The 72,089-nt window shown below is 35.7% G+C and overlaps 1 protein-coding gene across 1 annotated transcript; it reads left to right on the forward strand.

The window, feature by feature from the left end:
• The first annotated feature begins 13,818 nt into the window (after positions 1 to 13,818).
• LOC141620521 (uncharacterized) lies at positions 13,819 to 32,572 on the forward strand. Its single transcript, XM_074437369.1, has 3 exons — positions 13,819 to 14,250; positions 21,835 to 21,958; positions 29,364 to 32,572. Exons 1-3 carry the CDS (start codon positions 13,819 to 13,821, stop codon positions 32,570 to 32,572), a joined length of 3,765 nt encoding a protein of 1,254 aa, XP_074293470.1.
• The last annotated feature ends 39,517 nt before the right edge of the window (positions 32,573 to 72,089 follow it).

Consider the following 72,089-nt stretch of genomic DNA (forward strand, 5'->3'; position numbering starts at 1 on the left):
CTACAATCCCAGAATTTGCCTACCTTTTTGGGACAGTCGCGGTTGCTTATTTCTCGTGTCTACTTTGCTATTATGGTTGGGTTAGGACTTATTGTCATGTGGGTATGACAAAGTACTTATTAGAAATTGTGTTGTATTCTTGTGTTGGAAAAAAGAAAAAAATATATGAAGCAAATGAAAAAAAAAAAACAAAGAAAGAAAAATCGAAAAAGAAAAAAAAAAAGAGAATTGAAAAAAAGAGAAAAAAAATTGATTGCTTCATTTTGGTTTTGTCAAGGATCGAAAGGATGTTTACTAGAGTGTAATGCATATTTGGAAAGTATTTCATAAGCTCTCTTGTGTTGTAACGTTGAGATGATTTCTCTAGATGGGTTGTATTCGTGCTTACTTTTGTCTAGAATTGATTTTGGTTTAGCGCTGCGACTACCGTCTTAGCTCCACATATCCATAATGTGCCTTGGGATAAACCATTTCTACCTTTGCCCATTTACCATCTTATTATCCTTGATACATGTACTTTTGTCTACATTGTGAATGTATATTAGTTGGGGAAATCTCTATCACATTAGATTGCATGTATGTTTCATAAGTTGAGTGAGTGTTTCTACTTCTTTCTATCTTCACCTATAAATCACCCATACTTATGAGTGCATGAGTGAATCCGCGAGAATCTGACTAATTTGCACTACAACAATATGGGGCAAAAGCATCATCAATAAGTAACCATCTAAGTATTTATATGGTTTCTTTGGTCAAAGAAACCATTCAATAAAGAAAAATGATCTCTTTCAAATAACAAAGAAACCACTATAGTGCAAAAATGGTTTCTTATATTAAAATAAGAATTAAAAAAACTTCCAGCATATATTCTAGTCACTTGCTCTCTCAAAGTAAATATCTCAACCACTCTATTTAGAAAAAAAAAAGGAGGTAAAATTAATACCCAGAATGATTGTGTAAAACAAGATAGAACTCCATAAATTAGAACTCCAGAAATTATACCCAAAATTCTCATCTTAACTTTCATCACTTTAGATCTAAACCTTGTCACAATCTCTCAGCACCAAGGCCCTGCTACGACAACGCCAAAGCCCTGCTACGACAACGCCGCAGCTCTCCGCCGGTGAAATCTCTCTGACATAAGAGGTATTTTGTTTCTCTTATCCTATTTGAACTAATTGTATATGAAATTATAATTGTTGGTTACATTTTATATCCTTTGACTGATATGGGTAAAACCGTAACAAAAAAAAAATCTAAAGGAAGCTAGTGTCTTTTGAAATTAGGGTTCATATATAATTGGGGATTTTGTATGAAAAAGATTATGTTAATGTGTTGTACTGTTGTTGTGTTTATATGATGTTCTTAGATATGAATGATGTTAAATTGAGAGATTTATGAAGTTCCCGATTTAAAAGGTTCTGAAAATTAGCCCTCGAGTTGGAAACTACAGAGTAAATCATTTATCATTAAACCAGAATATAGTTCCTTCAAGTAAAGAAGCTACCATTCTAAACTAATGATTACTATGTACCCGTTTACCATGTACAATATACAATTAAGTGATTAACTAATTTAGCAAAAACTCCTTAATTTAAGAATTTGTAAAAACCTGAGTTTGTACAAGGGGATTTTATCAAACACTACCTACTGTGTACCTCATTTTTAAAAATACTTGTTAACATCTTGTTCTTTGCATTCTACTATCTTAATTTATCAATATTTTGTCACACTACCAAAATGCTAAGTTCTGGCCAATTTGGTCAATATTCTTGCACGCACAGACTTGCCAGAATAATTTTAGACCTGATTTTGGTGAGAACTACATAACAGTTCTACCATTAAGTTTGGACTCTATGTAGAAATCCACATATTGTTAATTAATTACTCGTATATGTTTGTACGTTATTTTTTTTTTTTTTTTTTTTTTTTTTTGTGAACTTGTGTAGAAATGGATCGAAGTTGGATATCAAATACAGTACCGGGTGACCCAAAATACAAAGCCGGGGTATTGGAGTTTATTAGTTTTGCTAGTAAGAATAAAGGAGAAGATACTAGGTTACCTTGTCCTTGCTACATGTGCCATAATTTTTTGTATAAGAGAGTTGATGAAATACTTAATCATTTGGATAAATGGGCGTTTGATAAAACATATACTCGTTGGATATGGCATGGTGAAGATAAGGAAGAAACTTGACAGTTCATTTTTAGATAATGAGAATGGATTTGATAACACTAATGAAGGTGATAGGTTAGATGAGATGTTACGTTCAGCCCAAGATAAATTCAATGACAATCCCGAAACATTTGAGACATTGTTAAGTGATTCTGAGAAGCCCTTGTATGTAGGCAGCAAATATACAAAATTGTCAAGTATATTAAGGTTATACAACATAAAGGCTGGACATGGTTGGACGGATAAAAGTTTTAGTTTGTTACTTGACGTGTTAAAAGATATGTTACCAGAGGATAATGTCCTTCCAAGTACTACTTATGAGGCAAAGAAGTCATTGTACCCAATGGGCTTGCAATATGAAAAAATTCATGCTTGTTCGAATGACTGCATACTATTTAGGAAGGAGTATGAACCTTTGCAAAATTGTCCTAAATGCAAGGCGTCAAGGTACAAGAAGAAGGATGGAGTGCCAGCAAAGATTTTATGGTATTTTCCAATTATACCATGGTTCAGACGGTTGTTTTCGCATCCTGAAGATGCAGAAAGGTTGACATGGCATAAAAACGGCCGAAAAGATGATGGCTTACTTAGACACCCGGCTGATTCCCCACAATGGAAGTTTATTGATGGAAAATATTATGAGTTTGGTAAGGAAGAACGCAACCTACGCTTGGCATTGTCACGGATGGAATGAATCCATTTCGTTCCTTAGTAGTACCTACAGTACTTGGCCAGTTATTTTAGTTACTTATAACTTACCGCCTTCTTTGTGTATGAAAAGAAAGTACATGATGTTATCCTTGCTAATTTCTGGGCCAAAACAACCAGGAAATGATATTGACGTGTACTTGGAACCTCTTATTGATGATCTCAAATTATTATGGGAAAAAGGTGTTAGCGTGTTTGATGCTTATCGAAATGAAACTTTCAACTTGAGGGCAATGCTTTTTTGCACCATACAAGACTATCCAAAGATATGGTAATGTTTGGGTATACGGTGAAAGGGGAGAAGGCGTGTCCAGTATGTGATGATGGTATGAAAGGAGAGTGGTTGAGTTCGTCGAGAAAAATGGTTTATACTGGATATCGTGCATATCTACCCGAGGATCATCATTATCGTAAACAAAAAAAGGCATTCAATGGTGAACAAGTATTCAAAGGACGTCCAATGATCTTTGGTGAGGAGGTATTTGAAAAAATCAAAGACATTGAGACCAAATTTGGAAAGAAAAATAAATCCACCCTCCCAAAGCAAGGATATAAAAAATGCTCAGTGTTTTGGTCTCTACCATATTGGCGATTTTTGTTTATAAGACATTGTTTGGACGTGATGCACATTGAAAAGAATGTGTGTGATAGTGTGATTGGTACACTTTTGAATATTAGGGAAGACAAAAGATGGTGAAAAGGCTAGAGATGACCTGAAGAATATGGGGATTAGAAGTGAACTTCATGTTGTTAAAAATGGAAATCGTAAATATCTGCCCTGCTGCTTACACACTATCCAAAAAAGAGAAGAAAGAGTTTTGTGAGTCTTTGGCTAGGGTAAAAGTTCCTGACGGTTATTCTTCCAACATTAGTAGTCTTGTTTCAATGGAGAATTTGAAACTCATGGGTCTAAAATCTCATGATTGTCATGTTCTCATGCAACAATTGTTACCGGTGGCTATTCGTTCTATTTTACCCAAAAATGTTCGTTATGCCATTACTAGATTGTGCCTATTTTTCAATGCCATATTCGAAAAAGTAATTAATCCGAAAGATTTGGATGCGTTAGAGAGTGATCTAATTGTTACTTTGTGTCAATTAGAGATGTACTTTCCTCCATCGTTTTTTGATATAATGGTTCACTTGACTGTGCACTTAGTGAGAGAGGTTCGATTTTGTGGTCCTGTGTATTTGAGAAATCAATATCCATTTGAAAGGCAAATGAAGACATATAAAGGGTATGTTAAGAACTTGTTTCGGCCTGAAGCTTGTATTGCGGAGCGACTGCTATATGAATCTGCTGTTGAACATTGTAATCATTATCTTACAAATGTCGAGGTGATAGGGGTTCCTATATCTCGAAATAGTGAAAGAATAGAAGGAGAAGGTATTAGAGGCCGTAAACAACTTGATCTGTCATTTGAAAAATGGCACATGGCTCACACTTATATTCTTCTCAATGAGGATGAAGTTGTGCCATATGTGCAAAGGCACTTGGATTTCTTAAAATGTCACAATCGAAGAGCAAGTGCAAAAGCAATAGCAACTACACATAACAAATCATTTATCAGTTGGTTCAAGGATGAAGTGATGAGGGAGCTCCGTGAATCAGTGGTATCTGTTTCAGATCGTCTGAAGAGTTTAGCCTACGGACCAAATTTTAGTGCTACCTTCTATTCTAGGTACATCATTAATAGTTGCACGTTTTCAACAAGGGACCAAGATGAAAAAAGTACTACGCAAAATAGCGGTGTAACTCTGGAAGCTATGGGTATGCATTTTGCAAGCGCTAAAGACAATCGTCCAATGTATAGTAAGATGCAATACTATGGAGTCATTGAAGAAATTTTTGAGATGCATTACTCAAGTTTTACAGTACCACTTTTTGGATGTAAATGGGCGGACAACAATACTGGTGTTCACACGATGATTTGGGATATACTTTGGTCAACTTTGATAAAAGTGGTCATGTACAAGATCCTTTCATTCTAGCAAGTCAGGCGAAAAAAGTTTTTTATATGTCCAACCCAGCTAAAGAAAGATGGTTTGTAGTTATAACACCGAAACCTCGTTATGCTATTGACGACTATGATCATTACGATGATAATATTGAATTTGAGGCAAGATCTCCGATAAGGATAGTGCAAATTGATGATCGTATTGCTGAGGACTCATCCATATATGTACGAAATGACCATAACGAGGGGATTTGGATTGAAGAAAATCGAAAGCGTCGTCGTGAGCACTCTAAACATAAATGAGGTGTGTTTTTCTTTAAGTTCATATCAATTAAAAATGCTTGATTACAGGTATATATGTTCTTCTTTGATGTTGTCTCAGTCTTACCAACGGTAAAAATGCTGCAGTATAAAGCAGTATAAACTTAATTGTACCCGTAGTCCTGAAAATATGCAGCGTTCTTCCCTCTGCTGTCAACTCGTGCAGTAGGCTTGTGAGGGAAATCAACCTTTTCAATTGATTAAAGGAAGATCATTGTTGTTAGCTCTCACAGACCATAAAAATATAATGTAAGACAAACCTATTTAACTAAAATCCGATCTATACAAACCATTTACCCGCTAAAAAATGAAATATAAAAACAACCTGCACCATGTCAGAGTGTTGTTGTTTTTAACTGAAATCCTGTTTATATTGGCTTTTTTGATGTCATGGTGTGAGAAAAAAAGATAAATGACTTTTATTTGATACAATGTCACAGGTGATGAGGTTAGGCCATATTCATTTATATGCGGGAGAGAAACATATGCAAGTAACTATTGCCTTCAATAATTTTGGTGTTGGCCTCATGTAGAGAATGCCAAGGTACTTACTCCTCTGCTGGCCTGTTTCTACTCTTTTTGTTTTTGTTTCATGAATATTGCATATATGTCAATTTTCGGTTTTCTTTTCATGTTTCGTTGGGCGAGGCAAGTGTGTAAATACCGTTGTTATCAATAAATGATGGATATTGTTGGGTTGTTATGGTTGTGTTGTTGAGTTGAAGAGATTATTGTTGTTATTTGATTCTTTGATAAAAATCATACCATTGGGTTTGTTGAGTCGGCCAAAAGAAAATTAGCTATGGAGTATTTAGCTACCAGGTTTGATATTTTATGTTTTTTTTTTTTCTGAGATTTCGTATTTTGGTAAATCTTGATTATGAGGCAATTTGCTCAGCCTCTTGTTTTAGATGATGCACTTTTGTTTCTTTTCTTCTTCAATTTGTGTGTGATAAACACTTGAGATAATAGATTATGGCTAAAGCCTAGAGGTCACAAGACTTCCGTATGTCAAACTTGAACATCAGACCATGGTTTGGTACACGTAATTATATTGTGAAAAACAGACCATGGTTTGATCGGATCCCTCAATTCATGATTACTATGGTTTTTTTTTATTTCTAAGTACATAATGTTACTTGTGATTCCAAAATCGTCAATGACGAGTCAATCCGTGTTCCGATTACATTTACGTTATTCAGATCCAAATAGGTTGTTGGATTAGGCTATTCAATACGTTATGGTTTGCTTGGCCTATTTAATCCTACCATTAACACAAGGTTTTGAACAAATACCTTGCTTTAAAGATGACTCCGCTGAAATTATCTCATTTCTAATTACATTTTATGTTGTGAGCTAGTTGGTATCATCTATTCTTTATAAATGTTCTCGAACTTCTTTATTTGGCAAACATTAGTATTGTTTTTTTAGTTCAAATGATTATTATGTTTTTGTAGGTTAGGAAAATGTGGATTACATTATTTTCTCAAACGCAAGGAAGCAGAGGCGGAAGAAGATCGGACTGAAGTTGATCAATGAGTGTTTGATTTTTTTATGCAATTTTTTAAGAAAATATTGTCATCATTTTTGTATTTCTTACAGAAAATATTACTTGCTTCAAGTAATTGTAAAAACGAGTACACTTTATTTTACATACTCCGTATATGGTATCTTTTTAAATTAGGATGGTATGTGTGTTTTGTTGCATGGAACACGAGTATGCGCATAATCGACTCATTATGGCCACATACGTAATTGTACAACAATGCAGCAGGTCAGGTGGAAAAAAAAATAATAAAAAAAATCAAAGAGACCATACTTCTCTAATACTTGGTTTGGGTAAAGAAACCATTTCTCTCTCTTACTTGGTTTTTAATCATGAGTTAAGAAACCATTTTTTTGACATTAATGGTCTCTTTTTAAGTGGGCAAAGAAACCATTTATCTAGGAGGTATGCTTTGTATCTTTTAATCAAAGAGACCATTTTTATTTACATGGTCTCTTACCCTAAGAGACCTTTGACCTTGAGACCATCTCTATGTTGGTTTCTTAGGTCAATTTGCAATGGTCTCTTTGGCATTTTTTCTAGTAGTGAATCTTGCAAGATTGAAAGGTATTTGGCATTTATCTATAGTGTGGTGACATGAGACTTGAGCTGCGTTTTCTATTACCCGTGCCTTTGAATTTGTTTTATTGGTACACCTTGGTCATTACCTTTGTTACAGATATAGATAGCTTGGTATTTGTATGCATTAAACATTAGCTCTGAGTTATTTGTTTACCATTTGTATGATTGCCTTATGTAACGTGTGATGCTTTGGTCGAGGACAAGCAAAAAGATGGTTTGGAGAAGTTTGATGAGTCATAATTATATACATATTTATGCCTCCCCTTAATTACTTTTGATAAGGTTTTCGTGCTAATTTATATTAATTACATGCCTTTTATGTTAGAATGTTGTTATTTTCACTATTTGATGTTTAATGCAGGAATGATGCATTTGAGGAGCAAAGGAATGAAATGGGCATCACGGAGTGGGCATGAAGGATTACACGAAGCATGGCACGAGAATCTACAAGAATAAAGGAAGAGAAGTAAAGAAGACAACACGAAGAAAAGAGATGAAAAAGGAGGATACTCGATCGAGCATAAGCGAGCACGATCAACTGTGAGTGTACTCGATCGAGTACAAGCAGGCTTCGATCGAGTACTCACTATTTTGGCAGTTTTCCGCAATTTCTTTAAGTCGGTTATGTTTTACTATAAATACCCAATTCGCACCCTAATTTATTTTTACGCTTTATTTTACCTAGGTACGTTTCTTTTACCCTAGAAAAATCTCTAAAACTCTTAGTTTAGTTTAGTTTAGAGTTCTTACTTTCGGATCTAAGCATTCCTCTACTATGGCATTAATCTTTCTTCAATATTTATTTAATTGTTATTGTTCATTTTTTATGCTTTTAATTATGTTTTCCTTTATTATTGTTATTGTTATTCTCTCTATTATGCGTAGCTAATCCTCTAATCTAGGGTGAATGGGGATCTAGGTTATTAGAACGGGATTATATTGATGAATTGATAGTTAAATTGCTCTTTGTTGTTGTTCAGTTTGTTGGTTTGAATCTAGTTGATTAGCTTCTACAGAGTTAATTAATTAGTACTGCATAAACTAGAATTTTCACCGACCGGGTTAAGATTAGTAAAGTCTACGACAACTGAATATAATTAACTTAATGATAGCAATCGCATGTTAAGTGAGATGTAAAGGACATATTAGAATCAACCGATCATATGACCTTAAACGATATAAGTTGCTCTATCAATGAATTAAATCACACCCCGAATAACTACCTAGTGAACCTAATATACCTAAACTTATTAATATTATTTGAATTTGTCTTTATTTACATCGCAACTAGTTATTAGAAGTCAAACAATCAAAAATCCCATAAAACTGTTACCTTTAGGACGAACTTAAATATAAACAAACTAGATTAATTAACTCACCTCCCTATGGATTCGACCTTTTCTTACTGCTAGCTACTAGTTAGTTGAGAATAGGATTTATTTTGATAGGCCAACGACTGAAAATAACTTTATCAATAGGTCGTATTATTGTACTGGATTTGTGTTAGCGTTAATTTTAAATAATTCATTATCCTCTCAATCTGAATCCAACTGGTTTACATAAAAAGTTCAATTGTCTCAGCCTTAAGTCCTTAACCCGACCCATTATTCGTGTCGAGTTTTTATCGAAAGATCTCATCCCTAACCCGACTCAAATAAATGTTGTGTTTTGTTCTTGTCAACCCAATACTCAAGGAGATACGACGTGTTAAACTTAACCCGCTAACTTTTTGTGTGATTCGCGTTTTGTTTTCGGGTCGGTTCAATAATTACCACCTTTTACATTATTATGTGGTCATCTTCATCTTCCCGACCCAACCAGGCCAAGTACTGTTTTTCATGATTTTCTCTCACTTTTATTATTTATTTTTGAACAAAATAACTTCCATTAATGTAGCAAGATTTATTCATGATGAAATATACAGAGTACTATTTGATAAATGGCTTCATCCATCAACGCTTTTCGGAACTAGGCGTAATGGTTACAACCCTCAATCACCATTCATTAAGACATTATTAAGTCATCTAATCAAACATGGCAGATTACCTTCATCAATAATTTCCCTTAAACATTTTTACATATCATCACATTACATATTTGACCCAAACATCTATGCATCAATGAAGACTTTGTACACCATAGCCACTGATTTGAGTCGTAATTCATACTGCCATAATAAGGAGAAATTGGTTAGTAATTAGTATAATTCATACTTCAACCAATAAATACATATTGACATATTGTGAATAGGCATAGATGCACAATATAATCTTAGAGTTGATGAAATCAACACCCATGCAGAACAATCCATAGTTGAACAATTCATGCAGAACAATAGAAAAAATCTATAATTGGGAACACAATCTAATCTAGATGAACATACAAATAGAAACGTGAATACAAAAATTTACAGGAGGGAGTGAGTCCGGAGGAATTCATAGTTGATCAACTTGAGTTCAACCCTTTGCAATTTTCTTGGAACCATGCCTGTCAATTGTGCATTGCACCTACAAAATAAAATAAAAACAATTGTTAGAAAATTATAAAGATCAAAAAATTTGCAGTGGAAGAAAACGAACGACGACGATATGTAAAGAATAAGAATGCATGGTTTACGAAATGAGACGATAAAGATATATATATATATATATATATATATATATATATATATATATATATATATATATATATGATCAATAATCATGTATTCATGTTGGCTTAGTGTTGTTATCTTCATAAAATTCTAATATGTGAACAACTCAAATTCATACAATATTAATAACAAACTTTATCCCTTAAATGTTCACTTTCTATAAATGTATAACATCTTGTTTTTCATAATTAATATTAATAATATATATTAAAAGTTTATTTGATCTTCAAATTGAGTAGATATCGATTGAAAGCCATATTCAATTTCTTATAGGTTCATCATAGGATTGTAGTAGTACTCAATTTCTTCTATGGTGATAGTCTATCTAATACCTTTTTATTGATAGGATTGTAGTAGTACTCAATTTCTTATGCACTGATAGTCTATCTAATATTTTTTTTATTGAATTTTCTATATTTAATAATTTATTTTAATGCATTAGATAGATATTGATATTGATTGATTTACATGGTCTTATTTCAAGGGCGAGAACTTATATGACGGATTATGTGTCATTTGTGTGCAGAAAGATTTATCGCAAAGATATAATAGCGATGAAGTACAATAGAATCTTATTTATGTGAAGCTATGAAATGTTTGGAAATTAATTAAAAAAAACTAAATTACTCCATAATAACTAAGTAAACAATTAATGGAATAATGGTTTATGCAATAAAAAAAAGGCCTATGGCTCGATTACACAACCGACAAGTTTCATTCACATTCATAAGTCTCCTTTACTAGTTATCAAACAATCGATTTAGGAGGAAAACGCCTCAAGGTATCTCCCACCTCCCTTCGGGGTCGCGGTCAATACAAGTAATCTCGAATACCTCCCTCCCGGGTTCACTATCGGTATCTTAAGTCACAACTAGAACCCACTCCCATGGTATCCTAGCGATGGTCTACATCCTTAGGTCCGCATCTAACTTTCCAATTATTTCCCTTCCTTTTCCAAGGATAAGCTTTTAATTGAAGGTCAAGGGAGCCCTACCTTGGTTCCTACTCTCATGTTCAACCTAAGTCAGCAAAGCTAGCTAAGTGAAATAACGATACCCCAAACCTAGTTCCCACCATTGGACAAGGGTTAAGGAGAAAGGTCAAGTCACAAGAACAATAACAATACAAAATCTCTAAACCAATCCCTACCAATTATTCAACAACTCATCTAAATCGAGACTTAAATCATGTAAAATAGACATGTCGGGTCTAATCGAACCCTACTTAGAAAATTAAACTACTCACTAATCATGACTAATCTAATATAAAAAAATTTAGTTATTACTCTAAACATGAGACTAAACATAATAACGTAATAAAGACTTAAACTTTAACTAATTTAATAAATAAACATGAATAAATTAACACTAAAGATATTAATACCAACTAACCTAATTTAATAGATGTAGGCTGGATTTGAGTGTAGTACTACGGTTTTCTATGCTTATGGGTACTCTATCGAGTAGGGCTTACTCTGTCGAGTAAGTAAGTTTTGTTAACGAAACAGTGTTCTGTTTGATGGTTACTCAATCGAGTATGTTGGGCACTCGATTGAGTAAGGGTCACTCAATCGAGTAAGTGACTTACTCGATCGAGTAAGTCGGTTCTGGGGGTTGTTTTAGCCGGGTTTTGTTACTAACGCGTGATTGATATTTAAAGCCTTCCGTCAGTTTCTCTATCACTTTTATCTTTTCTAAAACCTCTCAAAATAAAAAGCAAGTTACGTTATTTCCATCTTCGCGTTGCTATCAAATCCTAAAGGCTAGGTTCGTCGGATCGTCGTGTTCTTTACGCCGTTGGGTTCATCGTGTCGTGGGTAAGATCAATGTATAGTTTTTATATATTTTCGTTGAGTTTGGTTAAAGCCCTAATTGGGTAATTTGGGGGTTTTGGGGGTATAATGTTGTATTAGATGGTAATGGTATGATTATGTGTTTATAGGAGGTGGTTTCATAGAGGAGCAATATTAAATAGCTGCTTTGTGACGATCTCGTGATTTGCTAATTCCAGGTAGGATTTCTCTACTCGGTTATTGGTTACATAGTTGTTGGTGATGGTTGTGTTTATTGTTGATATTTAATGTATTGGATTGAATTGGTGTTGTTGTTGTATAGTTGCTTGTGTTGTGTTTGTCTATGGTTCACGAGGCGTGTCCTCGGCTGAGTGGGTTCACTTGCGGGAGTGGCTTCACGTCCTTGATTCGCCCTCTGTGGAACCCGCCACAGAAAGGGATGTGCACATTAAGGAACATGGGTTATCGCTCGGAATAGATGAGCGGGGATTTGGTGGGTACAGCTGCGGTCCCCCACTAGCGGCGTGGAATACCTGTTGCGATGGGTATTCTGGCAGGACTACACACTTTAGTGTGTAGTCAATTGTGTGGAGATATAATGGAGTTGGGAGTTGTGTGTTGTTTGTATATTGTGTACTTTGTTTTATGTAATCAGTAACTGACCCCGTTTTAAATGTTGATAATTTTGGTGATCCATTCGGGATGGTGATCAGTTATTGAGCAGGTATGAGATGGCTTGCGCGAGAGATAACTGGGATGGAGTCGTCACAAGTTTTTAGAGTCTTCCGATGTGTCTTGAACTTAGTTTGTTTTTTAGTTGTTTGGTTTTTGGAACGTTTGTATTACCTTTACAGTTTTGGTTTTGGAATTGTAATCACTTAAACTCATTTACTTATTTAAGTATGTTTCTTAATGGTCTATTTGATATACATTGCCTCGGGTAACCGAGATGGTAGCATTTCCATGCATTAGGTGGTCCTGGTAAGGCATCTTGGTGTATAGGGGTAATACAAAGTGGTATCAGAGCGACGATTTTGCAACCTGTAATTAATTAACCCAATTAATCTAGGGAGTCAAAATAAAATGAACCCGGGTAGGAGTTGTTAGGAGCTAATGCAAATGCTTGGGAGACGTCCTAAAGTCACGATCTCGCCCTACAACTTTGAACCGGTCACTATGGGGTGTCATGGGATCGCTACGTGTTTATTTAAGTTATATTGCATGTATATATTGAACGATGTGTTGTATGCATCGGTGGATAAATAAATGGGGAGAATGGAGAATGTGTTGGCGAAAGGTAAGTAGTTTGTATGATGATGTGTTGTGTGAATAACAGAATTGCAGGATGTTGATTTCTAATGTGGCTTATTAGGAACATGTGAATAGGATGTTGCGTTGTTGTATATATATATATATATATATATATATATATATATATATATATATATATATATATATATATATATATATATATGTATGTATATATATATATATATATATATATGTATGTATATATATATATATATATATATATACATATATATATATATATATATACATATATATATATATATACATATATATATACATATATATATATATATACATATATATATATATATACATACATATATATATATACATACATATATATATATATATATATATATATATATATATATATATATATATATATATATATACATATATATATATATATATATATATATATATATAGGGGATACTCGATTGAGTAGGTGGGACTCGATCGAGTAGGCTTGACTCGGTCGAGTGGGGTATATGATGTTTTTGGGGCAGTCGCTGCTGTTTTTGGGTACTCGATCGAGCAAGTTAGGGACTCGATCGAGTGAGGGTTACTCGATCGAGTAAGTGAGGGGCTCGATCGAGTGGGTTATGTGATGCTTTTTGGCCAGGTTCTGGAGTCGAGGCACTCGATCGAGTAAGTGGGCAACTCGATCGAGTGGGTCGAGAGCTCGTCGAGTGTGGTCTGCACAGGTTACACACATGTTTAAGTTGTGGGATGTGTGTTTATCTTTGCCTCTTCTCTTATAGAGCTTAAAGATGCCGCCAAAGAGATCCGCCTTGTATGCTAAAGCTGAGTTTATGAGTGTTAATGAGGTTGCTAAGATGCTTGAGCATCAGGATGCGCTCACTGAGGCCTTAAAGAAGTTTGGGAAGGACAAGGACGCCTGGGTAGATTTTGCTAAGATGAGCATTAACATAGCTCGTTTCAACCCAAAGGAATATATGGGTACAGGTGCGCCAATTTTGCTTGACAATTGGCATAAAAAGATGGAGAATATCGTCAATGTGGTTCACTGTCCCGAGGACTTCAAAGTGGAACAAGTTGCGTTCGACTTGAGAGATGCGGCTGAAGAATGGTGGGATAAGCTAAGGGAGAGTGCTCTCGACTTGTATGTGAGGCAGGGGAAGTCAGCTATACCTTGGAGTGAGTTTAAGATAGCTATGCGCCGAGAGTTTGTACCTGAGCATGTCCGTAGTAAGCTGAGAGAGGAGCTTGATGATTTCAAAATGACTCCGGAGATGTGTAATACTCCGTGTTTTAGTTGGAGTACTCGGTCGAGTGTGTGTTACTCGGCCGAGTGTACTTGACCGAGTAAAACGGTTCAGCGAGTTAGACGATTTATTTTATGTTTCAGCCAAGGTTTTTGTTTATAACTGTTAAGTCTTTTCTAAAATCATTTTAGCTTTTCTAAAACTCATTTCTAAACATATAGAGAGGGAGAGAAAGAAGAGATGGACGAGCCTTTCATTTGATTGAAGATTTCTCACCGATTTCAACCTAATTCGATTTCCCTGTTTGTAAGTCGATTTCATTCAATTGTTACTATTTTAATGCCTTCTTCATCAAAAAAGTTTGAAAATAGAGTCCTGGTTATTTGATGTCTAGTTTATGCATATCAAATTTAGTAGTCAAATTATTTATGCTTTGTCCTAGGTGATTTATTTATGAACATGTCGCTGAAAAGTCCGCGAATCTGATTTGGTTGTGGAAAATGATTTGAAACCCAAATTTAAATATCGATTCAGTTTTGGGGGTTTTTAATACATCATCTTTGTAGAGTCTAGATGACAATAGGATTTAGAATTTCTGAAAAATAATGCTTTAAACTCGTTTTAGGAATCAATACTTTTTATGCGACAGATTCTATCAGCTTTTGGAAATAAGTCTGAAAACCCTTGATAAGTTTGGAATTTGAGAAAAATACGTTAGATATGATTTATAGATAAGACGCATGGGGTTCCAATACAATTGTCCTTGCATCGAGTCGATTTTCTTTAAGTTGATATTCCTATTAAGTTATGGATTTTATACCGAGTCTGTCATATGCTGGAAAATCAGGAAGAGTCTTGTTTGTTCTTTAAGTTGATATTCCTATTAAGTTATGATGAGTCTAGGTTATGTGCATGATTGATTAATTGATTGAGTAGGTGGTAATTATAGATAATTATGTTATGTAGGTGATGGATATGTGAAAGATCATAATTGATTGCTTGTGTGTGCTTGGATTCGAAAAGGTAGGGTTTCCCTACTCAGCTCCTGTTTAATTGATTTGAGATTATGTTGTTTTGCGCACGATTGTTTGTCTGCTGATCATTGTTGGAGTGTTGGTGCGGTGTTGGTGTTGTGATGATTGTGGTCGAGTCACTTGCGGGAGTGACTTCACACCCTAGTTCGCCCTCCGTGGAACCCGCCATGGGAGGGGATGTGCACATTAAGGGACAGGGATATCGATCGTTGATGAGCGAGGCTTAGGTGGGGATTGTCTGCGGTCCCCCACTGGCAGCGAGGATTACCTGTTGCAATGGGTAATCTGGCAGGGCTACACACTTCGGTGTGTAGTCGGTTACTGTGTGAGATCGGGAGACCGGAGGAGGATGATGATCAGCTGGTTGCCTATTGTACTTGTCTTGCTTTGATTATTCAGTAACTGACCCCGTTTTTGTTTTGTAAAATCTGTGGTGATCCATTCGGGGATGATGAGCAGATTGTGACAGGTGATGCAGTTCTTTAGCTATGGGGCAGTCATAGGGAGTCATCACTCGAGTCTAGCTTCCGCCGTCAAGACGCTTAGCTTTCATTTCTAGTTGTTTAGCTTTCACAGTGTTACTTTGGTTTTGATTTTGGGAACATGTAGTCGTTAAACTTAGTTACACTTTAATAAATGTGTTTTGGATTGTTAACTTTTATATACTAACCTCGGGCAACCGAGATGGTAATAGTCTCTCATGCTAGGGTAGTCCTTGGTAAGGTACATTGGTATGAGGGGGTGTTACAAAGTGGTATCAGAGCGACGATTCCGGCACCTAAAACTAATGAACCAAATAAACTTAGGGAGTCTAAATAAAATGAACCTGGGGAGAGTTGTTTGGAGCTACCACAAAGACTTGGGAGACGTCCCGAAGTCGCATTGAGTCCCTTACGATCTCGAGCCGGTCACATGGGGGAGTCTTGGGAACCGTTGTGTGTTTAAAGTCATGTGTGCTGTAATTGTAGTTGTGATTTTTGTGAAGTTGTTGGATGAAGTGAGAAAGTAATTTGTGTTATACTTGTACCTTTAAGTATATATTGGATGAAGTATATTTTTGGGTTGAATAGAAGTGATTGGAGTATATGTAATGTGATGTGGGGTATGTCTATATGATCATGATGATGTTAATGTTTGGTTTGTTGGTAGTAGCATGTGCTTAAGGTCATGCGTCTATATATATGAATGTTGTGTTTAATTTACATATGGGTATGATAAAAGTTCACCTATGTACTGGTTTTTAGAAGTATTGAGTTCTTATTGTTTGCCTCATTCATGTTCAAGTTGTTGTGTTAAGAAAAAAATGATTTGAATAAAAACCAATTATGGAAGAGCTGTCTTAAAACTATCAAAAGTCGAGTTCTAGAAATGAAATTACTGTAATTCCAATTGGAGGTGATAGCTTGTCCTCTTACGATTCTAACGATAGGTCACACGCCCAAAATGACCAAGTAACGAGTGAGATATGAATGTTTTACGAAAATTGGACGTTGCTGAGAACTGTGCCGATACTCGACTGAGTAGGCCTTACTCGGGCGAGTATGTTTCATACTCGACCGAGTAACCCATATTCGGCCAAGCAATCTTTCTGTGATAATCCTGTTCAGCTTCTAGAGTCGTGAACTCGGGCGAGTAGTCTCACTACTCGACCGAGTGTCCTGTACTCGGTAGAGTACGTCATGTACTCGATTGAGTTTGTTATGTGACCGAATCTTATGACCAATTGTACTACGTGATGTTAAGTTTCTTACTTTGTTTTTGATAAATGCTTGGTTAAGTACTTGGGGAAGACAAGTAAAGTAGCATAAAGAATTGCAAGGAATAAAGATTGAAAGATGGTTTATTTCTCAGATTCTGCCTCTTAATTGTTTTGGCTGCAATTTTATACGTGTTTAAGATATGTTAACTAAATTTTTATATGTGTTAGTCTCGTGTGTTAGCTTTCATTTGCCGCTTGTTTCATGCCTATACAAGTTACAGATAAAGAAAAACAAATATTTTAGTGAGTAGTGGTCAGAATGTTACTGCACCGTGCTAATTACGACCAACCAATTTGGAAAATTTAGCATTTGATATGTGTACATGATTTTTGAGTGATTCCAACTCTCCTAATTAGTAGACTCGTAGACATTTCCAAATTGATAAACCTCACCTGATATGTATATGTTATTAATGAATTATGAATTTTGCAAGTTGACCTTGAAACGTGACAAATTGTTGATAACAATCTGTTTTGACCTGTCGGATTGGGAAAATCCTTATTAATTGATTATTTGTGCTTTGGACCTAATTCTAACTCACCCCATTCCGTGACTCTCTGTATTTTCTAAAAATTATAAAAACTCATGTATTCGTTAAGTTGTTATTTATTGGTGATTCTGGAAGTTATAGCATGCTTTATAGTGCCTGTGAATGTGTGTTTGATGACAAGTTTCTAATAAAGTTTACCCTATGAATTTTGAAGTCTTAGTTTCTATGTTTTGGCAACATGTTTAGGTGACATGAGAAGTAGCTGAACCTATAAGCCTATGTGGAATAAGTGATGACATTGAAAGATTGTGGGTGTCGTGTCTTATATGCCACTTATTACATAACGATGTCTGCAAATAGCATGAACATGAATGATAGCTAGGTTGATTAAGTGGATTGATTGTTGCACTTATTATAGATAGTAACAAGTGTGATTACCTAAGCTAACGAGTCTAGTTGAGTCAAATATGTTACATGGTTGATTATTATATTATCGGCATGAATATGGGATAGAACACAATAGGTGTTGAATGAATTGTTGTAGAATAAGGTAATTCGTATAATAGTCCATGAATAATATACGATGAGTTAATGGTGTTAGTAATTATCAGGTAAATTGGGGTAAACATACAAATAAGAAGCTAATATGTTGAAACGGAAGTATTAAGTGATTCATTTGTATAAGATTAGTCCAGCATGTCTAGTGATATGACAATATATGGTTGACGGTGCAAATAGATGGTTTATGTGATGACGTGAGCAGCTGAATGATAGTTAATTGATGGTAATATATTGGTGTTGAAGTGTGCACTTTATTTATTTATTTTGTGATCCACATGAGTTGACCTAGAACAAGTAATTAATCACAATGCAAAGGATGATTTTCCTAGTATGTATTGTGCTTATAAACAAGTGTGTAGTAATAATTCGAACATGTGTGGGTACCGAGTTTGAGCATGATGTGGAATTACGGGTTATACATGTATAATTGATTCATGTGCATATTTTAATTTATTTGCCAAGTAGTACTAATGTGGATACAAATTTGTGCGTAATAGCGAGAATTAGCAACTTATACTATGTATGTACAGCTTAATGAAAGTAATAAGCATGAGTAACGATAAGATGCCTTTTGTTGTTTGCATCCCTTGTGCATTCTTGATAGTTGCGATGAAATTGGTAACTCTGTCGGAAAGCATGATTAGTAACATAATAATTAAGTCAAGCATGTTCGGTTATTTTAACTAGTATAACATTGATATGTAATTAAAGGTTGTGTTATTGCATGTGTTTATTGTTCGAGTATATGTGCATAAACAGTGATTTGGTCTCGTCCTTTTGGTATTAGTTGGCTAAGTGAGCTTTGGCTTGCATTAGGGCTTCACGAGTTGTTACTGAAATGTGACATGATTTGATGATTTACAATCTCCTAGGAACAGGTTAAATATGACAGATAAGCACAAATATTGACCTTATATGGTGGATTGTGGTTTGTTATATCGTAAAAGACGTTGGTGTTGCATCACAAAACCCCGGGGTCTGTAGGTATATGAGATGAATAAGAAACTTCGAGACGAAGTTTGTTTTTAGGGAGATGTAATGTGATGATATGTTTTTCTATGTGGTTATTTGGATTTCCATTAGTAATTACTACTTCAAACAATGCTGTAACATGTTTATTATATTGAATGATAGCTTCCGTGTGTGGTCGAACTATAGTTGTATATGCTGTTTATATGTTTTATTTAGAATTGTATAGTTGCATATGTTGTTTATATGTTTTATTATGAATTGTATTTGTATGGAAGGACCGTGATATCGCGTGGCTTGTGTGGTTTTATATGAGTTAGGTTACGGGGACGTAACCTTCTTTTATGGGGGATAAAATGTGACAACCCGAGTTTACTCAAGTCTATATGAGTTAGCATGGATTTTACTAGTTATGCATATGAGTTATATTATGAGTATGAGTTATATTCTGTTAATTATATGTGATGTTAGGTGTCGTTGGTTGTAGTTGGTGCAAACTTCGGGGACGAAGTTCTTTTTAAGGAGGGAAGACTGTAATACTCAGTATTTTAGTTGGAGTACTCGGTCGAGTATGTTACTCGGCCGAGTGCACTTGACCGAGTAAACCGGTTCAGCGAGTTAGACGGTTTATTTTATGTTTTAGCCAAGGGTTTTTTTTTTATAACTGTTAAGACTTTTCTAAAATCATTTTAGCTTTTCCAAAACTCATTTCTAAACATAGAGAGAAAGAGAGAAAGAAGAGATGGACGAGCCTTTCATTTGATTGAAGATTTCTCACCGATTTCAACCTAATTCGAATTCCCTGTTTGTAAGTCGATTTCATTCGATTGTTTATACTATTTTAAATCCTTTGTCTTAAAAATGTTTGAAAAGAGAGCCCTGTTTATTTGAAGTCTAGTTTATGCATATAAAATTTAGTAGTCAAATTCTTTATGGTTTGTCCTAGGTGATTTATTTATGAACATGTCGCTGAAAAGTCCGCGAATCTGATTTGGTTGTGGAAAATGATTTGAATCCCTAATTTAAATGTCGATTCAGTATTGGGGCTTTTTCATACATCATCTTTGTAGAGTCTATATGACAATAGGATTTGGAATTTCTGAAAAATAATGTTTAAACTCGTTTTATGAATCAATACTTTTTATGCGACGGATTCTGTTAGCTTTTGGAAATCAGCCTGAAAACCCTTGATAAATTTGGAATTTGAAAAAAATACGTTATATATGATTTGTAGCTAAGACTCATGGGGTTCCAATCCAATTGGCCTTGCATCGATTCGATTTTTCGGGAATTAGTTATGCATTTTATACCGAGTCTGTCATGTGCTGGAAAATCAGGAAAAGTCGTGTTTGTTCTTTAAGTTGATATTCCTATTAAGTTATGATGAGTCTAGGTTATGTGCATGATTAATTAATTGATTGAGTAGGTGGTAATTATCAATAATTATGTTATGTAGGTGATGGATATGTGAAGGATCATAATTGATTGCTTGTGTGTGCTTGGATTGCGAAAAGGTAGGGTTTCCCTACTCGGCTCCTGTTTAATTGATTTGAGATTATGTTGTTTTGGGTACGATTGTTTGTCTGCTTATCATTTTTGGAGTGTTGGTGAGGTGTTGGTGTGGTGATAGTGTTGGTGTTGTGATGATTGTGGTGGAGTCACTTCCGGGAGTGGCTTCACACCCTAGTTCGCCCTCCGTGGAACCCGCCACGGGAGGAGATGTGCACATTAAGGGAGAGGGATATCGCTCGTTGATGAGCGGGGCTTAGGTAGGGATTGGCTGCGGTCCCCCACTGGCAGCAAGGATTACCTGTTGCGATGGGTAATCTGGCAGGGCTACACACTTTGGTTTGTAGTCGGTTACTGTGTGAGATCGGGAGACCGGAGGAGGAGGATGATCAGCATGTTGCCTATTGTACTTGTCTTGTTTTTATTATTCAGTAACTGACCCCGTTGTTGTTTTATAAAATCTGTGGTGATCCATTCGGGGATGGTGAGCAGATTGTGACAGGTGATGCAGTTCGTTAGCTATGGGGCAGTCATGGGGAGTCATCACTCGAGTCTAGCTTCCGCCGTCAAGAGACTTAGCTTTCATTTCTAGTTGTTTAACTTTCACAGTGTTACGTTGGTTTTGATTTTGGGAACATGTAATCGTTAAACTTAGTTACACTTTAATAAATGTGTTTTGGATTGTTAACTTTGATATACTAACCTCGGGCAACCGAGATGGTAATAGTCTTTCATGCCAGGGTAGTCCTTGGTAAGGTACCTTGGCATGAGAGGGTGTTACAAGATGACTGTGGCTGAGTACTATCATAAGTTTAATGAGAAGTCTAGGTACGCAGAGGATATGGGACTGAGTCAGGAGAACTTGACATTGAGATTTGAGAAGGGTTTGACCTATAAGCTTATGGAAAAGCTACTGGTTTGGGTCCTTACAGATGTTAAGGAAGTGTATGAGAGAGAGGAAAAAGCTGAGAGATTGGTCGAAATGGCCAAAGAGAATAGGGAGAGAGGTCCTGAGAAGAGGAAGGCTGAGAGTGAGGGTGGTGGTCAGTCCAGTTACAAGAGGGGCAACCATAAAAAATCGAGGGCTTACTCACCGGGATCGGGGTTTAGTGGTGGAGCTTCCTATGGGCGTGGCCGTGGTGGTGGTAGTAGCAGCTGGGGTGTATCTTGTTGTAACTATGGCGGTATAGACCACTAGAGACATGAGTGCATCAGTGTTGTGGGCATGGGATTTCAGAGGCCATCGCAAGGGAGTTTCTCTCAGGGTCCGTCTCAGAGTTATACTAGCAACAGGCCGGCTAGGTCATGGAACAATCAGGGTGGTCAGAGTAACAACAACGGGGGATCTGACCGCAATGGCGGTAAGTGTTATCAGAGACCGGCAGCTACCAAAAACAAGGGGTCGACTGCTAAGCCGTCTACTTCTGCTAGTACTATCCAGGGAGGTGGACAGAAGACTAGTGGCAAGTTATTCATGATGGACAAGAAAGCTGTTGAGGATGATGCTTACGTTAACACGGGTACTTTTCTTGTTAATGGTGTTTTTACCTTTGTTTTGTTTGATTCGGGTGTGTCACACTCTTTTGTATCATCGAGTCATGCTAAGCTTTTGGGAATAAGAGAGTTTTAGTCTGTAAAGATGAGGTTTTTATACCGTCGGGTGAGTCTGTATCTTGTGGGAGGTTGTATAGGGGTGTGTCTATGAAAGTTAGGCAGGTTGACCTTCCAGTGGATTTGTTAGAGTTTCCTATGGATGGTTTTGAGATGATAGTTGATATGGATTGGCTAGGTAAGAACAAGGTTAGAATAGATTGTCACAAAAAAAGAGTTTCTTTGAGAGGTGCTAAGGGAGTTAGTGTGTCTTATCGCGGGTTTGATGTCAAACCCAAAGTCAAAGTGATTGTAGCGGTGACATTGAAGTCTTATCTGAGGAAGGGGTGTCCTTTGATTCTATGCCATGTAAAAGACCATAGTAAGGTGAGTTCGACAGTTGATCAGATACCAGTGGTGGAAGAATTTCCAGATGTTTTTCCAGAAGAGATACCAGGTTTACCACCAAAGAGGGAGATAGATTTCAGTGTGGAGCTGAAACCAGGGACGAGACCAATCTCTAAGGCCCCATACCGCATGGGTCCTAAGGAGTTGGAGGAGCTGAAGAAATAGCTGGATGATTTGATAGATAAGGGATACATTAGAACTAGTGTATCGTCGTGGGGAGCACCAGTTCTGTTTGTGAAGAAGAAAGATGGGAGTTTGAGGTTGTGCATAGACTACAGAGAGCTGAACAGGGTTACAGTAAAGAATAAGTATCCATTGCCAAGGATAGATGATCTGTTTAACCAATGGAACGGGGCAGTAGTCTTTTCCAAGATTGATTTGAGGTCGGGTTACCATCACGTGAAGATTCGGGATGAGGACATACCAAAGACAGCTTTTACATCAAGGTATGGTCACTATGAGTACGTGGTGATGCCGTTTGGGTTGTCTAATGTACCAGCAGTGTTTATGGATTTGATGAACCGGGTCTTCAGTCAGTTTTTGGATGGATTTGTGGTGGTGTTTATAGATGATATCTTAGTCTATTACAAGACTAAGGAGGAGCATGAGGAGCACTTGAGGTTGGTATTTCAGACTTAGCGTGACAATCAGGTGTATACAAAGTTGTCTTAGTTTGAGTTCTGGCTCGAGGAAGTTGCCGTTCTGGAGCATGTGATTTCCAAGGATGGTGTAGATGTGGATCCAACAAATATAGAGGCAGTGTCTAAGTAGGAATCACCGAAGAATGTGGCAGAGATCAGGAGTTTTTTGGGTTTGGCAGGGTACTATCGTCGGTTCGTGAAAGACTTTTCAAAGATCGCCAGACCTATGACAGCGTTGATGAGGAAAGAGAACAGGTTTCATTGGGATGAAAGTTGTGAGACGGCGTTCCAAACATTAAAGGAGCGTTTGACCACAGCTCCAGTCTTAGCTTTACCTGAAGGGTGTGAGAACTTTGAGGTATATATAGATGCTTCAAAAAATGGTTTAGGTTGTGTGTTGATGCAGAATGGAAAAGTAATTGCCTATGCTTCTAGGAAATTGAAGCCTTATGAGGAGAACTATCCGACACATGATCTAGAGTTGGGTGCGGTTGTGTTTGCTCTCAAGATTTGGAGGCACTATCTTCACGGAGCGACCTTTAAGGTGTTTTCAGATCACAAGCGTCTCATGTACATATTTACTCAAAAAGAGCTGAACATGAGACAGAGGATGTGGATGGAGCTGATACGGGACTATGACATGGATATCATATACCATGAAGGGAAGGCAAACGTTGTTGCTGAGCATTGAGCAGGAAGAGTGTGCATTCTCTATGCACAGCTATGTCTTTGATGAGATTGAGAGATGAGGTGGGGAAGATGGGGATACATGGGATATAGAAAGGGGATGCTAGAGGGGACTTGATAGTGGAGCCGGACTTATATGATGATATTCACAGGAAGCAAGCTTTGGATCCTAAGATTGAGGAATGGAGAGTTGGAGTAGAGAAAGGGACAGTGTCTCGGTTCTCTATGCATACAGATAAGTGTTCGGTTTGATGGGAGATAGTGTGTTCTTAATGACGAGGAGTTGAAAAAGATAATAATGATAGAGGCCCATTCCACACCGTATTCAATACAGCCGAGTGGTGACAAGTTGTATATGGATTTAAAGAAGACTTTTGGGTGGCCTGGGATGAAGAAGGAAACAGCTGAGTTTGTGGCTCGATGTTTGACATGTCATAGAGTTAAGGGAGAGCAACAACGACCACAAGGTAAGATTCAGTCTCTTGAGGTACCTGAGTGGAAATGGGAATCTATCTCTATGGACTTTATAGTAGGCTTACCGAGGAGTCAATAGGGTAACTGTGACACCCCCATACTCCAAGTGCCTTACCAGGACCACTTAAGGTATGAGAACATCACCATCTCGGTTACCCGAGGCAATGATAACCAAATGACAATGAAGAAACATAATTTAAATAACAATATAGTTTAAAGTGATTACATAAACAAAACCAAAACTGTTAAACTGAAATACAAAGTACTCAAAACAGTCTACTGATAAAACTATCAAAACTACTAGACATCGTCTGACACAGCGGAAGATTTCTAACTGTAACGTGATGACTCATCCTAGCTATCCCATACGCGTCATAACATACCTGCTCAATAACTGCTCACCATCCCCGAATGGATCACCACAATTTTTAAAACCTTTAAACGGGGTCAGTACTAATTACACAATCAAAGCCACACTGAAACAATCATACAAACAGCTCACACACAATCCCAGTCACCATCTCCAATCACCTCAAAACTGTCTACAAACTAAAGTGTGTAGCCCTGCCAGAGTACCCATCGCAACAGATACTCCTCACCACTAGTGGAGGACCCGAGCCGTTCCCACCTAAGCCCCGCTCATCTCCATCGAGCGATAAACCCATGTTCATTAAAGTGCACATCCCTTCTGTGGCGGGTTCCACAGAAGTTGAATCAAGGGCGTGAAGCCACTCCCGCAATTGACTCCACTCAGCCAGGGACGCACCCCGAAGATCACAGACAATTAAACAGTAATCACAATACAAAACCAACAGCCGTCTGAATCAATCAACAATATGAAATCACAACCATCTGAATCAACCAACAATATGAAATCACAACCGTCTGAATCAACCAACAATCACTAACTACAGCATAATCACCACACATTATGTAACTAATACTAAGTTGGGAAACCCTACCTGGAAAAGCAATCACCACAGACGGTCTAGCAGCTAATCAAAATCGTTCTTCAATGAAATCACCTCCTATCAAACATACAATCATACAATCACCATCTAATAAACACAATACTCCCAAAACCCCCAAATTACCTAATTAGGGTTTCAACTAAAATCAACGAATCAACATAAAAACGGTACAAGGATCTTACCCATAATATGACGGTCTCAACGGTATAAAGAACTCAGGAGTATGAAGACACAAGCCTTAGGATTTGATAACAATATGAGAGAGGAGAACTACGTAACCTTGTTTTCTCTTTTGTGAAGTTTAGAAAAAGTGTAAAAGTGAAAAGAAACTGACGGATTAAGTTTATATATCTTTCTCACCTTGCTATCAAACCCCGTCAAAACAACCCGTAAAAGTAACTTACTCGATCGAGTAAGTAACTTACTCGATCGAGTGCCCCTTACTCGATCGAGTGCCACACATACTCAATCGAGTACCCATCAGACAAACTACTATTTCATATAAAAACATACTTACTCGACAGAGTAAGCCCCACTCGATAGAGTACCCATAGATATAGAAAACCGTAGTATTATAGTCTTCCCTCCTTAAAAGGAACTTCGTCCCCGAAGTTCAACCCATACTCAAAAACAAACAAACATACTAACTCGATCAAGACACAACAACGCAACTAAGAACTCAAAATAAAACTTCAACCTACCAAACATGAACTCGTAACACCAACTCCATCAACTATTCCTACCTCCACAACATGGCTCATGATATCGTATCAACTCCATTATATCTCTCTCGACACTAACTCCATACACTACCAACTACCGTCCACAAACGCTGCTAGCTCCATACTATATCATCCACTAGCAAATTCAATATCAAGGCACTCATAGACATCAAACGGAATGTTACATTCTACCACCCTTAAAAGGAACTTCGTCTTTGAAGTTTACTCACACTCATACACATCATCATGCCACTGTCAACACTCTCAAACTCCTAAACATCATCATCCAACTGTTAACACTATCGAAGTATTCTTCCATTCCTAAACACCGAACTACTACAAGCACAACCATGAAACTCTCTTTTATCGTATCCTACTCCTCTTAAAACAAATGTTACGTCCTCGTAACTCACTAATACTAAATCCTTAGCTATATCTTCTCCTTATCGTCATCACCACGACATGTCAAAGATAACCGCCTATAATCTAGACACTCACCATTCCTATATCCACGTCTCTCTTACTTAAACAGTTCTCCCACCTCAATTCACTCGGCACACCACCTAACCTATACCACAAAATCTTTAACATAACCAATACTCCAACTCTTCCACATTACCGCAACACGACATACCTCTCTATATAAACTATATAAACTCCTATCGTCAAAAACATAGCTCACGATTCACACTTGTTACGTACACTCATTCTAGATCCTCAAGTTCTTTTCTTTCATCACTGCGAAACTCATACATGACACTAAATCCAAACACCCTACACTCACTGTCCTAAAATCTGATTATGAACCCCCTGCAGCGTCCATATTAGTACAACACATGTTCCACAAATCACTTACCATGACTATGTCTACTGATGCCTCATCTTAAAACAAGATCAAAATTACTATAACAACTTCTCACAACTGTGTCCCACCAACAGAATATCACTATACCATGACAACAATGAAAACATACCCAACTCTCTTTTATATCATATTGTACCCTCATTCCCAAACTGAAACTGGTAAGAAACATGAATAAACAAAACAATTGTTTATCTGTACAAACTGAAACTCTCAGGAAGCAGCAGCAAACAAAACAACAATCTATGTATGACTGGTATGTACTTTTGAGAACTCGTATCATAATCATCCCACCTACTCCACCCCAACCGGTGACGGCATCGCAACACCGCCACCAATAGCCGTACCGCAGCGCGAAAACACCCGCATCACAACACGAAGTACCGTGCCCGGATCACCACCCGAGGCAAAACAACCACATCGATGGACATCACAACCACATACAATTCCCATAAACACTGACTCGGTATAACTTTCCGGACAAGAAAATTTACTCAAAACTGTTTTACTAGATCATAATACAACATATTATACTGAATAAACATACAAGAATCTCATGCATATCATCCATACATTTTCACGGAATAAACAAGTATCATCAATACACATATGATTTTAACTATTCATGCCAGATCAATCAAATTATTACCTTTTTAAACATCATTTCAATAGGTTACCGTATCCAACATATATTACAGAACATTCAGATAACAGCTTTATAATTATCACACCATACCACTTCTTGTGAGGTCAGAACCCCACATAAACATTTATACACATCATAGACCCGTAATCACATCCAATTAGTCAGTCTTGATCACGTAAGTTACCACTCGATCAAAGGTTACCTGTCACCCGAGCTTAACTCATATGCCCCTCATAACATATTCTCCCATTCGCAGAACGATCATTTCCTGCCAAACATAACCATAACATTAATACTCAACTACTAGCGGTAGAAAATATCAGTATACTTCATCAAGAATTTCGGATTATAACGAAATTATAAATCTGAAATTGCTAGTCATAAATGAAATTACATAAACAAAAAGAATAGAGATTTAGAATTAACCTTTAGTCCTAGCAAATTTGGCCTAGGAACAAATATCAAATCGATATTCTCCTAATTGTTGCACAAAAAATGCTTTCACTACAACAATATGGGGCAAAAGCATCATCAATAAGTAACCATCTAAGTATTTATATGGTTTCTTTGGTCAAAGAAACCATTCAATAAAGAAAAATGATCTCTTTCAAATAACAAAGAAACCACTATAGTGCAAAAATGGTTTCTTATATTAAAATAAGAATTAAAAAAACTTCCAGCATATATTCTAGTCACTTGCTCTCTCAAAGTAAATATCTCAACCACTCTATTTAGAAAAAAAAAAGGAGGTAAAATTAATACCCAGAATGATTGTGTAAAACAAGATAGAACTCCATAAATTAGAACTCCAGAAATTATACCCAAAATTCTCATCTTAACTTTCATCACTTTAGATCTAAACCTTGTCACAATCTCTCAGCACCAAGGCCCTGCTACGACAACGCCAAAGCCCTGCTACGACAACGCCGCAGCTCTCCGCCGGTGAAATCTCTCTGACATAAGAGGTATTTTGTTTCTCTTATCCTATTTGAACTAATTGTATATGAAATTATAATTGTTGGTTACATTTTATATCCTTTGACTGATATGGGTAAAACCGTAACAAAAAAAAAATCTAAAGGAAGCTAGTGTCTTTTGAAATTAGGGTTCATATATAATTGGGGATTTTGTATGAAAAAGATTATGTTAATGTGTTGTACTGTTGTTGTGTTTATATGATGTTCTTAGATATGAATGATGTTAAATTGAGAGATTTATGAAGTTCCCGATTTAAAAGGTTCTGAAAATTAGCCCTCGAGTTGGAAACTACAGAGTAAATCATTTATCATTAAACCAGAATATAGTTCCTTCAAGTAAAGAAGCTACCATTCTAAACTAATGATTACTATGTACCCGTTTACCATGTACAATATACAATTAAGTGATTAACTAATTTAGCAAAAACTCCTTAATTTAAGAATTTGTAAAAACCTGAGTTTGTACAAGGGGATTTTATCAAACACTACCTACTGTGTACCTCATTTTTAAAAATACTTGTTAACATCTTGTTCTTTGCATTCTACTATCTTAATTTATCAATATTTTGTCACACTACCAAAATGCTAAGTTCTGGCCAATTTGGTCAATATTCTTGCACGCACATATGACTTGCGAATAATTTTAGACCTGATTTTGGTGAGAACTACATAACAGTTCTACCATTAAGTTTGGACTCTATGTAGAAATCCACATATTGTTAATTAATTACTCGTATATGTTTGTACGTTATTTTTTTTTTTTTTTTTTTTTTTGTGAACTTGTGTAGAAATGGATCGAAGTTGGATATCAAATACAGTACCGGGTGACCCAAAATACAAAGCCGGGGTATTGGAGTTTATTAGTTTTGCTAGTAAGAATAAAGGAGAAGATACTAGGTTACCTTGTCCTTGCTACATGTGCCATAATTTTTTGTATAAGAGAGTTGATGAAATACTTAATCATTTGGATAAATGGGCGTTTGATAAAACATATACTCGTTGGATATGGCATGGTGAAGATAAGGAAGAAACTTCGACCAGTTCATTTTTAGATAATGAGAATGGATTTGATAACACTAATGAAGGTGATAGGTTAGATGAGATGTTACGTTCAGCCCAAGATAAATTCAATGACAATCCCGAAACATTTGAGACATTGTTAAGTGATTCTGAGAAGCCCTTGTATGTAGGCAGCAAATATACAAAATTGTCAAGTATATTAAGGTTATACAACATAAAGGCTGGACATGGTTGGACGGATAAAAGTTTTAGTTTGTTACTTGACGTGTTAAAAGATATGTTACCAGAGGATAATGTCCTTCCAAGTACTACTTATGAGGCAAAGAAGTCATTGTACCCAATGGGCTTGCAATATGAAAAAATTCATGCTTGTTCGAATGACTGCATACTATTTAGGAAGGAGTATGAACCTTTGCAAAATTGTCCTAAATGCAAGGCGTCAAGGTACAAGAAGAAGGATGGAGTGCCAGCAAAGATTTTATGGTATTTTCCAATTATACCATGGTTCAGACGGTTGTTTTCGCATCCTGAAGATGCAGAAAGGTTGACATGGCATAAAAACGGCCGAAAAGATGATGGCTTACTTAGACACCCGGCTGATTCCCCACAATGGAAGTTTATTGATGGAAAATATTATGAGTTTGGTAAGGAAGAACGCAACCTACGCTTGGCATTGTCAACAGATGGAATGAATCCATTTCGTTCCCTTAGTAGTACCTACAGTACTTGGCCAGTTATTTTAGTTACTTATAACTTACCGCCTTCTTTGTGTATGAAAAGAAAGTACATGATGTTATCCTTGCTAATTTCTGGGCCAAAACAACCAGGAAATGATATTGACGTGTACTTGGAACCTCTTATTGATGATCTCAAATTATTATGGGAAAAAGGTGTTAGCGTGTTTGATGCTTATCGAAATGAAACTTTCAACTTGAGGGCAATGCTTTTTTGCACCATACAAGACTATCCAGCATATGGTAATGTTTCTGGGTATACAGTGAAAGGGGAGAAGGCGTGTCCAGTATGTGATGATGGTATGAAAGGAGAGTGGTTGAGTTCGTCGAGAAAAATGGTTTATACTGGATATCGTGCATATCTACCCGAGGATCATCATTATCGTAAACAAAAAAAGGCATTCAATGGTGAACAAGTATTCAAAGGACGTCCAATGATCTTGACAGGTGAGGAGGTATTTGAAAAAATCAAAGACATTGAGACCAAATTTGGAAAGAAAAATAAATCCACCCTCCCAAAGCAAGGATATAAAAAATGCTCAGTGTTTTGGTCTCTACCATATTGGCGATTTTTGTTTATAAGACATTGTTTGGACGTGATGCACATTGAAAAGAATGTGTGTGATAGTGTGATTGGTACACTTTTGAATATTCCGGGGAAGACAAAAGATGGTGAAAAGGCTAGAGATGACCTGAAGAATATGGGGATTAGAAGTGAACTTCATGTTGTTAAAAATGGAAATCGTAAATATCTGCCTCCTGCTGCTTACACACTATCCAAAAAAGAGAAGAAAGAGTTTTGTGAGTCTTTGGCTAGGGTAAAAGTTCCTGACGGTTATTCTTCCAACATTAGTAGTCTTGTTTCAATGGAGAATTTGAAACTCATGGGTCTAAAATCTCATGATTGTCATGTTCTCATGCAACAATTGTTACCGGTGGCTATTCGTTCTATTTTACCCAAAAATGTTCGTTATGCCATTACTAGATTGTGCCTATTTTTCAATGCCATATTCGAAAAAGTAATTAATCCGAAAGATTTGGATGCGTTAGAGAGTGATCTAATTGTTACTTTGTGTCAATTAGAGATGTACTTTCCTCCATCGTTTTTTGATATAATGGTTCACTTGACTGTGCACTTAGTGAGAGAGGTTCGATTTTGTGGTCCTGTGTATTTGAGAAATCAATATCCATTTGAAAGGCAAATGAAGACATATAAAGGGTATGTTAAGAACTTGTTTCGGCCTGAAGCTTGTATTGCGGAGCGACTGCTATATGAATCTGCTGTTGAACATTGTAATCATTATCTTACAAATGTCGAGGTGATAGGGGTTCCTATATCTCGAAATAGTGAAAGAATAGAAGGAGAAGGTATTAGAGGCCGTAAACAACTTGATCTGTCATTTGAAAAATGGCACATGGCTCACACTTATATTCTTCTCAATGAGGATGAAGTTGTGCCATATGTGCAAAGGCACTTGGATTTCTTAAAATGTCACAATCGAAGAGCAAGTGCAAAAGCAATAGCAACTACACATAACAAATCATTTATCAGTTGGTTCAAGGATGAAGTGATGAGGGAGCTCCGTGAATCAGTGGTATCTGTTTCAGATCGTCTGAAGAGTTTAGCCTACGGACCAAATTTTAGTGCTACCTTCTATTCTAGGTACATCATTAATAGTTGCACGTTTTCAACAAGGGACCAAGATGAAAAAAGTACTACGCAAAATAGCGGTGTAACTCTGGAAGCTATGGGTATGCATTTTGCAAGCGCTAAAGACAATCGTCCAATGTATAGTAAGATGCAATACTATGGAGTCATTGAAGAAATTTTTGAGATGCATTACTCAAGTTTTACAGTACCACTTTTTGGATGTAAATGGGCGGACAACAATACTGGTGTTCACACTGATGATTTGGGATATACTTTGGTCAACTTTGATAAAAGTGGTCATGTACAAGATCCTTTCATTCTAGCAAGTCAGGCGAAAAAAGTTTTTTATATGTCCAACCCAGCTAAAGAAAGATGGTTTGTAGTTATAACACCGAAACCTCGTTATGCTATTGACGACTATGATCATTACGATGATAATATTGAATTTGAGGCAAGATCTCCGATAAGGATAGTGCAAATTGATGATCGTATTGCTGAGGACTCATCCATATATGTACGAAATGACCATAACGAGGGGATTTGGATTGAAGAAAATCGAAAGCGTCGTCGTGAGCACTCTAAACATAAATGAGGTGTGTTTTTCTTTAAGTTCATATCAATTAAAAATGCTTGATTACAGGTATATATGTTCTTCTTTGATGTTGTCTCAGTCTTACCAACGGTAAAAATGCTGCAGTATAAAGCAGTATAAACTTAATTGTACCCGTAGTCCTGAAAATATGCAGCGTTCTTCCCTCTGCTGTCAACTCGTGCAGTAGGCTTGTGAGGGAAATCAACCTTTTCAATTGATTAAAGGAAGATCATTGTTGTTAGCTCTCACAGACCATAAAAATATAATGTAAGACAAACCTATTTAACTAAAATCCGATCTATACAAACCATTTACCCGCTAAAAAATGAAATATAAAAACAACCTGCACCATGTCAGAGTGTTGTTGTTTTTAACTGAAATCCTGTTTATATTGGCTTTTTTGATGTCATGGTGTGAGAAAAAAAGATAAATGACTTTTATTTGATACAATGTCACAGGTGATGAGGTTAGGCCATATTCATTTATATGCGGGAGAGAAACATATGCAAGTAACTATTGCCTTCAATAATTTTGGTGTTGGCCTCATGTAGAGAATGCCAAGGTACTTACTCCTCTGCTGGCCTGTTTCTACTCTTTTTGTTTTTGTTTCATGAATATTGCATATATGTCAATTTCTGGTTTTCTTTTCATGTTTCGTTGGGCAGGCAAGTGTGTAAATACCGTTGTTATCAATAAATGATGGATATTGTTGGGTTGTTATGGTTGTGTTGTTGAGTTGAAGAGATTATTGTTGTTATTTGATTCTTTGATAAAAATCATACCATTGGGTTTGTTGAGTCGGCCAAAAGAAAATTAGCTATGGAGTATTTAGCTACCAGGTTTGATATTTTATGTTTTTTTTTTTTCTGAGATTTCGTATTTTGGTAAATCTTGATTATGAGGCAATTTGCTCAGCCTCTTGTTTTAGATGATGCACTTTTGTTTCTTTTCTTCAAGCTGTGTGTGATAAACACTTCAGATAATAGATTATGGCTAAAGCCTAGAGGTCACAAGACTTCCGTATGTCAAACTTGAACATCAGACCATGGTTTGGTACACGTAATTATATTGTGAAAAACAGACCATGGTTTGATCGGATCCCTCAATTCATGATTACTATGGTTTTTTTTTATTTCTAAGTACATAATGTTACTTGTGATTCCAAAATCGTCAATGACGAGTCAATCCGTGTTCCGATTACATTTACGTTATTCAGATCCAAATAGGTTGTTGGATTAGGCTATTCAATACGTTATGGTTTGCTTGGCCTATTTAATCCTACCATTAACACAAGGTTTTGAACAAATACCTTGCTTTAAAGATGACTCCGCTGAAATTATCTCATTTCTAATTACATTTTATGTTGTGAGCTAGTTGGTATCATCTATTCTTTATAAATGTTCTCGAACTTCTTTATTTGGCAAACATTAGTATTGTTTTTTTAGTTCAAATGATTATTATGTTTTTGTAGGTTAGGAAAATGTGGATTACATTATTTTCTCAAACGCAAGGAAGCAGAGGCGGAAGAAGATCGGACTGAAGTTGATCAATGAGTGTTTGATTTTTTTATGCAATTTTTTAAGAAAATATTGTCATCATTTTTGTATTTCTTACAGAAAATATTACTTGCTTCAAGTAATTGTAAAAACGAGTACACTTTATTTTACATACTCCGTATATGGTATCTTTTTAAATTAGGATGGTATGTGTGTTTTGTTGCATGGAACACGAGTATGCGCATAATCGACTCATTATGGCCACATACGTAATTGTACAACAATGCAGCAGGTCAGGTGGAAAAAAAAATAATAAAAAAAATCAAAGAGACCATACTTCTCTAATACTTGGTTTGGGTAAAGAAACCATTTCTCTCTCTTACTTGGTTTTTAATCATGAGTTAAGAAACCATTTTTTTGACATTAATGGTCTCTTTTTAAGTGGGCAAAGAAACCATTTATCTAGGAGGTATGCTTTGTATCTTTTAATCAAAGAGACCATTTTTATTTACATGGTCTCTTACCCTAAGAGACCTTTGACCTTGAGACCATCTCTATGTTGGTTTCTTAGGTCAATTTGCAATGGTCTCTTTGGCATTTTTTCTAGTAGTGTTTGAGAAATGCCTCTCAATTTGCTAGAATGAGATCCCAAAAATTGATGATTTATTTTTAGGGTTTTTAGTTTTGTGATGATAGAATTAGGTCAAAAGAATAAGAGAAAATGATCCCCCTTTTTCTCACCTTTAAACCGTGCAAATGAGATTAATTAGGGGAAGATATTATTCTTCCCTTTTTCTCTTATTTCGGTTTTTTCCACCAACCACCAAAAATAAGGAGAAAAATATCTTCTTATATTAGGTTGGTTATCTAAATGTATAAATGTGTATTAATTATCTTAATTGTCAATTTATGTCGACATGTATTAATAAGTCTATACACAACAGTTTGTAGTCGATTTATTAATAGTCTGTCAACATTTTATTATGACAATTTCGCATAATATATACATTAACTATAAATATAACATATTTATAATTCGCTAATTAAATATAACTAGTTACGTTTAATTACGAATTAACATCTTAATTCGTTTAAGCTAACATTATATACATTAATTAAATATAACAGTTTATATTCAATTTATGAATTTAACAATTAATTCGTCTCAGCTGGTATTATTTAATTGTATTAAATAATCGTCTCATCATCACATTGACTAACTGTTTAGTCAAATACATGGACTAACCTTTTAGTCATATAAGGCATCAATGTGATTATATTTTCATACAATCACATCTCTCAAACACATCCTTTAGGTGCGACTTTTAGGGACCAGTTGATCACCGCCATCAGTATGATAAAAACGTCAAACTTCTAGCAAGCCAACCGTTATTAAGTAAACGTTAATCAACTGATAAAATACTAAGTATACCCTTGTGAACCTATAAGAGATTTATATATGTTATCACACTAACTATGGAGGACACAAGCCACAAACTCCCACTTGTCATCACAATTGTATGTGCGATAACCGATTCTCACATCCTAAAATTTCTCCCACTCAATGTAAAACAATTTGCAAAATCCGTATTCACAAAGGTCGTATTTTACAAGTGATCAATATCAAGAGTGGTTTTCCCGACTAGAGAGTAACTTAACTGATAAACGAATCATCATTCGAGCATGGCAATGCATTTCAGTTACAACTCCTCGAGTGGCTCTGAGAAATAACTAAACCTGATAAAGGTTGGATATTTTCTTCAACTCGAATCCTGCAGATATAAGCACAGTATGAAATGACCCAGTGAAAATATACATAGCCTCCTGTTACGGTCGACCATGAGAAAGAAACCAAAGTCACCCAAAAACTGCCTTAATCTCAAGAGACAGTCGATAGTCAAAAGAATCGACTCTAGGAACACAATGGACGTCCAATCCACGACCTGGCACTGAATGTTTTTAAACATTTAGGACTCCATTATGTTGTCACAATTTGTCCTACGAGGTATCGTTATAACTCGCATCTGTGATCGATCAGCCAACCGTTTGACTTATGGCTCGTTGAACCCACCATCAATCAACTTCACAAAATAATAGCCAGAGTTATCAGCTCATGTAGGCGATTACGGACCAAAACAAATATAATGTAATTCAGTTCACTTTGTGGCGTTCAATGTTGTTGTACAATCCACATGAAAAACAAAATATGAAATAAAACGATGAAGTTATAAATAGCATATGAAAAAGATAATGTATCGAATCCATAATCAACAAGTACAACTCAGGAACACGTTTAATTCCCATGGAAATAACGTGCCCTTCATGCTTATCATATGACAATGGTTTAGTGAGAGGATCCGCGATGTTGTCATCCGAAGCTATCTTGTCAATCACTATCTCCTCTTGCTCCACGTAATCACGGATCAGGTGAGCCTTCCGATGTATATGTCTAGACTTGTTGCTAGACTTAGGCTCCTTAGCCTGGAAGATGGCACCTCTATTGTCACAATAGATGGTGATTGGGTCATTTGAACTAGGAACTATGGTTAGTCCTTGTAAGAATTGACGCATCCATATAGCTTCCTTTGCTGCTTCTGAAGCGGCATAGTACTCGGATTCAGTAGTAGAATCTGCTACAACATCCTGTTTGGAACTCTTCCAGCTGACCGCAGCACCATTAAGAGTAAAGACGAATCCAGACAGAGATTTCGAATCATCTCGGTCTGTTTGGAAGCTAGCATCTGCGTAACCGATTGCACAAAGCTTAGTATCTCCTCCATAAGTCAATACCCAATCCTTAGTCCTCAGTAGGTACTTGAGGATGTTTTTAACAACTATCCAGTGTGTTTCACCTGGATTGCCTTGGTACCGACTCGTCATACTCAATGCATATGCCACGTCTGGACGTGTGCATATCATGGCATACATGATTGATCCTATTGTAGATGCATAAGGAACACGACTCATGCGTTCAACCCCTTCAGGTGTCGTGGGTGACTGAGACTTGCTCAAATGCATCCCAGACGTCATTGGAAGGTTCCCCTTCTTGGAGTTGGTCATTCTGAACCTTTCAAGAATCTTATCTAAATAAGACTCCTGACTTAGTGATAACATCCGTCGTGATCTATCTCGATAGATACGGATTCCCAATATGCGTTGAGCCTCACCAAGATCTTTCATCTGGAAATGGTTCTTCAACCATCCTTTAACCGAAGATAAGAGAGGAATGTCATTCCCAATCAAAAGTATGTCATTGACATACAATATCAAGAAAACAATCTTGCTCCCACTCAACTTGATATATAAGCATGGTTCCTCGACCGATCGAGTGAAACCATACTCTTTTATAACCTGGTCGAAACGATGATTCCAACTCCGAGAAGCTTGCTTAAGTCCATAAATGGAACGCTTAAGCTTGCACACTTTCTTAGGATTTTCAGGATCTATGAAACCTTCGGGTTGTACCATGTACAACTCCTCCTCCAAATAACCATTTAAGAAGGCGGTTTTCACATCCATCTGCCAAATTTCATAGTCATGAAAAGCGGCAATCGCTAAAATTATCCGAATGGAACGCATCATAACTACGGGTGCAAAAATTTCATCATAATGCAATCCGTGCACTTGAGTGAAACCTTTTTCCACTAGCCGTGCTTTATAGGTATCTGGTTGCCCGTCTACAGAATGCTTTATTTTGTAAAGCCATTTGCACTGTAGAGGTCGTACCTTATTAGGTAAATCAACAAGATCCCATACGTCATTCTCATACATGGAGTCCATCTCGGATTGCATGGCTTCAAGCCATAGCTTAGAGTCGGAACAGGTCATGGCACCTTTATAGGTAGCGGGTTCATTATGTTGGAATATGTGTCCTCCGACAATAATGCGATCACAACTGTCGATCATGATGATCACATGTTTAAATCTCATTTTAAGAATACATGTGGGATGTAATATTTTACAGTCAACTGGTCCACACTTATCGGTAATGATTGGCTGACTAGAGTTTGACATTACTGTCGTGCGACGGTGGTGATCAGTTGATCCCCTTAGGTCATACCTAAAGGGTAACACTCTTAATTGAATATTTAATTGGTCGTATGACGATACGAGTCAATTAAATTACTTAAAATTGACGGACGATTTTGGAAGTAATATTTACGTGTCTCATTGTAATTTGATTAAATAAGAAACGGTCTAAGTAATCGAATTGTGTTATTGCTTAGATGAAATTATTGTTTACGGAAACAATTGAACTGAATGAATAATTTATAATTGGTAAAGTGTTTTGGTACAAGTAATTGTGAATTACTAAGTCGATTTTGTACATGACGTATTTTATTAATACGTTGATTTTTAATACATTAAAAATACATGACAATTTTACATGACTTGTGACATGTGACAAATTGAGAAATTGACAAAGATAAAATGGAATCCATTTTATCTAATATGGACCAAAAAATTGGAGGGAGTATGGTGTTTAAATTATGTTTAATTAATTGAGTAGAAACAACATGATTACACTTCCAACACCTAGCCTTGCATGCCTATTTCTTGATTCGAGAATTAAGCCCATGCATTGGCTCCCCAATCCCTCCTTCCACCGGTTTCCTAAGACCAATTTAGAGAGTTTTTACTCTCTAATTTTTATTCATACTACACACAATTATTTCTAGAGTAAGAAATAAAATTTCCTCTCTACATCTCATAAAATTAGAGAGATAAAAACTCCAAAATTCTTTCCTCTATTTACCGAAATAATAGAGTACGAAATAAATATTTTGGGTCAATTTTATGAAGATTATTATTATTCTAGATCAAGTAATGTTGAACCATATAGATATATGATTAAGTTTTGATAATGACAAGTGTGTGCTTCGTTTTATATATACTCTTGCTTGTAATCGTTTGTTTAGTCTTTGTTAGAATAACTTTGGATTACAAGTTTAGCAAGTAATGTTATAGCTCTCTTAGCTATAACATTGAAGATTTGTGAAGCATCATTCAAGTCATGTTATAGCAGCTTGAGCTATAACATTGAAGGTTCTTAAAGCATCATAAGCAACTGTAACAAGTTTCAAGTATGATGATCATTCAAGCAAAAGGCTAGATCAAGTCTTTAACAAAGCTCAAGATGAAGAGCTTTTGGTCAAGATAAAGAGAAGATCCTTTACTGAAGATCTCCAGGAAGATTAGTTAGTATAGGTCTTCATCTAATGACGGTATCTTAAGATAAGAGTATTGGGAAAGTAAAGTTATAGCTATTTCACCTATAACATTACTAACCAAACTTAAAGTTATAGCTGTTTCTACTATAACTTTAGGTAGCATTTTAATGGCACGATTTTAATAGTTTTTAAAATCATTTTTCAAAGGATAAAATTCTTTAAATATATTTCGAAATCATTTGTGTATATAGTAGAGCTGAATTATGGGTTGTTATAATGGATGACTTGCATATCCCTATTGGTTAGTAAAACGACTTATGGGTCGTCATGCTACCTAGGGTTTGCTAGTCTAATTAACCTAACCCTAATTCATGAAGATAGGTTTTTATCCAAGATGGGCACGGGCCTAGGGTTTTAGCCGTGAGCTGCAAACCATTGGGGCGTGTGAGGTTGTTGTGCTTAAGTAAACTATCTAATCAAATCTAGCTTAAATTATATAAGATATTTTCCTATCTTTATAATATATGATTTGATTTGTTTACTTATTCTAACTTCTTAAAAGATATAGTTTTAGATAACAAATAAGATTTACTTTTATCTTATTTACCTAAACTATAATATCTTGGATTTAATTAGGAAAGAGATCAAGATTTATCTCTTGAAGTCTTTGCCGCCTATCTCACGGCATCCTAGGGTTTCGTGCAAACCCTAGTTCCCTCTTCTACTCTAAATACAATTGATCATTCCTTGTTTAAGTAAGCTTTTCGAAATACTACAATCCTTGCAAAACATTTTTAAGTTTAATTCTTAATTGTCTTATTGTTTTGTTTTTGAAAATATTGCGAAAAGTCGTGCTCATCAAATTGCTTATCTTTCTTAAGATTACGTCATAAGATAATAGTACTTCATATTGTTTCTTACTCGTTCAATTATGTGAACACTTAGAAGAACAATCAAGTGCTTTCTTAGTAGCTTAAGATAGTTAAATCGAATATCTAGTGATATTCAAATCGAGTTATAGTTAGAGTTAACTATACGAGTTGGGTTGATAATTTTGCAATCCGGAGTAAGGTACTAAAATTATTAATCGAGAATAGTGGACGTAGGCTTAACGTGTGAAGCTGAACCACTTCAAATATCGTGTGTCTTTGCATCTTTCGTTTCAGTCATTTCATTACGTTCATAATCAATTAGTTAATTAGTTAAAGTTTAATCAATAAAATTTAAGTAATTAATTACCTTGATATAAAATAAAAAGTAGGCATAATTTTTAAATACTCAATTCACCCCCCCCCCCCCCTCCCCCTCTCGAGAATTTCGGGTGTGATAGACTCTTCAAGTAATATTAATCTATTAAGGGGTTATCTTGGGTATTCATCTTTGGGAGAGATTCTACCTTTGAATCTTTGTTCATCCGTATAAGGAAAGCTCAAGAACAAGTAAGAAGGAGATCTTACTTGTGCCCCTTTGATCCGAATTTTTAATGTGAGGAAAACGATTTCTTCTCTTTATTTATTTATGTTTGCATGCATAAGACTAAATTTGTGTTTATTATGACATATCACGAAATCAATTATGTATGTTAAAGTTTCTGATCCTAAAATGTATTTAGGATATTTTGGTTAATTTATGGATTTTTATTTTTCATTTTATATAATAATGGCATTAAAAATGTGATTTTATGATAAAACTGTCATTTTCAGACTAAAATTAGATAAACTTCGATTTTTCCAGTGGTTTTTTGAAATGTTTTCACATATATTATGTTTAGATAACCTGTAAATATTCATAATTTTATGAGTCATTATGCTCGAAATATGGATTTTTCATGATAAAATCGAATTTAAATGATAAAATAGGTTAATATGATAAATATTTCGAATCTGGTCATAGAAATTTAGTATGTTGTCACATGCAATTTTACAAGATGTGTGTAAAATAATTGGCTATAATAAAGTCTTTATGCATGATTTATGATTTTTTGATGAAAAATCACATAAATAGTGACTTTAATTAGTAAAAATTGCTAAACCATATTTCATGACTAAGGAAAAACGTCACATGTTGTATTTTATCACATATTTCAGATCTAAAATTTAAAAGTTGATGAAAATATTTTTCTCTTTTTTTTATGGTTATAATTGATAAATCCGATAAACCGCAACAATGTTTTTCCCGATAAATTTCGAAATTTTAACCTAAGTTTTTGAACATTATGAGTGTCATGGTATTTTTCCAGAATGTTCATGAGTTTAAAATTTGTATCAGAGCCTCGTGCTCTTGATTGCCTAACCGCAAAGAGGCTAGATCCGTCTATCTTTTTATCTTTTTATTTTATTTTTTTTCCGCTGCCTTACACGTGTGAAATGGATTCCAAGTATCTTAAGTGTCCCGTCTTTGATGGGAAGAATTATGGACTTTGGAAAAACATGATGACATACTACATAAAAGGACATGATTGGGAGTGCTGGACGATTATAAAGAACAGACCACATAAAATCTTGGTCGCTTCTTCGGAAGGCACTACCTATGAGAAAAAAGAAGAAGACTATGTTGAAATTTGATTACAAGAAGAAGGTGAGAAAAACTCGAAAGCGATAAGCCTGTTACAAAACGGCATGACATCGACTGAATTCGATCGTTTTTCTTCTTGTACTTCGGCCAAGGAAATATGGGATGGTCTTGAGTTGGCCTATGAAGGAACATCGGTTGTAAGGAAATATCGCATTGACTTGCTAATTCAAAAATATGAACTTTTTAGAATGGAAAATAATGAATCACTTGATAGCATGTCAGCACGATTTTCTATTATAGTCAATGAGCTCAAAAATCTTGGTAAAACCTTTAACTCCGAGGATATTGCTAGAAAAGTACTTAGGAGCCTAACCAAGAAATGGCGTCCCAAGGTCACGGTTATGGAAGAAGTCAGAGATCTCACTTCTCTTCCTTATGCAGAACTTTTTGGTGCTCTCATGGCTCATGAACTCGTCCTGCATGACGATGAGGCCGAGTCCAGTAATAAGAAGAGCATGGCTCTAAAAGCTTCTTCTAAAGAAGAAGATGATTTAGAAATAGAGGACGAAACGGTCTTGTTTGCTAAACGATTCAACAAATGCATTTTCAGAAATAAGCAAGCAAAATCGTTCAATAACAATAATAAGTTCTCTAATAAGAAAATTTTAGAGTCAAAGAATGCGTTTGCTAATAGAGGATGCTTCAAGTGTGGAGAATCCGGTCATATGATTAAGGATTGTCCCACATGGGAGAAAATTAAAGACAAAGCAAAACGTGACAAGACTAAGAAGGAATTCAAGCAAGTGATGATAGCATCTTGCTGGGGAGATCTAGACCCTGAGGACGACGAAGCATCAGAAGAAGAAGAAGTAGCTAACCTATGCTTAAGCAACGTCAGTCTTGACCTCTTCTCAGACGATGATAAAGATAGTGTGAACTCTTACTGCTGCTTCCTAGGAGATTCTGATTCAGAAGAAGAAGAAGAGGTAAGCTATCTTGAACTTAAGAAGAGCGTTAAGAAATTGTCTAAGAATGCCATAATAGAATATTTTGAGCAATTTCTTGATAAGTGTCACGAACAAGAGATGGAATTGAAAGACTTGAAAGAACAAATTCTCGATATTGCTGAAGAGAATCAACTCCTTAAAGCAAAAGCCAAAAAGCTCAAATCTAAAGTTACAGCTAATACGGCTACAACTTCAGATACGACAAATGCTGAGAAGAAGGCTCTTGAGTCTAAAGTTATAGCTAATGAAGCTATAACCTCATACCTAAAACTCAACATTAAGCATCTTCAAGCCAAAGTTATAGCTAGTGAAGCTATAACATTGGAATTGAGGAAAGTCAAAGAGCTTCTTAAGACCAAGGCTACAGCTAGAGAGGTCGTGATCTCAGATCAAAAGAAGGAGATTGAATCTCTAACTCAGCAATTAAAGGAATCTAAGACTGTTCTTTCAAATACTAAAAGAATGCATACCGAGATGGTTCGAGTTCTTAATGATAGATTCCAGAACTTTCGTGACAACTATGAAGAGACTCATCCTCCCAAAGTCGTAGAGTCAGACCATTCCAAATGCAACAAAGAAATAAAGTCCCTAAAGGAATTACTTTTGCATGCTAGGAAAGTTCATGAGAAATGGGAAGGTAGCACACGTGTCCTAAATTTCCTAACTGAGCAATCAGATAATAATATGAAAATGGGATTAGGACATGAGTGCTACGGTCGTAGAGATCACTCTAAATGCAAATCAACCCCTTCCGAACAAGATTTCAGAAGGAGAAAATATACGAATTTACCAGAATATTTGATTTGCAATTACTGTGCGGTCATCTTTGGACATATCCAAGAAAATTGTGTCAAATATGCTCAGGATTTAAGAAAAGGAATCAACTTTGTTAAAGCATCCGACACTATTTTCGAAGATAATGATTGTACCCCATCAGAACCAAGTACAAGTGAGCAACGCAACAATGATCATCGTTGGTTCTACGATATGAGCTTCGATTTCAAGAAGGCTACCAAATCAAAACAAACATCTAAACCTAAAGAGCCCTTCGAAACCAAAGCTCCCCCCAAACAACCTGAAAGACCTCGACATAAGGAACCTACAACTCAACCTAAGACGGTTCCCAAACAAACCCATTCGCCTCCAAAACGTAAGTCATAAAAAGGGTTTGGGTTAGAAAAGATCTAGTTTTTAGAGTGACTAACGTCAAAGGACCCAACTTAGCTTGGGTACCTAAAAACTGTATCTAATCATTTTGCAGGTTGTGGTGAAAGAAAATAACCTATGGTACCTTGATAGTGAATGCTCAAGGCACATGACTGGAGATGTAAATTTATTTCTTTCACTTAAACCCTTCGATGGAGGTAAGGTCACATTTGGTGATAACAAGAAGGGTAAGATCATCGGTGTTGGTAAAGTTGGAATATCCTCTTCTCACGCAATTAGTGATGTTTATCTTATTAGTGGTCTCAAGCACAATTTACTGAGTATCTCTCAATTGTGCGACAAAGGAAATAAAGTTGTCTTTCATTCAGATTCCTGTCGAATAATAATTGAAGGAACGAGTAGTGTTGTGGTTGAAGGACACCGTAGAAGGAATGTCTATATGATTGATTTAAATAATATTCCTACTAATTCATTCACATGCATGAAAGTAACAACAGATGATCCGTGTCTTTGGCACAAAAGATTTGCTCACATAAATTCAACAACGTTGAATAAGCTAAAGAAATGGGATCTGGTTGAAGGACTTCCATCAATCAAATTCAATCAAGAAACCCTATGTGATTCTTGTGCTCGTTGCAAACACGTTAGATCATTGTTCAAACCCAAGAGAATAGTAAGTACCAAAGAACCACTAGAACTCGTGCATATGGATCTTTGTGGCCCAATGAAGGTAAGAAGTAGAGGTGGATCCAGGTATGTCTTCGTTCTAGTTGATGACTATTCTAGATTTGTTTGGCCAATCTTTCTCAACTCAAAAGATGAGACTTTCGAAGAATTTGAAGTTCTAATGAAGCTTGCCCAAAATAAATATAAATCAAAATTAGTTTCCATTCGTACGGATCATGGCACCGAATTTGATAATCAAGCTTTTATACAATATTGTAAGGAGAATGGTGTTGGGCATAACTTCCCGGCACCACGAACCCCGCAGCAAAACGGTGTTGTTGAACGTATGAATAGAACATTGGAGGATATGGCACGCACAATGTTATTGTGTAGTGGGCTACCTCGAAATTTCTGGGCTGAAGTTATTAGTACTGCATGCTATGTTCATAATCGAGCTTTGATTAGACCCATCCTCAAGAAGACTCCTTATGAGCTTCTCAGGGGACGTAAACCTAACATATCACATCTACGTTGCTTCGGGAGTAAATGTTTTGTCCATAATAATGGTAAGAATAGATTAAGTAAATTCGATCCCAGAAGTGACGAAGTGGTGTTTGTCGGTTATTCTAATCATAGTAAAGCATATAAGATTTTAAATAAAAGAACCTTATGCATTGAAGAAAGTGTTCATGTCGTTTTTGATGAGAATAATATGTTTGACAAAGCTGAACAGGATGAGGAAGAAGATTTGAACGAACCTGATTTCCGATTATCCAGGGATGAACTTCAGTGGATGAGGAAGATAAAGAAATTGAGGGCACAAATGATGAACAAGGAAGCCCTTCGAATGATAAAGGAAAGAATCGAGAGTTTAGTTGATGATACTAAAACCTCTTCTCAATCCAAGCAATTGGAGGATAAAGTTATAACTGATGAAGCTATAACTTCAACTTCTAATCAATGAACTAAGTCCAAAGTTATAACTGATTATGTTATAACCCCAGACTTGGATTCAGGGGGAACAAGGCTTGAACCCCAATCATTCGAAGAAGGCGAGACAAGTTCAGATGAAGATGTGCCTCCCGTTTCTAATAAATGGAAATATAAAGATTCTCACCCAATGGAAACCATCCTAGGAAGTCTGAATGAAGGCGTTCGAACTCGTAGAAGACTTAACAACTTTTGCTCATTCTACTCCTTTCTTTCAACCATTGAGCCAACAAATATCAAAGAAGCACTTGCCGAACCATATTGGATCGTTGCTATGCAAGAAGAGCTTCAACAGTTCGAACGAAAAAAAGTGTGGCATTTGGTTCCAAGACCTAAAGACCGAACGGTTATCGGTACGAGATGGGTGTTTAGGAACAAGCTGGACGATACAGGAGTTATTGTTCGAAACAAAGCTAGATTGGTTGTACAAGGGTATAATCAACAAGAAGGAATTGACTACGATGAGACCTTCGCTCCTGTAGCCAGACTTGAGGCTATTAGATTATTAATAGCATTTGCTGCTCATAAAGGAATTAAACTTTTTCAAATGGACGTTAAAACAGCTTTTCTTAACGGTTATTTGAATGAGGAGGTTTTTGTTGAACAACCCCCAGGATTTCTCGATAGCAAGTTTCAAAACCACGTTTTCAAACTAGATAAAGCCTTGTATGGTTTGAAATAAGCTCCGAGATCGTGGTACGACAGATTGTCAAAATATCTTCTTGAAAGTGGTTTTAAAAGAGGATCTGTCGATAAAACCCTATTCCTGAAAACTGAGGTTTCTGATTTATTAGTTGTACAAATATACGTTGACGATATTATTTTTGGTTCAACTAATAATCGGTTATGCAAGTATTTTTCAGATTTAATGACCTCAAAATTCGAGATGAGCATGACGGGAGAACTCAAGTTCTTCCTTGGACTCCAAATCCAACAAACTCCTGAAGGGATTATGATACACCAACAAAATACATCAAGGAGCTAATCAAGAAATTCGGTATGGAAAATTCTAACTCTAAGCCAACTCCTATGGGCACTGAGAAGAAGTTGACCTTGGATGAGAACGGTAAGTCTTTCGATGAGACGACTTATCGAGGTATGATTGGCTCACTCCTTTATTTAACTGCAAGTCGTCCGGATATTATGTTTAGTGTATGCGTATGTGCTCGATTTCAATCGTGCCCTAAAGAATCGCATATGATCGCAGTTAAGAGAATCTTGAAGTATTTGATTGGTACATCTAAATTATATCTGTGGTATCCTCTTGAGTGTAATTTCGATCTCATAGGGTATTCAGATGCAGATTATGCAGGATGTTCACTTGACAGAAAAAGTACTTCCGGCATAGCGACGTTTGTTGGACCGTGTATCATCACGTGGGGGTCAAAGAAGCAAAATTCTGTTGCATTATCTACTGCTGAAGCCGAGTACATTGATGCTGGACTGGTATGTTCTCAACTTTTATGGCTTAAGCAACAACTATGTGATTACGGTGTTAATGTAGGGTGTATACCTATTTTATGTGACAACACAAGTGCTATCATTATATCTAAAAATCCTGCACAGCACTCACGAACTAAGCATATTGACATTAGACACCATTTTCTACGGGATCATGTAGATAAGGGCAACATAAGACTGGAATTTTGTAGTACAGAGAAACAATGGGCCGACATTTTTACCAAAGCATTGGCTAGAGAACGTTTTGAGATTTTACGATTGGAAATTGGTTTAATTGGTGGCAACTAAACTTGTCACAAATATTTTATTCTCTATATGACTGACTAGATTTGACGAGATTGTATGACTGTGTCCGTATTTTTCGTTAAACGTTTATTTATGTCAAATTTATATTATATTATGAGAATATTCCATTTTCTAGTCATATATATCTTAAGTTTTATTATGAGCCAAAAGTCGTAACCAATTGTTCCAATTTCTTGCCAAAACCGAAATTCCCACAAATTTATCTCTTACCATATCTTACCATATCTTACCATATCTCAATATATCTTGTCATATCTTTTAGACAAATTACCCTAACCACTTGTTTATATTATGGTAAATATTTTTTTGTTAAAAAAAAAATCAAAAACTTACCTAACTTCTCTCCATACGCCACCTCCACTATCCTATTTCCCTTAAACCACTATTACCATAATTAATTCCATGCTCCCATAAATACTTCCTCCTACCGTCACCATCACAAACACAACACCCAAAGACCTTCCTTTTAGACTTTTCTACACACTCAACCTCCAAAATCCTTTCATCATCATGACTGCTCCCTTAACCCGTTTTCACTCGCCATCAACTCGGTCCACAACTTGGACCGGGTCCTCCAAACCTTCATGCAACAAAACCAATGTCCCTATCAAAACTCCCTCACCTTCATCAAACAAAAAACCAACAAACCCCGATCATAACCGGGTTTATCCTAACTTAGAAGGGAAAAGACGGAAATTAAATAAAGGGAAAAAGAAGGTCGTGGGGTTTGAAGATTCGGTGGAAGAAACTGAGGTTGTAGCTAATCAAGAAGGTCATCAAAGGACGATGTTTCGAGAATACATGCCGAATGCAACATCAATGGGGCTTGATAAGCTTCGACTCACCGCGGATGAAAGAACCCGTGTCAACTATGTTATGAGGTACGGTATTCATGGTGGTCGTATTCATTCCGAAAAGTGGTATGGAAAAATCGAAGCCTTACAATTCTTTAAGGACTTCTTGAATTTTCAAGAATGGAAGAAAGTTTGTTCCTTTGTTGGTCCGGTTTATCCTATTGAGGTAATCCAATTTTATTCTTCCGTCTCTGTCAAAAATAATGTGTTGCATGCGGTGGTGAATGATACCGAAGTCAAAATCTCCCTTACCGATTTTTGTACTCTGTTTTCGGTCCGTGATGATGGGATCGAAATAAATCCGAGTGCGGAATGGGGAGATGTGACGGAGGAAGAGAAGCTTACAATTAAGAAGTCGTTTGATGTTGATGCTACGGAGTCAAGTAACATGCTTGCGGGGTCATTTACCCCAAAATTGAAATTCTTTCTTAATTTCATTTGGAACACGGTTGTTCCGAGAAGGGGTGGTTGTGATAAGTTGTCTAGTTATGAGATGGTGTTGTTGTCTAAGTGGCTTGAAGGATCTAAAGTTAGTCTTCCTCGTCTCGTGTTTCATAAAATCGTTCAAACAAGTGTTTGTGTCACCGAGGAAAAGTTTTATACAACTTTGGATTTGCCATATGGTATGTGGGTCTCTCGGCTCTTGGAACAAAAAGGGGTGATTGGAATTTCTAGCTATGGTGTCAAGGTGAAAGATGAGATGTGTGACACTCATCTTAAATTGATGAAAGTCGGTGCTATTGGACCCGATTTGGTGTTTTTGGCAAAAGGGAATGTGGTGGAGAAATCGTCGGATGTGGTCTCGGTTGTTGAACAAAAATTGGAAGTATTTATGGCAAGTATTTGTGAGAAATTGGATGCACAAAATAAGATGGTTGTGGAGTTGGTTTCGGGTTTGGGAAAAGACAAGAGTGAGGCATCGGGTTCGAAGGGTTCGGATCATGGTGAAGTCTTGGCTTATTTGCATGGGCTTGAAGCACGGGTGATGCTATGGCTAAGGATGCGGCTAGGACGGCCAAGGAGTGTGTTCGTCATTCTAGTTCGTTGGCTAACTTAGCTAGTCAAGGTGGGGCTTTGTGGAAGGAAGGGAAGGCTATGCATGAGGATATGCGGGTTGTGTACGAGGCTACTCAAGCCTTGTCAATCTGCTTAATTTTGAGCGGTGTCTCACGGCACAAGCTAACCATGTCCGTTTATGCTTTGATCGTCTTGACTCTCTTGAGTTTAGGACCCGTTCCGGTTATGTCAACCCCAATGTCGTGAAACGTGACATTCCTTAAACCTGTCCTCTTTTCCTTGCCTTTTCTTTTGTTAGACTTTATATTTTGAATAATTGTCTAATTCGGCCCATTTTGGCTTGCTTTTCATTCGGCCCATTTGGCTTAAATAATTGTTCTTATTCGGCCCAATTGGCAATTAGGCTAGTTTGGTTTGTAGTACACTTATTTTCTATTTGTCTTGTTTATGTAGATTACTTTCTCGTTTTCTAATATTTCCTTGCATGATTAATCCGTGTCTCGACTCATATCATTCTAGTTGTTTTATGTCTTTTCTCGTCTTTTCGATGATGTCAAGAGGGGGAAGAAATCTTCGTGACTTAAGTATTTGCCTAAGCTTGCTCCTTGTCGGAATCTTTAATCTCTTAAGGTCCTTAGATGCTATACTTTGTATATAAGTGATTGTTCTTGCGTTCAACTGTCTATGACGTTTTATAGTATTATGTTGAGGGGGAACTTACACTTAGTCACAAATCTTAAGAGACTTGTCATCATCAAAAAGGGGGAATTTGTTGAACCATATAGATATATGATTAAGTTTTGATAATGACAAGTGTGTGCTTCGTTTTATATATACTCTTGCTTGTAATCGTTTGTTTAGTCTTTGTTAGAATAACTTTGGATTACAAGTTTAGCAAGTAATGTTATAGCTCTCTTAGCTATAACATTGAAGATTTGTGAAGCATCATTCAAGTCATGTTATAGCAGCTTGAGCTATAACATTGAAGGTTCTTAAAGCATCATAAGCAACTGTAACAAGTTTCAAGTATGATGATCATTCAAGCAAAAGGCTAGATCAAGTCTTTAACAATGCTCAAGATGAAGAGCTTTTGGTCAAGATAAAGAGAAGATCCTTTACTGAAGATCTCCAGGAAGATTAGTTAGTATAGGTCTTCATCTAATGACGGTATCTTAAGATAAGAGTATTGGGAAAGTAAAGTTATAGGTATTTCACCTATAACTTTACTAACCAAACTTAAAGTTATAGCTGTTTCTACTATAACTTTAGGTAGCATTGTAATGGCACGATTTTAATAGTTTTTAAAATCATTTTTCAAAGGATAAAATTCTTTAAACATATTTCGAAATCATTTGTGTATATAGTAGAGCTGAATTATGGGCTGTTATAATGGATGACTTGCATATCCCTATTGGTTAGTAAAACGACTTATGGGTCGTCATGCTACCTAGGGTTTGCTAGTCTATTTAACCTAACCCTAATTCATGAAAATAGGTTTTTATCCAAGATGGGCACGGGCCTAGGGTTTTAGCCGTGAGCTGCAAACCATTGGGGCGTGTGAGGTTGTTGTGCTTAAGTAAACTATCTAATCAAATCTAGCTTATATTTATATAAGATATTTTTCTATCTTTATAATATATGATTTGATTTGTTTACTTATTCTAACTTCTTAAAAGATATATTTTTAGATAACAAACAAGATTTACTTTTATCTTATTTACCTAAACTATAATATCTTGGATTTAATTAGGAAAGAGATCAAGATTTATCTCTTGAAGTCTTTGCCGCCTATCTCACGGCATCCTAGGGTTTCGTGCAAACCCTAGTTCCCTCTTCTACTATAAATACAATTTATCATTCCTTGTTTAAGTAAGCTTTTCGAAATACTACAATCCTTGCAAAACATATTTGAGTTTAATTCTTAATTGTCTTATTGTTTTGTTTTTGAAATTATTGCGAAAAGTCGTGCTCATCAAATTGCTTATCTTTCTTAAGATTACGTCATAAGATAATAGTACTTCATATTGTTTCTTACTCGTTCAATTATGTGAACACTTAGAAGAACAATCAAGTGCTTTCTTAGTAGCTTAAGATAGTTAAATCGAATATCTAGTGATATTCAAATCGAGTTATAGTTAGAGTTAACTATACGAGTTGGGTTGATAATTTTGCAATCCGGAGTAAGGTACTAAAATTATTAATCGAGAATAGTGGACGTAGGCTTCGACGTGTGAAGCTGAACCACTTCAAATATCGTGTGTCTTTGCATCTTTCGTTTCAGTCATTTCATTACGTTCATAATCAATTAGTTAATTAGTTAAAGTTTAATCAATAAACTTTAAGTAATTAATTACCTTGATATAAAATAAAAAGTAGGCATAATTTTTAAATACTCAATTCACCCCCCCCCCTCTCGAGTATTTCGGGTGTGATAGACTCTTCAAGTAATATTAATCTATTAAGGGGTTATCTTGGGTATTCATCTTTGGGAGAGATTCTACCTTTGAATCTTTGTTCATCCGTATAAGGAAAGCTCTAGAACAAGTAAGAAGGAGATCTTACTTGTGCCCTTTGATCCGAATTTTTAATGTGAGGAAAACGATTTCTTCTCTTTATTTATTTATGTTTGCATGCATAAGATCAATATTTAATTTTATGACTAAATTAATTCATCACATATATGAATATGTAAAGTAATGAGATATATATTTCTAACAAGCGGTATCAAGAGCCTTACGTTGTTTGCATGCAAATCGGTTATAGTTTTTCCGAGTTATACGATTAACATATAAAACTTGTAAATTTGTGTTTATTATGACATATCACGAAATCAATTATGTATGTTAAAGTTTCTGATCCTAAAATGTATTTAGGATATTTTGGTTAATTTATGGATTTTTATTTTTCATTTTATATAATAATGGCATTAAAAATGTGATTTTATGATAAAACTGTCATTTTCAGACTAAAATTAGATAAACTTCGATTTTTCCTGTGGTTTTTGGATATGTTTTCACATATATTATGTTTAGATGACCTGTAAATATTCATAATTTTATGAGTCATTATGCTCGAAATATGGATTTTTCATGATAAAATCGAATTTAAATGATAAAATAGGTTAATATGATAAATATTTCGAATCTGGTCATAGAAATTTAGTATGTTGTCACATGCAATTTTACAAGATGTGTGTAAAATAATTGGCTATAATGAAGTCTTTATGCATGATTTATGAATTTTTGATGAAAAATCACATAAATAGTGACTTTAATTAGTAAAAATTGCTAAACCATATTTCATGACTAAGGAAAAATGTCACATGTTGCATTTTATCACATATTTCAGATCTAAAATTTAAAAGTTGATGAAAATATTTTTCTCTTTTTTTTATGGTTATAATTGATAAATCCGATAAACCGCAACAATATTTTTCCCGATAAATTTCGAAATTTTAACCTAAGTTTTTGAACATTATGAGTGTCATGGTATTTTTCCAGAATGTTCATGAGTTTAAAATTTTAAATTTTGAATTTATTTGAAATTTTTATGATTTATTTGAAGTTTATGGAATTATATTGTAATTTTAAGTCCTTTTATGAACAATATTAAGAAATATAAGTTAATTATTGTCAATATGTTAGTGGAGACTAATTTTGAGTCCTAAGATTGTTAGGATAATTAACTAGTATATAAATATGATTTTATGTAATTATTGTGATTTTAAAAGGTTGAATCAAGCAAATCCGTAAAAACCGATTAATATACGATATTGGCTCCTAAAAGGCGATTTAGCATAAAATTGGACATGTTCATACATATTATAATGCTGCATTTTATTTATGATTGTCATAATTTGATTTTATGTAATTTTTGAATTATGTAATTTTACTTAATATGGCCTTAGTTTTTAATTGGTATTACCCGAAATGTATGGGAATATCGATCGGTTATAATTTATTGTGATCTCGTATCACCGTTTTGTAATTTAATAGATTTATTTTATTTTTTAATTACAAATTTATAATAGGAAATTATGTAATTTGTTATGTAATTTATTTATTCCGGAGAACCTTGAAGACGGTGTCACTCGAGAAGGCGATCCATTAAAGACGGTGTTACCTCGAGATATGGGCCAAAAACCGAAGTTCAAGGGACCAATGGAGTTGGTTTCCGAATTTATAATAGTTTATTAGATTTACTATTTTAGGAAGGCCATACTAGGATTTAATTTATGCTTTGCATTTTATTTATATGTCGCATGCATCGCTAAATCGCAATAACTAAAACATGCATTATCATTTTTATCAAGTATATCGACCGTGTCAATTACAATTATCGTAGTTCACCGCTTTAGTTCACTTAAAACGTGATAGATAATAAATTGACATGACCTCTCGCTAAAAATAAACAATTGAGACATAGCCTTACCAAAAAGTAGAAACCGTGAAATCTTATTTCGCGAGGGAGTGCACTCGGCCACCCCGGGGTACAAACCTTGTTACGTAGGGGAAGTGGGTGATAAATGTCTATCCACCGAATTCATGTGGATGAGGTTTTCATCGGCTACCCCGTGCCCAAGTTAATGTGAATTTGGATCATGGACACATTTATTTGAAATTTGGATTGACCTCAACGGAAGTATTCGTGACCGTAGTCGCATGTGTTCCGGGCTATAGATAAATATTAGAGTAATTTTATCGACCGAGAGTTCTAAAAGTATAATCGATTAAAGAGTTAGTCCACCGAGTTATATTGATAAGGGTTTCATCGGCTACCCCGTGCCCAAGTTAATATGAATTTGGATCTCGGAATCATTTATAATAGTTGGGTAGAGGTCACTATATAAATGTTTTCATATCTTGTTGAAATATTTACAAGTATGATTTAAAAAGACAAATGTTGATATTTCCTTTTCCTCCATACTCGTAGTTCAGTACAATGAATCCATCAAACGCTACTACACCGATAACTATTGAGTCTTGCCACAATGTTTTTGACGACGTTTTCTTCAACAATGATTTTGACACTTCTAGAGAACTTCATTTTGGGATAGGTTCGGATGGAAACCTTAACTTCATCACTTCTTCTAGACCATCTACTACTACTAGATCTCTTGTGAGCCGGTCTCAGGAAGACCGCCTCATAAAATCTATAGGATCTTTGTCTTTGGAAGAGAAGGATGCCGAAACTTTTGGGAGCTCAAGCAATCAAGCTCTTGCTTCTAAGGGCAAAAAGTTTAAGAAGAAGGGAAAGAAAGGGAAAAACTTCAAGCAAGTTGAAGATGAGTGCCATTATTGCTATGGCATGGGACATTGGCTTAGGAATTGTCCCGTATATTCGCGAAATATAAGGGAAGGAATCATCGTTCCAAAAGGTAAAATTCCTAAGGAAATTTATGTTATTGATATAAATTATACTTCCACTACGACATGGGTACTGGATACCGGTTGTGGTTCTCACCTTTGTAATCATTTACAGGGTTTAAGAGACGTGAAGAGGCTTAGCAAAGGAGATGTGGATCTACGCCTTGGAAATGGAGCTCGAGTAGCGGCCGAATCCAAAGGAACTTATGTATTAGCTTTGCCTAATGGATTTGAGTTGTATTTACATAATTGTTTTTATGTGCCTACACTCTCTAAAAACATTATTTCTATCGCTATGTTAGACATGGACGGATTTTGTTTTGTCATTAAGAACAATCGTTGTACTATTTCGAGGAACGACTTAGTTATAGGCCAAGCTTCTTCCATTAATGGCATTTACATTTTAGAAACCTCGAATCCGACTAATAATATCTATAACATTTAATCAAAGAAACTCAAATCAAGTGATCCAAATGAATCATTCATTTGGCATTGTCGATTAGGTCACATAAACGAGAATCGCATCAAAAGATTAATTTCGACTAATGTGATTACACCATTTGATTTTCAATCATATGGAACATGCGAATATTGCCTTCTTGGCAAAATGACTCAAAATCCTTTTAGTGGTAAAGGGACACGAGCTAGTGAACTATTGGGACTCATACATATCGATGTATGTGGACCAATGAGTATCACCGCTCAAGGAAATTATGACTATTTCATAACCTTCACCGATGACTTGAGTAGATATGGGTATATCTATTTAATGAAGCATAAAAGTGAAGCTTTTGAGAAATTCAAGGAATTTCAAAACGAAGTAGAGAACCAATTGAACAAAAGGATTAAGGCACTACGATCCGATCGTGGTGGAGAATATCTTAGCCTTGAATTCGATTCACACTTGAAAGGTTGTGGTATTATATCACAACTTACTCCACCCGGAACACCACAACTAAATGTTGTTGCCGAAAGGAGAAATCGAACTCTACTTGATATGGTTCGATCCATGATGAGTCAAACCGAGTTGTCGAACTCGTTTTGGGGATTTGCAATCCAAACTGCAATTATATCTTTGAATAATAGTCCCGCAAAGGCAACCGAAAAGACTCCATTTGAGATGTGGAAAGGAAGAGTTCCTAATCTATCCTACATGAAAATTTGGGGATATGATGCTTACGTCAAGGCAAAGACCGACAACAAGCTTGCCCCAAAATCCGAAAAATGCATCTTTGTAGGTTACCCCTTGACCTCTCGATGATACTACTTCTATAAACCTAAAGAAAACAAAGTGTTTGTGTCTTGCGAGGCTGTCTTCTTAGAAAGTCAATTTATTTCTAAGAGACAGAGTGGGAGAAATTTTGAACTTGATGAAGTTCAAGAGCCACAAACCGAGATAGAGACGCAAGAAGATGTTCCTTCGTCGTCTAACACAGTTGTCTCTCCTCCACTTAGAAGAACGGGCCGTGTTATTCGCCATCCCGATCGATATGTGGGACTTATAGAAGAAGATGGAACACTTGATATGTTGCCTTTGGAAAGTGACGAGCCCACCACCTACAAGGCCGCAATCTCTAGTCCTAATTCCTCCTTATGGCTTGAAGCCATGAAGTCCGAAATGGATTCTATGCATGAAAACCAAGTTTGGAACTTGGTAGATTTGCCTAAAAGGGCAAGACCTCTTCATTGCAAATGGATTTTCAAAGTCAAGAATGGCATAGAAGGACATGATGATGTCTACAAAGCTAGGTTAGTGGCAAAAGGATTTACCCAACTCCAAGGTCTCCATTATGATGAGACCTTCGCCCCAGTAGCCATGCTAAGATCCATACGGATTTTGTTAGCGATTGCCGCATTTTATGATTATGAAATATGGCAAATGGATGTCAAAACCGCTTTTCTAAATGAGCATTTAGAAGAGGAAGTGTACATAATACAACCCGAAGGTTTTGTCGATTCTAAAAATCCTAACAAAGTATGCAAACTTAAGAGATCCATTTATGGTCTTAAGCAAGCATCTAGAAGTTGGAATCATCGATTCGATCATGTTATAAAATAGAATGGTTTCACTCGAAGTGTTGAGAAACCATGTTTATACATGAAATTTAGTGGGAGCAATGTTGTGTTCCTAATCTTGTATGTCGATGACATACTACTCATTGGAAATGATATTCCGTTGTTGTCTTTTGTTAAGAAGTGGTTAGGTAACCACTTCCAAATGAAGAATTTAGGAGAGGCACAACGCATATTAGGTATCCGGATCCATAGAGATAGATCCAAGAGGATATTGGCACTAAGCCAAGAGTCTTATGTTGATAAGATTCTTCGACGATTCAGCATGGATAAATCAAAAAGGGGATTGGTACCTATGGTAACTGGGACTATATTGACCAAGTCTCAATCTCCCTCCGAACCCCATGATGTTGAACGCATGAAGTTGATCCCTTATGCTTCCGCTGTTGGATCAATCATGTACGCCATGATATGAACACGTCTTGATGTCTCGTATGCCTTGAGCATGACGAGTAGATATCAAGGAAATCCAGGTGAGAGTCACTGGATAGATGTCAAGAACATCCTTAAGTACTTGATAAGGACTAAGGATTCTATCTTAGTGTTTGGAGGAGACACCGAGCTCTGTGTTAATGGTTACACGGACTCAAGTTTCCAAACGGATAGAGATGACATGAAATCACAAGCTGGTTTCGTTTTCATGCTCAATGGTGGTGCCGTTAGCTGGAGAAGCTTCAAGGAAGCTGTGACTGCAGATTCAACAATGGAGGCTGAGTACATTGCAAAGATCGAAGTCGCCAAGGAAGCTGTGTGGATCAGGCAATTCACGGAAGGTCTAAGAGTAGTACCTCTCGCCAATGATCCCATCACTCTCTATTGTGATAATAGTGGGACAATCTTCCAAGCTAGAGAGCCAAAGTCTAGTAATAGATCTAGACATGTACTTAGAAAATATCATGTAATTAGAGATTTCATTGAAAGAAAGGAAATTGTGATATGTAAGGTTGGGACGGATGATAACATAGCTGATCCGCTCACCAAGCCTTTATCGCAGGCTAAGCATGATGGACATGTTGCGTCCATGGGACTTAAACGTGTACCAAGTTTGTGTTAGATTTTGAAATGAAATAAAAGTGTTGTTTTTGTTCATGTTCATAATCACATTTGTCTTTTATCTTTTCTTTATACATTGTTACATCCAAACGGGTTGTAGTGACAAATTGAACCCCGTTAAAGTGAACACGGATTAACATTGTATTCGCCCATAGTCACTTACATGAGGTGACGTCTCGAAGTGACTAAAGTGTGATGCGATTGATGGCAAGTTCAAGTGCCATGAAGTCATGTGAGATGATTAGTCGATCACATAGGCAGACTGTTAGGAACCCTTTGTCGGGCCTTATGACCGCTTATAGAGTTCTGGCAAATTTATATAGCCTAGTCGTGGCGAGAGCTACTATAGTATTCTAATGAGTCGATTCTTTTGACTAAAGACTGTTCGCCTAAGATGGCACAGTTTCAGATTAACTTTGATTTGTGTTACTACGACCTTCGTAAATGGGGTCAAATGGGCATATTTTGGGTTATGATGGTTGTGGCTAGTCGAAGGGAACAAGTGCAATAGGAATTGTCCACCCCTTATCAGGGTTATAACAATATCTCAGGGCCACTCGAGGAGTAATGAACTGGAAATGCATGGCCACGCTCGGAAGGTATCCATGGTGGATAATTCCGGTCAATCAGTTGTTCTCCAGATTGAGGAAACCACTCTCAATATGATCACTTGCAAGTATGACCTGAAAGACACCTTGCATTGAGTGGGAGATAGTAATAGGACAATAGAATTGGTGACGCGCACTTGTCGAGGACAAGTGGGAGATTGTTAAAATATGTGTCATCCAATAATAATGTGATCACAACTGTCGATCATGATGATCACATGTTTAAATCTCATTTTAAGAATACATGTGGGATGTAATATTTTACAGTCAACTGGTCCACACTTATCGGTAATGATTGGCTTACTAGAGTTTGACATTACTGTCGTGCGACGGTGGTGATCAGTTGATCCCCTTAGGTCATACCTAAAGGGTAACACTCTTAATTGAATATTTAATTGGTCGTATGACGATACGAGTCAATTAAATTACTTAAAATTGACGGACGATTTTGGAAGTAATATTTACGTGTCTCATTGTAATTTGATTAAATAAGATACGGTCTAAGTAATCGAATTGTTTTATTGATTAGATAAAATTATTGTTTACGGAAACAATTGAACTGAATGAATAATTTATAATTGGTAAAGTGTTTTGGTACAAGTAATTGTGAATTACTAAGTAGATTTTGTACATGACGTATTTTATTAATACGTTGATTTTAATACGTTAAAAATACATGACAATTTTACATGACTTGTGACATGTGACAAATTGAGAAATTGACAAAGATAAAATAGAATCCATTTTATCCAATATGGACCGAAAAATTGGAGGGAGTATGGTGTTTAAATTATGTTTAATTAATTGAGTGGAAACAACATGATTACATTTCCAACACCTAGCCTTGCATGCCTATTTCTTGATTAGAGAATTAAGCTCATGCATTGGCTCCCCAATCCCTCCTCCCACCGGTTTTATAAGACCAATTTAGAGAGTTTTTACTCTCTAATTTTTATTCATACTACACACAATTATTTCTAGAGTAAGAAATAAAATTTCCTCTCTACAACTCATAAAATTAGAGAGATAAAAACTCAAAAATTTTTTCCTCTATTTACCGAAATAATAGAGTACAAAATAAATATTTTGGGTCAATTTTAGTAAGATTATTATTATTCTAGATCAAGTAATATTAATCTATTAAGGGGTTATCTTGGGTATTCATCTTTGGGAGAGATTCTACCTTTGAATCTTTGTTCATCCATATAAGGAAAGCTCAAGAACAAGTAAGAAGGAGATCTTACTTGTGCCCTTTGATCCGAATTTTTAATGTGAGGAAACCGATTTCTTCTCTTTATTTATTTATGTTTGCATGCATAAGATCAATATTTAATTTTATGACTAAATTAATTCATCACATATATGAATATGTAAAGTAATGAGATATAGATTTCTAACACATTACTCTCTAGGAGCAAAATGTCATTTTCCTCGACCATACCAATGTATCTGTCTGGAGGATTAGAGACTCTACCCGACCTCCTAGGTTCCTGAGGAATATTAACCGTATCATTAGTTGAAGGAACAACTTCCTCCATCTATTCCTCGGTTGTTGGTTCTTGAATCTCCGACAGCTCGAAGGTTCTATTACTTGACTTGTTCTCAAGAAATTCTTTCTCTAAGAACTTCGCACTAGCCGCAACAAAAACTCGATGTTCGGTAGGCGAATAGAAGTAATGACCAAACATTCCTTTTGGATAACCAATAAAGTATGTCTTGACCAATCGCGGGCCGAGCTTATCCTCGTGTCTCCACTTGACATAAGCCTCGCAGCCCCAAACCCGAATAAAGGACAAGTTAGGGACCGTTCCCTTCCACATTTCATATGGAGTCTTGTCGACAACTTTAGACGGACTTCGGTTAAGTATAAGAGCAGCTGACAAAAGAGCAAAACCCCATATTGAATCAGGTACTACCGTGTGACTCATCCTGGATCGAACCATATCAAGTAGTGTTCGATTTCTCCGTTCGGACACACCATTTAATTGAGGTGTTCCAGGTGGAGTTAACTGTAAAACTATTCCACAGTCTTTAAGGTGTTGATCAAACTCATTTGAAAGATATTCGCCACCCCGATCTGAACGGAGTGCTTTAATCTTTCTTCCCAGTTGGTTCTCAACCTTATTCTGGTATTCTTTGAATTTTTCAAAAGACTCACTTTTATGCTTCATTAAGTAGACATATCCGTATCTACTCAAATCGTCCGTGAAAGTGATAAAATATCTATAGCCATCTCTAGCGGTAATTGACATAGTGAATGAAAAGTAGATCTATATACTTAACATATTCATATATGTTTTATAATAATTTAATCATAAAATTAATTGGTGATCTTATGCATGCAAACTATAAACAATATAAAGAAGAAATCTTTATCTTACATTGGAATTTCGGTTTATTAGGGCACAAGAGAGATCTCCTTCTCTCTTGTTCTTGTGCTTTCCTCAATGGATGAACAAAGATCCAAGTATAGGATCTCTCCCAAAGTTTAATACCCAAAGCACACTCTTAATAAAATTAATATTATGAATACTAGTACAATATTAATTTAGCATAAAAATGACCCAAAATAAATTGGTTTTTGGTCTCCTAAAAACCGGTTTAAGAGAGGAGAAAAGGAAGTTTTTATCTTTCTAAAAATTCTTAATTTTTGATGAATGAATAATTTTCTAATGCACTAAACTATAATGTAGTGCAAGTGATAAAATATAAGGCAAAACCCTTGGTTTGGCTCCTATGAAAAATCGGGTAAGGGAAGAGGAGGGAAGAAGAGAGAGCCAATGCATGCAAGAGTTTGTCTTCACAATGACAACTAGGTTGCATGGCTAGTCTATTAGGGAAAATGATTGTGTTTTCCATTAACATAATCAATACAATATTAGCTTAATCCTCCTCTTAATTTCGGCACTTTTATAAAATGGAATCCATTTTATTTTTGTCAATATGTCACATGTCATATGTCACATAAAATTGTTATGTATTTTTAACATATTAAAAATCAAAGTATTAATAAAAATACGTCATATACAAAAATTGACCTAGTAATTCATAATTACTTGTACCAAAATATTTTACCAATTATAAATCACAACAATTTGTATTTATAATAATTCATTCAATTTCAATTGTTTCTTTAAACAATAATTTCATCTGGGTAATGAAACAATTCGATTACTCAGACCGTATCTCATTTAATCAAATTTCAATGAGACACGTAAATATTACTTCCAAAATCATCCGTCAATTTTAAATAATTTAATTGACTCGTAATGTTATACGATCAATTAATTGATCAATTAAGAGGTTTGTCCTTTAGGTATGACCTAGGGGATCAACTGATCACCACCGTCGCACGACAGTAATGTCAAACTCTAGTCAGCCAATCATTACCGATATGTGTGGACCAGTTGACAGTAAAATATTACTTCCCAATTGTATTCTTTATAATGAGACTTAAACATGTGATCATCATGATAAACAGTTGTGATCGCATTATTGTCGGAGGACACATATTCCAACAATCTCCCACTTGTCCTCGACAAGTGTGCGTCACCAATTCTCTTGTCCTATTACTATCTCCCACTCAATGCAAGGTGTCTTTCAGGTCGTATTTGCAAGTGATCATATCGAGAGTGGTTTCCTCGATCTGGAGAATAACTGATTGACCGGATTTATCCACCATGGATACATTCCGAGCGTGGCCACGCATTTCCAGTTCATTACTCCTCGAGTGGCCCTGAGATATTGTTATAACCCTGACTAGGGGTGGACAATTCCTATCGCACTCATTCCCTTCAACTAGCCACAGCCATCATAACCCAAAATATGCCCATTTGACCCCAATTACGAAGGTCGTAGTAACACAAATCAAAGTTAATCTGAAACTGTGCCATCTTAGGCGAATAGTCTTTAGTCAAAAGAATCGACTCATTTGAATACTATAGCAGCTCTCGCCACGACCAGGCTATATAAATTTGCCAGAACTCTATAAGCGGTCATAAGGCCCGACAAAATGTTCCTAACAGTCCGTCTATGTGATCGACTAGTCATTCTCATATGACTCTATGGCACTTGAACTTGCCATCAATCGCATGACACTCTAGTCACTTCGAGACGTCACCTCATGTAAGTAACTATGGGCAAATACAATGCTAATCCATGTTCACTTAAACGGGTTTCAATTGTCTCTACAACCCGTTGGATGTAACAAAGTATAAGGTGAGTTAATAATAACTCAAACGACAAATGTCAAAATCACACTCGGGTAGTCAATACCATATTACAACCTTGTGATGCATATTGTAAGTGTGTAAACACTTGTTGATTGCAATAGAAGTTTAACATGTTACGTGTCCATGTGTTCAAACTTCTTAATCGTATTATCCTTTTCATTCATGTTATCACTCATAGCATGAACCTTACTAAGTACACATCAAGGTTCCTGACCTTGGTTTCGGTTCTTTATCTTGAAAGAACTTCCTTATCGATTATCACATAACGAACGAATTTGTGGTGAATGATATAACTTGTACTGATCAAGTACTTCATCCACACGCAATACACTAGGTAAATGTTTTATAGAGTCTTGCAAAAATTTGTCAAGATGATTAGCCTAGCACTTCTCACAAGTCCTAGCATATTGGGAAAGATTAGCTTTAAGCAACTTCTTTATTCAACTAAGTATCTTTCCAAACTTCCTATCTCTCCCTTTAGCTTGTAAAGTTTAGGATTTTCATAAATCTTTACGTGTGTTCGGATTTTCTATAATATGTGCAATCTCTTGACACATAACAGAGTATTCAGTCAAACACCGAAATCGCTCATCGAATTCTTCTCGAGAATTCATGACGTTTCTACTATGGCTTACCAATGATTCATCATGCTCTTATGCATATGATTCATAATTGGACATGTGCATGATTATTCTAATGGCGGAAACATTTGTAACTTTTAATCATGTTATCAACTATATTTAGGTTCAAGGAACGACCATGACTGCTAATGGCAATTCCATTTTCATTTAAATGAATAACCTACGTATCTCGTTGATTCGATGTGTATCTTACAATACTTATCCAACATCTCATGATGTAGTTGGATTCATCATGGTCCATTTTCATCAAGAATTGAAAACTCAAATCTATCTCTGTGAAGGAAGGTATTAACTCGTCATTCTTCAATGAGTGATGAGTTATAAACTTTTACAAGATGATTGCTCCCACTAAATTTCATGTCCTCACATGAAAATTTCTAACTCCCACTCAATTCCACATGTTTCGAAATTTACTTCTTAATTGAAACATTTCAAGAATTGAAATATAAATTGCATTGCCAAGTTATTAAGATAAAACCATATATGTTCCCATCATATCTATTCAAAATACCTATTTTGAAGTGGTCTCATCTTAACCTTATTAAAAGAGATTTTAATCTCTAACTCACACATGTCATAATGATGTGAAGCAATGTCATTATTCAAATATAAATTATATCTAGAACACGTCCTTCGAAATACCCTTTCGGAAGGAGGTTTAACCATTCCATTTTCATAATGAGGTTAAGTAATGACATCTGCGTGGTTAAAACTTGGCTATTGAAGATATCGGTATATCAATCCTTGCAACCTCTAGTCATAAATCTTGTTTATTTTCTAGGATGTTACTTTGATTCATTTAGGCTCTTAAGTAAATATTAATATTGAAACTATTGGTCAAAATTTATCATAAACTAGTCAAAACTCTTGTTAAGACTTTACATTAGTCATTTTTCTTCCAAAACTTTCTTTTGGTCTCCTCGTGTAGTTATCTTGAGAAAATATTCCTTTGATTACTTCACTTGGTCTCTTTAGTCATATAGAACTATTTGAGACCATAGATCTCATCTATTGGGTATACTATATAAATAGATATACCTTTATTCAAATCATTCTCCCTTGCATAGATCTCATTTACACAAGTAACACAAATTTATCTTGGTGTGTGTTGTGTCCTCATTTTTCTCCCACTCTATCTTTAGAATAAATACACTAGAGATTCAAAGATAGCATATGAGACACAAATAATGATTTTGAAGTATAAGGAGAACTATCTCATAGGTTGACTAATAGTTTTAGATTTTGAAGTGTACTTGGTGATTGACATTCCTTTAAGAGAGTTCATAGACTAAAAATCACTTTGTAAATGATCATACACAAGCCTTAAGCATGTGGACATATAATGAATCCCGTCATTATATTTGTCTATTAGATCACTTTAAGTGAATAATCATATGTTTCTAAGAGCAAGCATGTAAATACGAATTTTAGAACAAGGATAAAATGATAAAACGGGTGACTTGGGTTGCAAACCAAGCCACCATTATCCAAAATACAACCAATTATCCAAAATACCTTTCCATGTCGAACACGGAAACTTAAAGGTTCTAAAATCCAAAACATAATTAAAATAAGACAAATAAAAAGCGAAGCTCCATGAAAGCTATTCCTAGCTTCTTGATGGTTTCTCAAGCTTGCTTTTCTTTTCCCTTGTCTTTGCTTGGTGGAGGCCCTATTTACAATAAAAAGGGAGATACATTTTCACAACTTTGTATCACAATACCATAGTTGAAATAGAAACATAAAAGAAAGGATAGTCATTTACCTACTGGAGTAATCTTTCCAGCCTTAATATCACCAAGGTATTTGGAACAATTTCTTTTCCAATGTCCAACACCATTACAATAATGGCATTTATCAAGAGGACCCTTCTTGATTTTTGAAGTGCTAGCTTCATAAGTCTTAGCTTTGGTGAAAGTGGGAGCTTGCTTCTTACCCTTCCTCCCATTCTTCTTGAACTTCCCCTTGCTTTTGGTGCTAATGTTAAGCACATCCTTGGGTGGGTTCACATTTAACCCCATGTCCCTTTCGGCTTGCACAAGTAACTTGTGCAATTCTTCAAGAGACACATCCTTGTCTTGCATGTTAAAATTCACCCGGAATTGAACATACGCTTTGACTTTTGACAAGGAGTGTAGAATCCTATCTACAATGAGTTCTTTGGGGATTTCAACCTTTTGAATTTTCTAGGTCTCGACAAGCTCCATAAGTTTGAGCACATGAGGGCTAACTTTTTGGCCCTCTTTGAAGTCGAGATCAAAGAATGCCGCGGCCGCCTCATATTGGACGATTCGCGGAGTTTGTGAAAACATTGTCACAAGCTTGGAGTAAATCTCATTAGCGGTGCCCATCTTAAAGGCTCTCCTTTGGAGATCAGCCTCCATTGCAAAGATCAACACGTTTTTCATTGCGGCGGACTCCTTATAGTAAGCCTCATATGCTTCCCTAGTAGCGGCGGTCGACCTAGTATTAGGTTCGGGTGGAGAGGCCTCGGTTAGGTAACGAATCTTGTCGTCACCTTGGGCGGCTAGTTTGAGTTGGGCATCCCAATCGGAGAAATTTGACCCATTCTTTTCAAGTTTACATCGATCCATGAAGGATCGGAGCCATGATGAATTAGCGAGAGGCGTGGCGTTTGGGTTTGGTGTAGCCATTTGTTATGAGAAAAGAAGTGGTCTACAAAACAAAATAGAAGGAGTAAAACAAATGTCGTTTTAATAATAATACTCGTGAAAACTAATTTAAACAAGTTTTATTGCATTTTTCTAGTGACCTCTACCCAACTAGATAAATGATTCCAAGACCCAAATTCATATCAACTTAGGCAAGGGATAGCCGATGAAACCCTTATCAATATAACTCGGTGGATTAACGCTTAATCGATTCTACTTTTAGAACTCTTGGACGATAAATTTACTCTAATGTTTATCTATAGCTCGGAACACATGCGACTACGGTCACGAATACTTCCGTTGAGGTCAATCCAAATTTCGAATAAATGTGTCCATGATCCAAATTCACATTAATTTGGGCACGGGATGGCCGATGAAACCCTCATCAACACGAATTCGGTGGATAGACATTTATCACCCACTTCCCCTACGTAACAAGGTTTGTACCCCGGGATGGCCGAGTGCACTCCCTCGCGAAATAGGTTTTCATGGTTTCTACTATTTGGTAAGGCTATGTCTCAATTATTTATTTTTAGCGAGAGGTCATGTCAATTTATTATCTATCACGTTTTAAGTGAACTAAAGCGGTGAACTACGATAATTCTAATTGGCACGGTCGATAAACTCGATGAAAGATGATGCATGTTTTAGTTATGGCGATTTAGCGATGCATGCGACATATAAATAAAATGCAAAGCATAAAAATAAATCCTAGTATGGCCTTCCTAAAATAGAAAATCTAATTAACTATTACATATTCGGAAACCAACTCCATTGGTCCCTTGAACTTCGGTTGTGGCACGCATCTCGAGGTAACACCGTCTTTGTGAATCGTTATCTTGAAGAAATCCGTCTTTGGGAACTCCGAAATAAATAAATTACATAACAAATTACATAATTTCCTATTATACATTTGTAACTAAAATAAAATAAATCTATTAAATTACAAAACGGTGATACGAGATCACAATAAATTACAACCGAATTGATATTCCCATGCATTTCGGGTAATATCAATTAAAAACTAAGGCCATACTAAGTAAAATTACATAAAATAAAATTACATAAAATAAAATTATGACAATCATAAATAAAATGCAGCATTATAATATGTATGAACATGCCCAATTTTATGCTAAATCGCCTTTAAGTAGTCAATATCGTATATTACTCGGTTTTTACTGATTTGCGTGATTTCAACATTTTATAATCACAAAAATTACATAAATTCATATTTATGCATAAGTTAATTACCCTAACCTCTTAGGACTCAAAATTTAGTCTTCACTAATTATTTGACCATAATTAACTCATATTTCTAAAATTTGTTCATTAATGGACTTAAAATTATAATAAAAAGCTATAAACTTCAAATAAATCACAAAATTTCAAATAAATTTGAAATTTGAAATTTAAACTCATGAACATTCTGGATAAATAACATGACACTCATAATATTCAAAAACTTAGGTTAAAAATTTCGAAATTTATCCGGAAAAACAATATTGTGGTTTATCGGTTTTAACAAAAATAATCATAAAAACATGAGAAAAAATATATTCATCAACTTTTCAATTTTAGATCTGAAAAAGATAATAAAATGCAACATGTGACATTTTTCCCTAGTCATAGAGTATGTTTTATTAATATTTCACTAATTAAGTCACTATTTATGCTATTTTTCTTCAAAAAATCATAAATCATGCATAAACACTTCAATATAGCCTATTATTTTACACACATCTTGTAAAATTACATGTGACAACATACTAAATTTCTATGATCAGATTCGAAATTTATCTCATATTAACCTATTTTTCATCTAAATCCGATTTTAATAATGAAAAACCCATTTTTCGAGCATAAGAAGTCCAAAAATTATGAAAATTTACAGGTCATCTCAAAATAATATATGTGACAACATATACAAAAATCACTAAAAAATTCGAAGTTTAGCTAATTTTAGTCCGAAAATGACATTTTATTCATAAAATCATATTTTAATGTCATTATTGTATAATATGAACAATAAAAATCCATAAATTAACCCAAATATCCTAAAAACATTTTAGGACCAGAAACTTTAACATGCATAATGATTTTCGTGATATATCATAATAACACAAATTAAACAAGTTTTATATGTTAATCGTATAACTCGGAAAAACTTTTAACCGATTTGCATGCAAACAACCATGGCTCTTGATACCGATTGAATAAAAAGTAGATCTATATACTTAACATATTCATATATGTTTTATGTTAATTTAATCATAAAATTAATTGGTGATCTTATGCATGCAAACTATAAACAATATAAAGAAGAAATCTTTATCTTACATTGGAATTTCGGTTTATTAGGGCACAAGAGAGATCTCCTCCTCTCTTGTTCTTGTGCTTTCCTCAATGGATGAACAAAGATCCAAGTATAGGATCTCTCCCAAAGTTTAATACCCAAAGCACACTCTTAATAAAATTAATATTATGAATACTAGTACAATATTAATTTAGCATAAAAATGACCCAAAATAAATTGGTTTTTGGTCTCCTAAAAACCGGTTTAAGAGAGGAGAAAAGGAAGTTTTTATCTTTCTAAAAATTCTTAATTTTTGATGAATGAATAATTTTCTAATGCACTAAACTATAATGTAGTGCAAGTGATAAAATATAAGGCAAAACCCTTGGTTTGGCTCCTATGAAAAACCGGGTAAGGAAGAGGAGGGAAGAAGAGAGAGCCAATGCATGCAAGAGTTTGTCTTCACAATGACAACTAGGTTGCATGGCTAGTCTATTAGGGAAAATGATTGTGTTTTCCATTAACATAATCAATACAATATTAGCTTAATCATCCTCTTAATTTCGGCACTTTTATAAAATGGAATCCGTTTTATTTTTGTTAATTTGTCAATATGTCACATGTCATATGTCACATAAAATTGTTATGTATTTTTAACATATTAAAAATCAACGTATTAATAAAAATACGTCATATACAAAAATTGACCTAGTAATTCATAATTACTTGTACCAAAATATTTTACCAATTATAAATCACAACAATTTGTATTTATAATAATTCATTCAATTTAAATTGTTTCTTTAAACAATAATTTCATCTGAGTAATGAAACAATTCGATTACTCAGACCGTATCTCATTTAATCAAATTTCAATGAGACACGTAAATATTACTTCCAAAATCGTCCGTCAATTTTAAATAATTTAATAGACTCGTAACGTTATACGATCAATTAATTGATCAATTAAGAGTGTTGCCCTTTAGGTATGACCTAGGGGATCAACTGATTACCACCGTCGCACGACAGTAATGTCAAACTCTAGTCAGCCAATCATTACCGATATGTGTGGACCGATTGTGGTAAAATATTACTTCCCAATTGTATTCTTTATAATGAGACTTAAACATGTGATCATCATGATCAACAGTTGTGATCGCATTATTGTCGGAGGACACATATTCCAACACATAGGTCCACATACATCAGTATGTATGAGTCCTAATAGGTCACTAGCGCGCATTCCAACACCTTTGAAGGAAATTCGAGTCATTGTGCCGATAAGACATGATTCACACGTGCCAAATGTAGAAAAATCGAATGCGGGAATAGTCCCATTCTCGATGAGTTTCTTTACACGTTTTTCATTTATGTGTCCCATTCGACAATGCCATAGATAAGTTTGATCTTTGTCACCAACCATTAATTTCTTATTATTCACATGTAATATATCTGTGGTTTGATCTAAGATATAAATTCCATTCATGGAAACTGCTTTGCCATAAACCATTTCATTGAAAGAGAAAATACAGCTATTATCCTTTATTGAAAATGAAAAACCGTCTTTATCAAGTATGGAAACAGAAATAATATTCTTAGATAAAGCGGGTACATAGTAACAGTTATATAAATATAACTCAAAACCACTAGGGAGCTGGATTACGTATGTTCCCTTTGAGACTGCAGCAACTCGTGCTCCATTCCCGACTCGCAGGTCCACATCACCCTTTGTGAGAGGTGTGATGTTTTTTAGGCCCTGCAAATGATTACACATATGAGAACCACAACAAGTATCAAGTACCCAAGTTCCGAAACTTGCATGGTTAATCTCAATCATATGAATATAAGATGACATACCAACAGGAGTGACGCGACCTGCTTTTATGTCCTCACGGTACACGGGACAGTTCCTCCTCCAATGTCCAGTCTTGTGACAATGGTGGCATTCAATGTTACCGTCCTTGCTCTTTGCCTTGCTTTGTGAGCCACTAGTCTCACCAGGCCCACTCTTACCGTTTCCTGACTTCTTAAACTTTGGCTTTCCTACAGTTAGGTCGTTGTGAGCCTTGCCCTTACCCTTATTCTTGTTGGAAATCATGAGAACATCTTGCTTCATGCTCCCACTCAATTTCATATCCTTCTCGGTCTGTACGAGAAGTGAGTGTAGCTCATGAGGACTTTTCTTCATGTCATTCATGTAGTAATTTGCCTTAAAGAGGGCAAAACCATCATGAAGTGAATGAAGCATACGGTCAATGACTATGCTCTCATTGATTTTGCAATCAAGTGCCTCCAATTTCTCGACATTCTCAATCATGTTAAGAATGTGTGGGCTAACCGGTTGGCCCTTCTGGAGTTTCGCATCAAAGAAGCGACAGGTATGCTCATAAGTAACGATTCTCGGTGCTTTTGAGAACTCATTAGTGAGCGTGGTGAAAATATTGTTTGCACCTTGGGCAATGAAACGTCTTTGCAAATTGGTTTCCATTTCAAAAATGAGTACGTTCTTTATCGCACCCGCTTCCATAACGAAGTCACTATAAGCAATTGACTCGTTAGCTCTTGCATTGGGGCCTTGGGTTTGGCGGTATTGGCTCAGTTAAGTACTTGAGCTTACCGTCAGCAATGGCAGCATTCCGTAATGATGCCTCCTAGTCCGCAAAGTTGGACCCATCATTCTTCAGTCGTGTGAACTGATTCATGTGGTCCATGAAAGCTTTTAGCCAGGACTCGCGTCCAAGTGTGGCACTTGGCATTGGGATATCATTATTTCCAGCCATTTGTTCTAAGCAGTATTATCAATATAAAACGAATTCTACACTGCGAAAAGGAAAAAATATAATAAGCATACTCATCGTTATGATTTAAGTCTAATGCAATACTGTTATAACGCGAAGACTCAATCATTTATACAATTGACCTTCCTCAAGAATTATATAAATGATCCCAAGACTCAATTATCTGTAAATTGATAAGCCAACCTTTTGGCTAATTCTACTTTTAGAATTCTTGGTTGATAAATTTCTGTAAATTCTATCTATAGTCCATCATAATCTCGAGAAACTCTTCGGATTATAATGTTGAGGTAAACTAAGTCAACACAAACTACTTACCCAACATAGAAGGGGTCATATGGAGAGTAAGGTCCTATATGCCTACCGACGAAGAAGGGATTCATAGCTGTTTGGCCTATAAAGACTAGTCTCAATTTCAGTTTTAGAGGAAGATCCCATCAACTTTATTTTAATTCATTTTAAGTGAACTAATATCTAGCATGCGAGAATGAATAAACTAAGATGATGGCTTAAAATTGTGTGACATCTTTATGTCCATGATAACTAACATTCAATCTATATGAGTCAATTTTCATGCATATTAGTAGTACGTGGTTTGGTTTAGGCGGAATATGATGCACTAATTATCATGCGAATGAAAAGCAACGAGAATGAAAAACGTAAAACAAAATAAAGTCCTAGTGTGGCCTATCTACCAAAATGAACATAAATACAACTTTGGAATCCTTCCTAGGACCCGAGAAGCTTGTCTTGATGTTCCATGTTGGTCCATGTAGCGGGAGTGAGCAATCCAATCTCCATCTTTAGTCTTCTCAAAATTACAATTAATAAATTGCAAAATAAACCTATTTACATTCTAATTTCAAAACCATAAACTAAAGAAAATTAAAGGAGGTTCGAGATCTCAAAATTACATTAAAATTATGTTTCCATCATTACGAAAACATAATTAACTAAGGTCACACTAGGTATTACAAATTACAACCGATTGCAAAAATACGTAAATAAACCATTCAACTAAATATTCAACTAAATAAAAATGCATCAACTATAAATTAATCATTCAAGACATAATTCCTTAATTATGTAGAATAATTTATCCAAACCACCTATTTAAATGATCAAATTATGT

Source organism: Silene latifolia, chromosome X (assembly GCF_048544455.1).
Source record: "Silene latifolia isolate original U9 population chromosome X, ASM4854445v1, whole genome shotgun sequence".
Taxonomy (NCBI): domain Eukaryota; kingdom Viridiplantae; phylum Streptophyta; class Magnoliopsida; order Caryophyllales; family Caryophyllaceae; genus Silene; species Silene latifolia.

Bases quoted from the DNA above. Each gene is read 5' to 3' on its own strand.
- LOC141620521 (XM_074437369.1), top strand. From the start codon at position 13,819: ATGCCGCCAAAGAGATCCGCCTTGTATGCTAAAGCTGAGTTTATGAGT. The intron at 14,251-21,834 runs GTCCGTAGTAAG...ATGGGATTTCAG, and splicing joins GAGAGTTTGTACCTGAGCAT to AGGCCATCGCAAGGGAGTTT. The intron at 21,959-29,363 runs GTAAGTGTTATC...GAACTTGTGTAG, and splicing joins GGGATCTGACCGCAATGGCG to AAATGGATCGAAGTTGGATA.